This window comes from Aristolochia californica, unplaced genomic scaffold (genome assembly GCF_029961685.1).
Source record: "Aristolochia californica isolate CCGP_79_NKW_82.1479 unplaced genomic scaffold, dmAriCali1.0.hap1 SCAF_14, whole genome shotgun sequence".
In the NCBI taxonomy this organism is placed as follows: domain Eukaryota; kingdom Viridiplantae; phylum Streptophyta; class Magnoliopsida; order Piperales; family Aristolochiaceae; genus Aristolochia; species Aristolochia californica.
Genome location: NW_027181815.1, coordinates 11,513,908 through 11,580,322, shown reverse-complemented (window position 1 = coordinate 11,580,322; position 66,415 = coordinate 11,513,908). Strand labels below are relative to the sequence as shown.

General features: G+C 37.2%; 1 protein-coding gene across 6 annotated transcripts; it reads left to right on the top strand.

Annotated features, from left to right (window-relative positions):
* The first annotated feature begins 12,256 nt into the window (after window positions 1-12,256).
* LOC137949965 (phosphatidylinositol 4-kinase beta 1-like) lies at window positions 12,257-43,796 on the top strand. 6 transcript variants are annotated; one of them, XR_011111912.1, is made up of 18 exons: window positions 12,257-12,344; window positions 12,467-14,309; window positions 15,224-15,415; window positions 15,519-15,567; window positions 17,283-17,415; window positions 17,659-18,052; window positions 18,993-19,073; window positions 19,177-19,299; window positions 19,870-19,939; window positions 27,986-28,083; window positions 28,894-28,998; window positions 38,432-38,485; window positions 39,120-39,263; window positions 39,367-39,420; window positions 39,530-39,604; window positions 42,567-42,650; window positions 42,747-43,176; window positions 43,607-43,796. XR_011111912.1 is itself a non-coding variant. In XM_068796252.1 (17 exons), the coding sequence occupies exons 2-17, from the start codon at window positions 13,002-13,004 to the stop codon at window positions 42,846-42,848; spliced, it is 3,063 nt and encodes a 1,020-aa protein (XP_068652353.1). In that variant the 5' UTR covers window positions 12,257-12,344; window positions 12,467-13,001; the 3' UTR covers window positions 42,849-43,570. The 6 variants fall into 6 exon arrangements, 5 of the variants coding, with proteins under 5 accessions (XP_068652353.1, XP_068652354.1, XP_068652351.1 ...); XM_068796252.1 differs by lacking the exon at window positions 43,607-43,796 and having other exon boundaries at window positions 17,662-18,052; window positions 42,747-43,570; XM_068796253.1 differs by lacking the exon at window positions 43,607-43,796 and having other exon boundaries at window positions 42,959-43,570.
* Window positions 43,797-66,415: the final 22,619 nt, after the last annotated feature.

The following is a 66,415-nucleotide window of genomic DNA, read 5'->3' as shown; positions in this document are numbered from 1 at the left end:
GTTTTATCATCGAAGAAGGATCTTGAGTTGTGGCCGGAGAGAGGTTAGGGAAAAACACTTGTGGATGTGTGCGATTTCTCTTATAAACTATTTTTTCTTCATAGAGGATTATTACAAATGCGGGAGACAAGACGTAGTATCACCTTGAGGCGAACGTATATAAATCTTGTTGTGTGTTTGTGCTTGCTTTTTTCCTCTTCCACTATTATTGCTCTTGCTAGTTTGGAATTAGGACGTCTAATTCCTAACAACCGATTCTACTTGTTCTTCGTTGTACTCAGTTATAATTGTTGAAGAAGCTTCAATGGCACATCTTGTAGTTAAAAGATAAAGTAGCATACATTGTAACTACTAAGTGTTTTACATTATTTTTCATCTTTACCATGTATTAGGGTTTCCACCATTAAATATAGATAAGACATATTGGAGAGGGAGGCTCATACTCGAGCTCTCCTTGTTTCAACCCTAGCTCGTCCCCTTTTGCCTTCTCATTCTCTAACCTTTTCGCTTTTCTTTCCTCCTTCTTCCTACCTCTTCTCCACCTCAACTCCAAATCTTCCAAGCATGAACCTTTTGAATCTAACATGGTATCAAAGTAGGGATTCTATGGCTTTGTTAAGCTGCTCTAAAATTACGTAAAAGAACATGAAAGGAGGACATGTTCAATCCAAGTTGAAGCAGTTGTGTGTTGAAACAAATTGGGAAAAATCTTGTAATTCAATCAGGTTGTTAAAAATGTACTCCTTTTATATATTTTTTATTCTCAAATACATCAATGTAATGGCTCTTGTTGATCTTCCAAGTCAAGTGTTGAAATTACTAAAAAAAAATGGTTTTTGATATATATCTATATATATATATATAAGAGGATTGAAAGTGAGTTTTTTTTTGTTTGGTGGTTATTTGGCTTAAAAACTCAAGTTGTTGATGCCATAAGTTCACCTTTTAAAATTTGAAAACTCCTCTTTAAATTCTAAGCACAAGTTGGTATAATTTGAAGGAGTTTCATCTTCTCAAAGTCACTAAACCTTAAGTTAAAGTTTGAAGCAATTGGCTAAATAAGTAGTTTGATTCCAAGTGTTTAAACCCCAATTAAAATCCTAAAATTTTATTGGGCATCAAGGGCATCATTGAGTGAAATTTTTTCTTTGGCCATTTAGTTTTCTCTTCTATAGCTCATATATGACATTCATATGCTTGATTTTTTAGTGTTGGAATTCAGTCCTCAAATTGATTTCAGCACTCATGTTTTTCCCTAGTTGATTCCTACTTCTCAAGTTGTGGTATTCTTATTCCTCTTGAGAAATTGAAAAGATTTTATGTGTGGCTGGTCTAATGGCTGAAAGTTCACAAAAGGTTCGGTCTTCCTAGGCTCGATTGTTTGAAATCCTAGTTTTGTCATCAAGGATTTGAGCCATAACATTTCACTTACTGCATGAGTCATAAGCCTATATTTTGCTTTGGCAATTGACATAGCCACATTATTCTATTTTTTACTTCTCCAAGTGACTAAATTTCCTCCACTATTATACAATAATCGGAAGTTGATTTCCTGTCATCGAGAGAACTAGCCCAATTAGCATATACAAAACCATCGATATTAATATATGCATGGCATTTATATAATAAACCTTGACCAGGATTTTTTTTTTTTTTGGATACCAAACTACTCTTTCCAGCTCTATCCAAGGAGACTTTCAAGGTTGATACATAAATTGACTTGTGACACTCACTGAATAAGATATGGCAGGTCTTGTGGCTATGAGATAAATTAATTTTTCAACCAAATGTTGGAACCATCCAACATCAATTGGATCCCCAGATCCAACACACAATTAACTATTTGGTTTCAATGTTGTATCAATGGGCTTACAGCCAGGCATTCTACTTTCATTTAATAGATCGAGAACATATTTCCTCTAAGACACCTAGCCTTCCTGATTTTTTTAACACCTCCAAAAAATACACTTGATAGCCTAGGGGTGAAACTTGTTTTGGAGAAGATTCAAGTTATAAACATACAAAACACACCCAAATACTTGAGGAGGTAGTGGGAAAGCAGACGAATCATGACATAGCTTGAAGAATGTGTACTCTCATGTAATACACAAGAAGACATGTGATATAATAAAAAAATAAATTGTGAGAGCTGGATATGACCAATAAAACTGAGGGACATTCATGGGTAATATAAGTGTCAGTACAACTTCAACAAGATGCATGTTTTTTCTTTCTGAGACACCATTCTATTATAGTGTATACACACAGGAGGACTGATAGGTGATGCTTTTTTTGCTGGCATAAATTCTAATATTAAGAGGAAAAATATTCTTTTCCATTATAAGACCTAAATATCTGAATTTTTTTTTGAAATTGTGTCTCAACTATAGCACAAAAAGATTTAACGATAGTAAATAATTCATATCTATCTTGGATCAAATATGACTAAGTACCCCATGTATGATCATCCAAAAAATTACAAAGCACTTAGATGTGAAATATTTGGGACACTTAATACGTCCCCACACATCTAAATGAATTAAAGAAAAGGGACTAGACAATATATTGTTTTGCCTAGTCTAAAAAATAGCATAGTGAGGCTTCCCAAGCTCACAGAACTCTCAAGATAACCGATAAATGGATTTTAAAGAGGGAACTTATAATTTCAAACTTGATAAAGAAGGATAGCCCAACTTATTGTGCCATGATATGGCTTCTTTGTTAGTTGTTGTTGTAGGTGTTAGTATTGCTCAATCTATAAAGTAGAGACCTCCTCTCTCATAGCTTCCACCAATCACATGTTTCGTTTCGATATCATAAAAAACACAATGAGAAGGGAAAAAGGTAACAAAAGCAATTAAGCCTTTAGTTAACTGGCTAACAGACATAAGGCTAAGCATGAATTGAAGCACAAATAAGACATTGGAAAGTGAGAGAGAGGGAGATAAAATAGACGTACCAATACCCTGAACTTTAGTTTGGGCCCCATCCGCAATGGATATAAACTTATTCTTAGTACAAGGGATCAAGGAAGACATGTTAACTATTTTACCGGTAAGATGTTCAGAGGCACCATTGTCAATGATCTAGAATAAAGAACTTGAATAGGAGAACATAGTAATATTGGTAGTTGTAGTTGTAGTGACACTTGGAGAGGAGCCATCAGGTTCTTAAATTTATGGAATAAATCATAATCTTCTTTTTGAAGAACTATCTTCCCTTTAGGATGATCAACGAGGACACCTTGTTGGGTTGTTGTGGTAGTAGTTAAGGGTTGATTACCCCTGAAGAACTTCATTTTACCATGTCAATTCCTGCACTTGTCAATCAAATGGTTGTTTAGACCACATAATGCATACTTTCTATTCCGACCAAAGTTTGGGAAATTAGAAGTGGATTCACCAACATCTCCTCCTCTCCCTTTAGCATATGATTTTCCACCATTTCCTCTTCCACAGTTTTTGCTCCCTTTTCCTTAGGAGAACATTGATGAATTTTCTACTTGTTCTTTGTTGGGTTGAGGATACCTTAACTAGAATCCTAAGCATGATAGCATATACATCATTAAAAGTTCTAGTTGTAGAGCGCTAAGTACTTGTGACTTTGCAACATCCAAGTAAAGATTTAGATTTTTAAAGCATATGACTGAGACCAAATTTTCTCTTTGTTTTTCTTGAGTTAAGATAGCAGTTGAATAAGGTTGAGCAACCTTCCATCCTGTAGCAAACCTCCAATTCTGGCAAAGTATTCATGATAGTTTTCTTTATGTTTTGTCATGTACATCTCCTGAATTATGTCATAAATATTATGGAAAGTCTCAGGAGTAGAATATAATTCAAGACATGTGTCTCAAATTTCCTTAGCTATTTCCAAATGAACAACATTATTTGTAAATTGCCCTTCCATGCTATTTATTAGCCAATTGATAACTAAGGTTTCTTCCCTCAACTACTTGTGATAGGAAGGGTCATCGACATGCATAGGTGGTTGGTTTATATGTCCAAAAATGTAGGTAATAATAAAAAAATATTGGACCGATTGAGATCAAGACAAGTAATTACTCATACCCTTGAGAGAAATTGTAGTGATTCTCAAGGGATCATGTCTGCCGAAATCAGCATTTTTTGAGGAAGAAGAAGAATTACTTGATGTTTCTGCTATGCTAGATCAATTACAAAAACTTTATTTTATAATTAATTTAAAGGACTAGCAAGGAAAACACACAATTTCAAAACTAGAATCAACACAAATTCACAAAGTATGACTGATAGATGAAGGAAAACTCTATGAAAAATATGAGTTCATTTATGAACTAAAACACACAAAATTCAAATTTGGACTTGACGTGACTCAATTCCAGCAATTAAGGATTGATTCAATGCTGAAATTTTTAAAATTAACGCATGAAAAACACAACTTTAAGGTGGGATTGAAGGCTCACTTAAACAAACAACTTCCTTCAACAATTAACTTCAAACCCTACTTTAGGGTTTCATTGATTTGAAAACTAAATTTAGCATTCAACAATGAAGATTTAATCTAACATTAAGGAGTTTTTGAAATTGAAAGCCCGAACCTTTGGTATCAAATTCATGGCTAAAAATCGAAATATAAGAACATACAAAAAAAATCAGAATTCAGCCATATATGACTATGAAGGATCTTGATTTTCTCCAATTCACGCAAACTAAAAATTAAAATATAATTGAGATGTTTAGGACCTAGTTTTTGATGAATTAAAATAAATAACAATGATTAGTAAACCACTTATCTTAATCAGAACCTTTCTAGAATTTGAAAAATCCAACACCTTGCTTCCCTCAATGGCTGGAAAAAAACTTCTCTTTTGCACGCTTTTAACACTATTGGAGCAGTTTTATTTGAACACTAGAATTTCTCCTTTGAAACCAAGTTGGATTTTAGGGTTCCATGCTTAGAAAAACTAGGGTTTAGGTGAAGAAGAAGAAAGAAAGAAAGAGAAAGAAGAGAAGAGAGTCTAGGAAGAAGAGGCTAGTGCACGTGAGGCAAGAGTAAAGAGAAAAAAAGTTTAGGGCACGAATTTGAGTGCTTTGCCCCTTAGATTCCTATTTATAGTTTTATGGTAGAAACTTTAGTACATGAATAACAGAAAAAATAACTTGAAATCTCCCATATTACAACTTATGCCACTCATTCATTTAATTACAATAGATGTCACTTATACTACTTCAACAAAACACAACATGAACCCAAAGAGAATAGTACTTCATGTCATAGATGTAAAATTTATAACTCAAACTGAGCAAATGAGGCTTCAAATAAAAGACGAATGAGGCAAAAAAGAAGTGAATGCATACCTTTGTCGTTTTATGTGTTGACCTCAAAATCCCCACCCAAGTGGTTTTGATGATAACAAACTCTAACTAATCACATGCATTGAAGAAATTGCTTAAATCAATCCTAAAATAAAAGAAGAGGCATTAGTAGCATCAATATTTGTAAAAGAGGTTGTTAAAAAAAAACTAACATGGTAGGAAAAAGAGGGAAAAAGAGGGAAAAAGATAGTTCAAACAAAGGAAATGTTCAAATAGAGTGCACCCACATAGAATGTTGTTGAAGAAAATTTATTCGAACATGTTAAGCTGTGGACCCTAATTAACTCGTACGTTGAGTTGGTACGCGGATCAACCTTTGCAGTAAGGTCGTCGTGGGGGTTGGAAGGGAGGAGGGAAGCCCCCCTCCCGGGGTGTGGTTGTGGAGCCCCTGCCCGGTCCACGATATATTAACTATTGTTTCATTAAGGGCAGTTTGGAAATTTCACTCTTGTAAAGCGGTTGCCCTAGTTTTTTCTTTATAATTGAGGGAGTACCGCTATTAGGATTTTATCATTTATCATCACTGAGAAGGAGCTGGAGTTACAGCCCGAGAGAGATTAGAGAAAATACCTGTAAGTGTGTGCGATTTCTCTTGTAAACTATTTCATCGTTAAAGTGGATTACTGCAATAGCAACAGACATGATGTAGTCTTACCTTGAGGCAAACCTATATAAATCTTGTTGTGTATTATCGTGTTTGCTTTTCTTTCTTCCGTGATTATTATTATTGCTCTCATTAGTTTGGAATTAGGGCGTCTAATTTATAACAGAACAAAGATGGTGTTTCAAAGGCTATGAGTAGAAAATATTTTGGAAAGAAGGCCCTTCAAGCAAGGGCATTGGTCGAGTGGAGTGAAGCAACAAAAAGCTTCCATATAATAATGTCATTTGAATAAGATCAATATTCAGACAAAGCATCAAATAATAAACTTCCCAAAGAAATAGATTTTTTGAACATAAGCATTGTTGAAATATTGTGAAGTAGTAGAGAACCCCAAGTGGAAATGAAATGTTCAAACAAACTCAATATTTGACTGGAGGCACACAAATACAAGAGGTAGATCTTAAAGGGCTACTTGACCAAGTCAGAAATTCGAGAAGATCCTATGTCCAGAAGAAATGTCACAACAACAATCAAACATGTTCAAATAGAAGCATCCTCCAACGTCACAAGGAAAGATTACAAGTATCGATTTAGCCTGCATAGACCATCATTATATGTAAGTGACCTACCAAATTGATCAAAACCTCAAATAAAATTTTTAAATATTTATTTGATTTTTTCATCAATATTTTGGCAATTTTTTTTACAAAAAAATTTCAAATGCACTTTCGAAACCTAACAACTCTATTTTAAAACGTTAGAGATAGTCTTTATAAATCGATTTTGTCTTTTATTGTAGTATGTAATAATATTCATGTTCATATTGAGGCTTTCAAATTACCTTGGAAGTGGATGATCAAGAACCCATTCTCCCAAACTCTCAAATCAGCTAAGTACACTAATCTTTGAAATCTAAGCCTATATTTAGTGTTTTGCTACTGAATTCGTGTACATTTTTTGAAGTCAATTTGCAACATATCATGTCAAATCAAAATTTATGAATACCTCCTAAATTTAGTTGGTCATTGCATATACTTAGCACAAGAAACTATTTACTTTGAAATCATTGTGTGTGTACATATGCATTACTTTAAAAGTAACTATTTTTTAACAATTTAAAGTTTGAAGCTTGTTTGTGATATTTTTCTGCATTCAAAGTACACTAGAAAGGCTGCTTTCTTTAAATCGGGCATGATATTTCACACAAGAGCATTTTACTATGAAATTTGGGGATTTGAATTGAGCTACATTCATTTATTGGAAGGGCACATAGGAGGGGGCGTATACTCATTTTATGCTTGTATTATGAAATTGGATTATTGAGAGACTTTGTAAAAGTTGAATTGTAAGCAAGTAATCCTTGCAAGCATTTGGTTAAGTCTTGTTAAGGCAAGGCCTTTCTTCATCTCGATTTACTAAGAAAGCCTTTGTGACTGAGGTTGAAATGTTGAAATTCCTAAGGGGATCTAAGTTGGGGACACTAGTTAGCCACTTATAAGTCCTTTTGTTGATATAAGTTGAAGAACTTAGTTGATCATTAAAAAATCCCTTTATGGGTTAGACTAGAGATCTTAATTGGCCCTTAAAAATCTCTTTGGGTCTAGCTGGAGAGCTTGGTTGGCTGTTAAAAAAATCTCTTTGTGGGTCTAGGCTGAAATGCCTAATTTGTTGTTGTAAAAAATCTTCAGTATGGGTTTAGGCTAGAGAACTTGGTATTAAGGGTGAATTTTGTGAATTAGTTGTTGTGGTCAATTAAATGTGTATAAGTCCTTGTATGAGTAACATTGGAATTTGACCCTCATGGCTTCTTGATGTAGAATGTTGTTTGACCTTTCAATTTCAAGGTGCAAACACCTTGGAACTAGATATTGTAACTTGAGTTTAGGTTATGAACTACTATAAAATCTTTATGTATTATTTGAATTTTTTACTACATTTGCATGGGCCCTTTGTTTAAAATACAATATTAGAAAATAGAATTCACCACAAGTGAGAAAAACATCACCCAATCAAAAGAAGTTTAAAACATGGGAAGAAAAATGACAAACATATTCATCCGCCTCCTTCTAAGTTTATACCTCATGGACCTAACAGAACGAAATAGAGAAGGTAGAGGTTTGGTGTTCTTTTGGGGGAAAAATCAAGATGTCAATCTATCTCCTCCTTCTTTTTCGTTGCATGAAACTTCTTGAGAAGTTTGAAATAAAACAACATAGTAAAGGGTAATGGGAAGGCATGAATACATACTTGTGAAGTTAAAGTGAAATGAAATACAAAGGCTGAAGTAGTACGTTTGCTAGAAATAAAAAGCCCTTCCATCTCCTCTCTCTGGTTTGGGATGAGAGAGAAGGAGAATACATACTAGGTGGAGGTTTGATATTGGGTGGGGATTTTAATAGCCATTTACATCTCATTGATCTTGTTCATCCTAAAAGTGAGATGAATTTTTTTTAGAAGAGAAAACCCTTTTGAGAGGGAATTCACATGGATGAAAAGGGCAAAGGACACATTCTCTTACCTTTCCTCTCTTTCCATTTTTAGTGTGTATTAGACGTGATTCCATATGAAGTGCCAAGTGCCAGTTGCTTATTCATTGTTATCACCTAAACAAGTATTTTCTATTTATATCAGCTCTGAGCATCAATGGAGTTGTGAGAGTAGTCATTAAAATTCTAACAAAAAACTGGTCATAGATAACTTGTGTAATTTTTAGAACTTCTAAGTATTTTTTATTGGAATAACTATTGCATGTACACTTGAGTTTTTTTTACTATTTCATGTGTTAAGTTTTGGATATTATGGTGGACATCTTTTTTATGGTTTTTGTTGATGATTTTACTGTAATGAATTTGAAGATCATTTGACATTTTTTTTTTGGTGAAGTGTAAGTTATAAAAGTTTGATTTTAAAATTATATAAAATGGATGTGAGTCTCTTAGGTAAAATGCAAATGATAACAATGGCTTAAATTTGATTTCTCAAGCTAAGATGTATACCACTTAATGAAGATGTACTTAAATAATCAAGATCTTATTAATATATACTAGGGATTTAAACTATTGTGATGAAATTATTGTATGAACTTCATGAAAATTAAGGGTCTATTTGGAACCCCCAGAAAAGAAAAGAAAAAAAAAAGAATTTGACCATTATTATTCCAAAAAATAGTTAGTAAAAGTGCGATAATAATCAAATTCTCTTTTTCACTAATTATTTTTGGGAATAATAATGGTCACATTTTTATTTTATTTTCTTTTCCATGGGGTTTCAAACAGACCCTAAGTGGTTGCTTTGAAATCTTAGAGGTTCAAGATTTATAATTTTTTTTTGCTTATGATCAAATGTCTTCTCATAATGTAGGGTCCTAATTCTAATGGGGGAGATTTGAATTGTGCTACTACTTGGACTTTAGAAAAGCCTAGTCATGGTCGATGTACATATTTTAAAATTTATGTGAGACATTTGAGTTGTAGTTGAGAAATAGAAGTAATGGTAGAAAAGTGATTTATCTAATTCTTCTTTGAGATTATTTATTTTCCTATTTTCTTGCCATGTTTAGAAGGAAAAGAATATTAATGACATTTTCTTTAGCAAATATTGATTATCCATTAGACTTTAAAAAAAAACTGATACTTTAATGAGTCAAAACTGTCATCCTTGAACATGATATATAGGCCTTTTTATATAAGTTAAGAGAAATTCAAAAAATAAAATAAAATAAAATGTGAAGAGCATTTGTTCCAAATGGATACCATTAACTTATTTACTCCAATAAAAATGACATGGCTTCTAAAGCATCAAAGAAATGAAGAGGTGCAAGTGCATCTAAGTTGGGCATTTGGTGTTGTAGTTGGAGCTTTAGTAGCTAATTGTAATTTGATGTGCTCTATCAACTAAATATGTAGTTTGTCTTGAAGTTGGGGCATTTTTGTTTTATAACACTTATTTGATTAATGACATAACTTTGTAAGAAAATAAGAAATCCCATTGAGATTTTTGTAAAGTTTTCATGTACCTTAGTAATTTTGTACATATTTTTATGATTATTTGATATTTTAATAATTTCACTAGTAAGATATTATTCCATCTATTTATTTACTTATTTAATTTAGATAAACAAATGAAATAAACAAAAACTTAATGCCCTCCGAGCTATTAGGACAAAACAACAGGTAAAAATACAAGAAATGGTTAAACATAACATAAATGGAATATTCATTATCCACTTTATTTGTAACTCATTTATGACCCTATTTGGTACAAATCTAGCCTGCTTGAATTCTACATAATAGTACAAATTGATTCTAAGTGTTTGTTTTGATAGAACTTCGGTGGAAGAGTGGGACAAAATGAAAATCTATTAATTATTAAAAAGCTATTTTTTGTCTATTTTTATGACTAACTCTATTATGTTGTTCTCAATTTATGCAAAATAAATTTTTTATGATAAACAATCTTATTTTATACACTGTATATTTTTTTTCTTTCAAAACTCGCATAATTCACGCATATGTGAAGAAATATTCGTGTTTAAACAACATTGATTAAACAAGCGAAGTAACTTGAATATTTGATGTGAACCTAGCTCAGAGTCAACATCGATATTTTAATGATTTCGCTAGTAAGATATTATACCATCTATTTATTTACTTATTTAATTTAGATAAACAAATGAAATAAACAAAAAATTTAATGCCCTCCGAGCTATTAGGACAAAACAACAGGTAAAAATACAAGAAATGGTTAAACATAACATAAATGGAATATTCTTTATCCACTTTATTTGTAACTTATTTATGACCCTATTTGGTACAAATCTAGTCTGCTTGAGTTCTACATAATGGTACAAATTGATTCTAAGTGTTTGTTTCGATAGAACTTCGGTGGAAGAGTGGAACAAAATGAAAATCTATTAATTATTAAAATGCTATTTTTTGTCTATTTTTATGATTAACTCTATTATGTTGTTCTCAATTTATGCAAAATAAGTTTTTTATGATAAACAATCTTATTTTATACACCGTATATTTTTTTTCTTCAAATCTCGCACAATTCACACATATGTGAAGAAATATTTATGTTTAAACAACATCAATTAAACAAGCGAAGTAACTTGAATATTTGATGTGAACCTAGCTCAGAGTCAACACCGATATTTTAATAATTTCGCTAGTAAGATATTATACCATCTGTTTATTTACTTATTTACTTTAGATAAATAAATGAAATAAACAAAAAATTTAATGCCCTCCGAGCTATTAGAACAAAAAAACAGGTAAAAATACAAGAAATGGTTAAACATAACATAAATGGAATATTCATTGTCCACTTTATTTGTAACTCATTTATGACCCTATTTGGTACAAATCTAGTCTGCTTGAATTCTACATAATGGTACAAATTGATTCTAAGTGTTTGTTTCGATAGAACATCGGTGGAAGAGTGGGACAAAATGAAAATCTATTAATTATTAAAATGCTATTTTTTGTCTATTTTTATGACTAACTCTATTATGTTGTTCTCAATTTATGCAAAATAAGTTTTTTATGATAACCAGTCTTATTTTATACACTGTATATTTTTTTTTCTTCAAAACTCGCACAATTCACACATATGTGAAGAAATATTCATGTTTAAACAACATCGATTAAACAAGCGAAGTAACTTGAATATTTGATGTGAACCTAGCTCAGAGTCAACATCGACCGGCTTACACACTCTTTTCTGTCCAAATAGAGGTTTGAATTCAAATTTGACCCATTAGAAAAATAAATCTAAATAAAATTCTACATAGAGGAATCCGACTTGATTTCAACCCTAGTAAAAATGTTGGATTCAACAACACAAATATACAATCTTGATCTTAATGGACATATCTTGAGCTAATTTAAGGCCAAAAGTCAAACCCATGAAGCTTGAGGATGTTTCCGTGTCTATGAGTATGATATTTCAATGAAAAGAAACTACCTTTTGGTAAAAGTTTACATCTAACATGTTTTGCAACTACCTCGTTACATCAACTGGTTAGAACAATCCGAACCGTTGATTCCTCCTGGAAAATTTGAAATGTAGTTGGCATAAGGGGGGGAGGGGCACGGTGAATGATATATCTTTTGGTGGTTCCTAGTTTGCTGATGATCTGCGCCACGGTTTTGAATATACTTGCGGTGGTGGGTGGAGGGAACTGGGAAATGAAATAACCCGAGGTGGGTGCACATGAGGCGCACGTTAGAGTAAATCGTGTTCCTTTTATTTATGTCTGGTGAATGGTCGTCTCTCGTCTTCTTGCCACCGAAGACAGACGGAGAAGAAGAAGAAGAAGAAGAAGAAACGAGGTTTCAGACTTAAATTTGGAGAGAAAAGGATATTATCGGAAATATCTTGAGGTATTTATTGCGATGTTCATAAGCTTTTAAATCTGAAAATGGTCTCTCTGGCATCAGGTAGTACTAATCTCAGTCTCCTTTCGATTTTTTGTGATTCTCCTTTCCTATCGATTCTGTTTCAGATCATTCGAAGAGTCTGAATGGTTGAGGGTGTTGAAGATTAGGAACGCCTATGATAAGGTCTTCTTGATTGACGGCGGAATGTATTTAAAGTTTCTGACAGGGAATTTGATTTGCAGCGACTCCTGAGGCGTTGATTCTGGCTGAGTTGGGGGTTTATTGATTATTTTTTTATCTGCTGGTTCCAAATTTTTGGGTTCAGGTGTGAGGATTATGGTGTTTAAATCAATTGAAGCTTTCTTAGAAACTTGGACGTTTTTTGGTCTTTAATCTTGCAAGGAAGTAGGGTTTTTCTTTTCATCGGATATAGCTCCCTCTTGCGGAACTTTGAGGCTTGAATTTTGGGTTTGGAAGGTTATCTCTGGAGTGAATTACATTTTGTGATACAGACTTTCGCATTGTTACTTGGTATTCCAAGTTTGAGCGACAAGTCCAGCAAAAAGTAGGGGTTTGAAGATTACTGGTTTTAGTTCTCTGAGTTTTACGGGCTTTTAGTTTTGGAATGGAAACTAGGATTTATATAATGGTCGATTAACAATGGTGCGGCTTCTCGGACTAACTCGTGGACTGTCAGACGAGCCGCCTAGGGAAATAACTCGGACTGCGCCTGCCAGTGTGACTGGCGGCAATGGATGGCTCATTCGCTTCTTTGACTCAGCTTTTTTCTGTGAGTGGATTGCCGTGAGCTACCTCTATAAACATGACCACCCTGGCGTTCGTGATTATCTCTGCAACCGAATGTACACTCTCCCTTTGTCTGGTATTGAGAGTTATCTCTTTCAAATATGTTATATGATGGTCCACAAACCTAGCCCCTCCTTGGACAAGTTTGTCATTGACATGTGTTCCAAATCTCTTCAAATAGCGATTAAGGTCCAGTGGTTCTTAATGGCAGAGCTTGAGGACTCGGACGATAATGAGGGTATCAGTAGAATTCAAGAGAAGTGTCAAATTGCGGCTACTCTTATGGGCGAGTGGCCTCCACTCATCATGCCCCAAAATCCCCCGCCAAGTCCTAGTAGTAAGAACCCTATGATCAATAAGATACTCTCATCGAAGCAAAGGTTACTCTCGTTTACCTCCTCCCCACCGACCCAAAGGTCGGTTTCCTTCAGTCCCTCATCTGGCAGTAATATGCTGAACGATGAAAGTTCTAAGCTCACTCCTGAGGAGAATAAGATCTTCAAGAAATTCATGCCAGGGGCTAAAGTCCGTGATGCACTTCTCTTTAGGAGATCCATGGATAAGACTGATGAGGAGTCTGACAAAGATGGGTTCTTCCGAGGGATTCTTAGAGATAGTCGGGATGATGAAGAATCTGACAAGGATGGGTTCTTTCGTAGGTTTCTTAGAGACAGCAAGGACGATGATGAATCTGACAAGGATGGGTTCTTTCGAAGGTTTCTTAAAGACAACAAGGTTGATGATGAGGAGCTGACTGCAAGTTCAGAGGGTTTTTTCAAGAGATTGTTTCGTGACAACAAGAATGATACAGATGACAAGGTAGGTCATCGAGCAGGGGAAGAGGAAGAGAAGGAAGGCTTCTTCCGGCGACTTTTCAAAGAGAAACATGAAGAGAAGAAAGATGTACATGATAGAATGGATGATGATGACAAGGGGAATGGGACTTATGAGGAGGAGGAACCCTCGGATTTTTTATCATTTAGAAGGTTATTTAGGGTGCATCCTGAAGATGCTAAAATTGCCAGCACATATGAAAATGGTGGCTCTGCTGCTGTACTTGAAAGCAGTCCTGGAACGGAAAATTTCTTCCGCAGACTATTCCGTGATCGTGACCGTTCTGTGGAAGATTCACAGTTGCTTGGCTCTAAGAAACAAAAAGAGGTCTGTGTTTATATGTGTGCTTTACATACTAAGCAATTATGTTTTCTGGAATTGCATTATGCCTAGGCATGCCTACATGTGTATTTTGTTGCTTTGTCATCATTCTCATCATCAGGCCTTGTTATGACTATGTCTACTATGTCGGTTTCTGCTACATGAGTATTTTTCCGCTACACTTATCTATAATATGCCAGATCTGTTCATCAAGTCTTTAGTGTGGTCTGAATATTGGTACATGAATTTGCTTGCCTACTTGATTCAGAGCTCATTTAATTTAATGAATGATTTTTGAGAGTGGCTAAGGTTCCTAATTGTTTACATGTCAAACAAGTAGTTTTTGGGTGCTCATTTTAGAGAAATAGAGATTGTCTTTTCCTTGTTTGTAAATACTGAAGCAAGTTAAGATTAGATATTTTGTATGAAGAACTAGTAACTACACAGGAACTGGTACAACAAGTTGTCTTTCCTTGTTTTGATTCTCACTACGGTGGTCTCTATGAATTTGACTCATTAGGAGATAGCAACGTTTTCCTCACTTTATGTTTCTGTATGGACTTGGAAAATTCGATGGCTTTTTAAAAATAAAAGATATAAAACTATGAGGCAAGGTGCCTTTTTGTCCATTTCATATTGATTTTTATTTTTATTGTACTTTTAAGAGATAATATATTAACCAGTAACACCCTTATAATCATCATGTCTTCTCCTTTTCCCTATAGTATTCTTGTTTTTCCTGAATATACGAAATTGAAAGTTTTTTTGCCACCTTCTTTTGACATATTGCACATAAAGCTGCTTTCAACATCATTATGGTCCTTTTTTCTCAGAAAAGGAATTTTGTTCCTTAGAATGGCCTGAATGTTCTCATTCAATTCATTCCTTCCTGTATTATTTAATGCCATTATTTATGACAGAAACGTCCAGGATCACCAAGGCAACAAAGTGACAAGTCAGTCTCAAAGCCTCCATTGCCCCACAGTGTCACATCTCAGATTAGGAAAGGGACATATAATGTTTCATTAGATTTTGTTCATTCTTTATGCGAGACATCATATGGCTTGGTAGATATATTTCCTGTTGAAGATCGCAAAGCTGCCCTTCGTGAGGTATGTCACCACATTTGGAACCTTCAACTGAAATCCTGTTTCACTAAATATTTGCGTAAATGCCATGGGGACCTGCTAACTTTGTGATTTCTAATTCTTCTAGTCTCTTGCGGAGATCAATTCTCATTTGGCCACTGCTCAAGATGGTGGAGGTACTGTCTGTTGATTTGAATTGTTTGATGTTTAAGTACTCTTATGCTGCTCTATCTCACCTTTGTAGTGCGGAAGTTCTGTATATTTGATTTAATACTCTAATTGGGGACTTTGAATTATGTGAAAATTTTATTTTTTTAAAACTATTTTCCTATCCGAAAGGAAATCACTTATTATTTGCATTTCTATGTCCTATTTGTTAGGGTTTGGGACAAACTATAACTGATTAACATCCAATGTCAGTATTGTTGCTAGATACAAAAATGTGTTTTATTGACAAAAAAAGAAAATGTGTATAAATTCAAAAAAGTGAATATCTATTCAATCTTATCACTTAAATGTGAAAGCTATTGAATTCTAATGCTTGCCTCTGTACTTCTAATTTGCTACACTTTAATGTATATATTTGAAGTTGGATCCAAAAGACAGCATATGAGAATCTTCTTTTGAATGCTGACTGTCAAGTGATCCATTATAAGGAAGAGAAGATAAGAGCATTGAGATGATCTGTCGCTTATGCCAAGTACCTGCTGTTTTCTTTTTCTTTACCCAATTGCCCACTGTACTCTTTTTTTTTTTTTACTCAACCACCTAATTACCCGCCTTTCTTTTTTTTCTTATGCATTTCCCAACCTCACTAGGGATGTTATTCATCCTTTCTTCATGTGTGCTGAAAGCTTCTTTCACTGTAATTTTTCTGATTCTATGATATTTGTGATTTTCATGTTGTTGGTTGTCAATAATCCTAACTCTTTTCTGTAATCCTTGTTTAGTATTCCATCAATTTTTCCTCCCAAAATTTTCGTACAATATTATAAAGGTGTGTGCTTGCTTGGTTCTGATATTAATCGATAAATGTTTTGTGAATCACTTATACATCAATGAGTATTATACTCTGCATTTCAATGGAAGTTTTTATTTATTATTTATTTATTTTCCAGTTCTTGCTCTTAGTTTGTGAAGGTTAAACATGTTTTGCTAGTGCAAAATAAAAAGCTTAGTATATTATGAGAGTTTGCTGTTAAAAAGAGTCTTCACCATTGCAAAACAACTTTTAAAAAATGTCTTTGAGATTTTTTCAAGGTCTCCGTGGAGAGTCTTTTGGCCATAAAAGTTGCAGCTTCGGTTGGTAATGCCATTGACAGTTTTAATCCCAGGTTGTGTGAATTTTATCTATCTGGTACCATTGTTGTATTGCTTTGCCGAACAAGTATTTAAATTTACATTGTATTTGTGAAGAAATAAAAACATAAGAGGTACTAGATGAAGATGAGAAGATTGAGAGAAAGGAAATAGATCCCTCTGGCGGTAGACCTCCCTATTTATAACTATTAGAGTGAGTTGTTGTACATTTTGGATTAGTTAGATAATTGGACATGTAACTTTAACTTGATGTTTCTTGTTCATGATCTAACTTACTTTAGCTTCTAACTCAAATGCTATTTTCCATATAACTATTATATTTTCTAACTATAATCCTATTAATTTGTTATGCTAATTACTAAGATATCTTATATCTGCTTGACCAAAAGCAATTTATTGATATCTCTAGTGGTCCATAGGGTTAAAAAAAGCAACTTCTCCCCTGGGAGTTTCTTAACGTAATCTCCTTGCATGTCATTATTAAAAAAGAAGCAGTTTTTAGGGTTCAAAATTTAAATCTGGCTTTATATCTTTTAAATAATAAATGTTTTTTATGCATTTCCTTTTTTAGGAGTGTGTTTTCCCATGGGGAAGGGCATGTTTCGAGTTGCTCACATACCTGTAGATGAAGCTGTTCTTTTGAATTCGAGGGAGAAGGCACCTTACCTTATCTGTGTAGAGGTTCTGAAAGGTGAAATGCCAAGGTATTCAAAAAAATTGGTTCTAGTTGAGTGTATATATGCTGACTTATGGTAATTCTGGATTTTTTGTGGAATCCTTCCTTGCAAGCATTGGTTGGTGGTAGAATCCATCTATTAAACTCAATTGAAGGAATTTTAATTTTCAGAACTTTGCCATTAATATGAGAATTTGTATTTGTCACGAATCTAATCTTCATTTTTAGGTTCAGAAAAATAATCTCTGGTGTTTGTGTTTTCTTCTGTCAGCAGTACAAAAGGGACATCTGAGATTCAAAAGCTGTCTAGAGGAGGAATCCCTTTAGCAAATGGTGATGTACAATTGACAAAGCCTCCTCCATGGGCATATCCTTTGTGGAACTCACATGATGCATACCATAGTGGTACTGACAGGTTGTCTAGATCTGCTTCGCAAGCTATTGACCAAGCAATGGCTCAGCTATGGGAAGCCAAGGTGAAATTTGTCCATGTAAGCCTATCCGTTGGGAATAATAATGACACAATGGAGCAAGGTGGAGAATGGGTTTGCATCAAACTGACAGCAGACCCTGGTGTTAACATGGAGGACATTGAAGATCCACAGCCACCGCGTCGAAAGGATCATCGCCGTGTCCCAAGCACCATTGCTATAGAGGAAGTAAAGGTGCGCCTTTAAGTGGGATATGTGATTATCTCCAAAATATGTATATTTATTTACTTGAGGGGGTTTGACACTTTTAGGATACTAATTAGCAGGAAATTATTAGCATTTTTCATGTCTGAACTGCCTTAGACAACTTACATTGGTTTCATTCCACACACAGAGATGGGTCTTCCCTCCCTTTTTGATTTTCTGTAGTTTTATCTTTTGTCTTCTCTTTTGCATCCCATGTTTGTATTCCCCCTGCTGGGGCCCCCAAAAAAACAAAAAAAAAAGTTCATTACGAGCGTCTATATTCTTCTTGCATCTGTTGGTTAACAACATGCATGTGACTCATGGAGATGAAGTAATAGAATGGGCTGTTCGCCTTTGAATAGCAGAAGATTCTAATCACACCATTATGAGATACGCAAATTTGATGATTCACACTTTGCAAAGGTGGTAGTATCCCAGTGGTCTGTTGTTGCAGGGAACAATTTCATTGCATACAAAATGCTTCAATGCCTGTTGGCATGCCATTTTTGTTTTTTGTGTAACTAGTTCCATTTAGCTTCTGAACATGGATTGAACCTTTGGGTAATAGCCATGTGGTGCTTTTCTAGTGTGAGGTCTTGAGTTCAAGTCTCATCGGGATATGTGGTATAATCTGCATCTATGTTTGATATTAAAAAGAAGGCTCCTGCAGAATATATTTAGTATATTTGCGATGGTAACTCTCACAATTTTCATTTTGCTTTTTCACTCGTTTTTTTGCGGTTTGAGATCATCATATTTTATTTTCTTGTCTTGTTTCCTCTCTCTTCCACCTTGCTCTCTTTGCCCCTTATTCTCTCTATCTCTTTCTCTCACTCTCTCTCTCTCTCTCATTGTAGAGAAAATGCAAAAAATGACATACAAGAAGACAAATTTTGTGCTTAAACATTTTGCACTCATTTATCTTCAGGCTGCTGCAGCTAAAGGAGAGGCTCCGCCTGGGCTGCCATTAAAAGGGGCTGGTCAGGGTTCGTCTGATGCACAGCCAAAGGTTGACACCAATCTCGCAAAATTCATTTTTTAAGCTGTTGAATTGCTGCTAGAACCCCTAGTTATTTGTTTGTGAGTCTAGGCTGACTTTTAATCCTTGATAGGTTGCAAATGGTGGTCTTCCTAAGGCTACTGATGCTTTATGTGGAGAACTTTGGGAGGTTAAGAGAGAGAGGATTTGCAAGGCTTCTCTTTATGGCAAATCACCTGGGTGGGACCTGCGTTCTGTAAGTAATTCTCTTCTCTGGTCGATGTCTCCAAGGAGATTTGGCCTCTCTCGCACCAGCCAGTCATTATGCTGGATTCTCCCTCTATCCACAGGGGCCTTTCAGTTTCACTCATGGGGCCTCAAGACTTTGTCTTGATATCAGTACACTACCTTATGTCATTCTTAAATCAATTATAATCTTCCATTTAAAAAATCAACAAAATTAGGTTCCATAATTGATCCAAATTGTGTCTTAAATCAAGGTTCAGTAGCTTGGTGTTATGGTCCTGGGTTAAGTACCTATGTCTTCCGCTCCTGACAGGCCGGTCTTTTGGGTAGTATTGGCTAGGTGCTTAACACTTGGTTGGCTTACAAACTGCTACTGCTAAAAACACTTCACTGGTATCTAGCCATGGCTAGAAATGCCAGAATCTGGCATTACGTAACCAGTGAGTTTTTGTGATCATGTAATTGAGTTCTGATAATAACTTTCAAACTTGTGTGAGGTCTCCTGCTTTTTCCATTGGACACAAATTGTCAGAATTTTTCATTTGTAAATATTTGTAACTCACTTTTTTTTTTTTTGCAGATTATTGTCAAGAGTGGAGATGATTGCAGGCAAGAGCATCTTGCAGTGCAGCTTGTTTCTCATTTTTATGGTATGTCTGCTATTATACTTGTAATTGAGTATTTGAATTCTTACTGGTTTTCCTGTTCTTTGTATTCCTTGTTTCAAAAGAGTTTGAGATTTTCTTTGGGTTTTTCAATTTATTAGTTAGTCTCATTGGACATTAATATGCCTTTGAGTTAGGGGTAAATTGATGGAGTCTGGACCTTTGCTGTGGATAGAGGCCAATGATCTTGTTTGCAAAAAAGCAATTCATTGGCTCATCCATGAGTCAAGGAGGATTTCATGTTGACTCATTGTTTTGAGTCCATCAGTTTTCTGCTGGCACCAACAGTTTTCAATTCCCTTTTGTCTACATCCTAGTCTCTTTGATTCTGTCTTTCTTGGATCCTATACCTTTGTTGCCTTGTTATATGGTTATCTGCCAAAGATTAATGAGGAAGTGGTTTCTTGAGGTTAAGGTTTTGAAGATACGATTTTTTTTCTAACTCATTCGTGTAGAAGGTGGCTAGATGTCTTTGGATACTGGCTTTTAGGTTTGAGGAGTCATGTGAACCGCTACAGTCCTAAATGCATGAAGAAATGCTGATGGAATCCTGACGGCATTGAGGAGTCATGCGAACTGTTATAGTCCTAAATGCATTAAGAAATGCTGATGGGATCCTGAAGGCATTCTCAAGACAAACTTTTAACTTTTGTTTTCTTTTAAATGGTGACTTTTTTTAATTAATGAGAGAAGCAGAAAAGAACCAGGGGAAAGCCCCAAGGAAAGGCCAAAAATAAAAGGGGGAAAAAATTGCCGACAACAAGGATTATTGGGCGGCATTCTTTCACCCTGCAATTTTTTTTTTTTTTTTTTTTTGAAAGTGTTAAATGTTTTTAGTAAACTTGAAGGTTTATAATACAATATGTTGCAAGGAACTTATCATTTTACAAGGGAAATGAGAACTGAATTACAAGTGCTGGGCTAGAAGAGCCCTCCTAGGCTAACAAATCACTGATGGAGTTTGCAGTCCTTAACTTGTGCTGCAACGAAACCAGACAAGGTGTGCAAATATCCAAGATTTCTTCGTAGATGTATATGAATTTCCATGAGGCTTTGAGCTACCTTTCGTCTAACTTGTCACTATTGAGGAATCACCTTCAACTATTAACAGATCTGAAAAATTCTCAAAGTATAGCTTGCATCCTTGTTTTATCACATTGATTTCAGCTTCTGCTGAGTTCCATCCTATAGGGCCAGAGAATACCAACTTTACAATCCCTTATGACTTCCCTAATGCCAGCTTGCTCTGGGTTGCCAAAGGAACTGCTATCAAAATCCAATTTGCGCTAACCACTTGAAGGAGGGAGCCAGGAACGAGAGCTGGAGGTTTATACTTTGTGATTATGGCAAGTTGTCTCCAATGTTTTTTTATTAAGGAGATAGGAATTGAAGGGGGGCCCTCGTACGTTTTATACCAAACTAACATTGTTTGAAAAAGCTTCTCAATTATACTTTTCATGGAAGATGCCGTTCTATTGAAGGTTTGATTCTTCCTTTCTTTCCATACATCCATGGGACTGCTGCCACCATGGCTGTCCAAAGGATTATTCCAGTGTGAGGACAGCTTTGAGAAAAGCTCTGATCTGTGAGATCATTGAATGATGTGGGAGGCTGCAATTTAATCGAAATTTGTTTAGAAGGGGGCCCCATACTTGGAAGCTGAACAGGCAGTGTTTCATCAAATGATTCAGTCTCCTCTTCAGAATTGCAGAGCTTGCACAATGAGTTTATGACCGGTTAGCCTCATTTTTGGAGCTCATCACAGGTAAGAATCTTTTTGTGTGGCTGACCAGGTAAAACGTTGCACTTTAGAGGGGGCAATCAACTTTCACGGGAGAGCAATCTTTCTGGCCACTTCATGAGGAGAACAACCCAATCTGTGTTTATATAAAGAGGCAATGGAAAGTCCCCAATGGTCTCCAAAGAGCAGAATTTCATCTTGGCCACTGTTGTTAAGATAGACTGTCTCTAGCTTTGCTAGTAAGTCTGTGATGCTGTCAATTTCCTCACCTCTTAAACCTCTTCGAAATTGGAGATTCCAATCATTTCTTCTTTGACCTCCTGCTCTACTCTCTTTGACTGAGATTTGTTGTTCACCAAGAGGTTGAACAATCTTGGGTATTTCACTTTTAGTGGGGAATTTCCTAGCCATAAATCTGACCAAAAGGCTGTTAAGTTTCCATCTGCAATGTGGAGTCTTATGTGTGGCTGAAATTTTTATTGGCATTTCATTACAGATTTCCAGTTGCTAGAAGTTTCTTGTACGCTGGTGGTACTGCAGGGGACCAGCAATTTTGGCTGAATCTATAATGATTCTTTTGAAGTTGCAAACCTTCATAGCCATTTGGTGAGGAAGGCCTCATTCATCAGTTTTAACCTTTTTATAGAGGGGCCTCTATTTTTCTTGCTTTTGCATGCCTAATCCCATCTTACTAGTGGATAATGAAAAGTATCAGATGGCCCCCATCATATAGATTTTCTTTGCATTGCTTCCATTTTGTGTATGATGCTTGAGGGGCATGGATCAGTGAGAGGAAATAATTTGTTTTTTTTGAAAAAGATGTATATATATAAACAAAAAAATACAGAAATTACAAAGAGGGGAGCATCTCCCTAACAACTAGGGATTGTGGGTAGCTCTGTTTTTAGCAAGTGCATCGGCTGCCGAATTTGCAGATCTCGGAATGTGAGACCAAATACAAGATAATAATGAGCAAATTTCAATAATCTCCCAAAAAATGTCCCAATGACGCCACAGGGGAGGGGATGTACGCTCGCACCATCCAATGACCACCTTCGAGTCCTCTTCAATATGGAGGGGACCTGTGCACTTATCTCGGAAAACACGGAGACCATTGAGGAGACCGTGAAGCTTCGTCGACGTAGAGTCTGTGATTCCTAAAGGGCCGGCATATGAGTAAAGTTGTTTACCTAGGTGGTCCGAGATAACCCCGCCGAATCCTGAGAGTTCGGGATTACCCAAAGAAGAACCATCAAAGTTCAACTTAAGGTAACCAGGATCAGGAGGGGTCCATTCTTGCATAGTCCGGACTTTTGTCCTCAAGTACATTCTAGCCAAATTAAACCAGTTCTCACTGATAGGAGTCCCCACAAATGAGGAGAAGGACTTCTTCGTCAGGAGCCAAGAAGAAATATGCCCTACCACTCGATCCGCCACCCGATCTGTTGATTCGATTTTACCTTCAAACCTTCTACGGTTGCACTCATTCCATAGACCCCACGGTATGAAGCTAGCACAGGCCGAGAGCATCAACTTTCTGAGACCAGGAAGGGACATACGAAGTAGCAATTTACTGAATGAGAGCAAATCGGCCGCCATATAGAATCCCCATCATGCTGAGAATGGATATCCACACCTTCCATGAGAAGATGTATTGAAACAAAATGTGACTAGTGGACTCAGCTTCTATATTGTAGAGAGGACATAAGGGGTCTACTGCGGGATGACCTCTTCTTCTAAGCACGTCTGCCGAGAGAATCTTGCCGTGACAAGCACTCCACATAAAGAATTTAATCTTAGGAGGAGCACATAGACGCCAAACAAAAAAGATCTCATGATCCTGATGAGAAGCATTCCAACTATTGATGAAATTGAATGCAGATGATACTGAGAAGATGCCTTTTTTCTCTGGCCACCAAACGAGCTTATCTGCCATTAAAGGACGAATTTTTACCGCAGTTACTGAATCCATCAGTCGACTGGCCTCTAACTCCTCGGTGTCCAAAAGTCCTCTTCTAGGATGAAGGTTCAAACCACCCCCCTCGAAAGCATCGGCTACTGATATATTCCTATGGGTGGATAGGAGAAACAAACTTCTAAAGGCATTCTGTAGCGGCTCCTGCCCCATCCATATATCGTCCCAAAATTTGAGGGACCTACCGTTTCCAACATAGAATCTGCAAGCAGCTGAAATTTTGGAAGAAGTAGGTATAGTGCTCTTCAAATTGAAGATAAACCTCTCCAATTTCCCCCTAACATCCACCAATGAGTAATACCTCCAAGCTTGGCGATAACCATTTCCTTCCAAAGATTTGAGGTATGTGTATTGATTTTCCATAGCTATTTAAGGAGCAGAGCTTGGTTCATATCTTTGGATTTCCAAATCCCTAGGCCACCCAAATTTTTTGGCAAACAGACTTCATTCCATTTGATCAGGTGATATTTAAAAGTATCACTCGATCTTCTCCATAAGAATCTTCTTTTGAGTTTATCCATTGTCTTACATATGGATGCAGGACAAGGCATAAAAGATAGAGAATAATTTGGAATACCTGCAATTCAAGATTTGATAAGGGTGAGCCTCCTCGCCTTACTAAGTAACCGCCCTTTCCAAGTTGCCAACCTGGATTCAATCCTCTCAACCACTAGATTCCAAAGACTTTTACAGATGCGGCCGTTGAATAATGGCAGGCCAAGATATGTGGACAGTAATTTGCTTGTTGTACAACCAAATATACTAGCTATCTCTGCAAGAAGCTCAGGTCTAACATTAAACCCCATTAGAGAGGTCTTTCCCCAATTGACTTTTTGGCCTGATGCTACCTCGAAAAGTCCCAAAATTGCTTTGATCTTTCTGGCTCCCTCAGTGTTACCGATCCCAAATATGATAATATCGTCTGCATACTGGAGGATAGGGCATTAAATGCTTCTTGAGGGCTGATGGGAGGAAGCCATCCGAGGCTGACTGCAGAGTAAAACATAGAGGAGAGAAATTCACCGATCTTGTTGAAAAGAAGAGGGGAGAGCGGATCACCTTGTCTTATACCTCTGGACCCTTTGAAAAATCCACAGACTGTGCCATTTAAAAGGAGAGAATATGAGGCCGATCCCACGCAACTCTTGATCCAAAATCTCCATCTATCTCCAAAACCCATGTTTCCCATGATCTCGTCAAGGAGGATCCAATTAACTCTATCAAATGCCTTTTCTAAGTCAAGTTTCAGCACAATTCAGGGCTCATCATTACGCTGGAAATGGTCGATAAGCTCATGTGCAGCCATAGTGGAGTTTAAAATCTCTCTTCCTTTAAGGAAAGCACCTTGCCCTTTGTGTATGACAGTTGGAAGAAAAAATTTTAGACGATGAGCCAAAATTCTAGCAATGATTTTGTAGGCGCTTGTGACGAGACTGATTGGTCGGAAATCCTTCGGCTTCTCAACACTAACCTTCTTCGGGACCAAGGCAATGAAAGACGCACCGAGACTGCGGAAGGTGATCCCATTTCTGAAAAATCCATGAATCATTTCTGAGGTGTCCTCCTTGAGCCGGGGCTAGAATCTTTTAAGAAAATCACCATTGAAGCCATCAAGGCCCAACGCTCTATCACTTTCCATGCCTAGAACAGCGCACTCGATTTCCCCGACCGAGAAAGGAAGCTCTAATAAAGAAGCAGCAATTGGAGATAATTGAGAGAATCTGATGTGCTGCAATTTTGGCCTATTAAAGGATTCTTCCGATTATAGGTTTGTAAAATACTTCAGCAACACATTAATGATCGCGGTCCAACACGACGTTACCTCATTATTAATACATAATGAGGTAATTCGATTGGACCTATGCTTTGCCGAAGCCACGACATGAAAGAATTTTGTATTGGCATCTACTTCCTTCAACTATTTAAATCTAGCACGTTGTTTCCATCGGATTTTCTCTTGATGAAGGATATAATTGAGGTTAGAGTTGAGAGAGACTCGGGAGGAATATTCCTCCGAAATCAAGTACCTTTGTTCCTTGGCAAGGTCCAAATCCGCAATCTGAGCAAGAAGAGTGGAAATTATTTGTTAGACATGCCAAAGTAGATTTTGTCAAGGTCACCCTTCCTGTTAAGGATAAACTTTTGCCTTTCCATGAGGTCAGCCTTCTTTCTATTCTTTCTATTACTGTGTTGCAGAGCCTCTCATTTGGTCTTCCATGGAAGCAAGGATGGCCACGGTAGCTGGAAGGAAAGGACATCTTGCATTCTAGCATAGAAGCAAAGCTTTCCACTTAACTTTCATCAAAATTAATTCCAAACACACCAGATTTAATCCAGTTCACCTTCTGACTTGATGCTACTCCATGTAAAGATGGTAGTATCTTTTTATTCAGCCCCTTGCACCCTTGCAAAATACTACTGTATCATCAGCAAATTGGGGGCAATGGAACATAGACTTGAATCTGAAAACCCGAACCCCAAAATTCATTCTTGCTGGAAAAAAAAGGAGCTTAGAGCTTCTCTTACTATGTTGAATAAGAGGGGGGAGAGGGGGTCTTCTTGCTTAATGACCTTTCATTGTAGCGTTAATGAGTAGTGAAAAAGATGAAGATGAAATGCAAGCCTGAATCCAGCCCCTCCACCTCCATGAATTCCAAAAACATCCAATTGACTCAATTGAAGGCCTTCACCATATCTAGCTTAAGGATGATACCTTCTTTTTTTCTTTTTTTCTTTTTTGTATGTATCCAGCATTTCATGTGCAATAAATGCCTACTCTAGAATTTTTCTTCCTTACAAAAAAGGCACTTTGAGATTCACTGATTACTTAGGGTCAAGATTTCTTCAGCCTTCTGGAGAGTACTTTTGCCATTAATTTATAAGGACTTGGGACCGGCTATATTGCTGATATAGCAAACTTAATTGTTGATATCCTCTAGATGAACCTAACGTAGGACTTAGTCATAAGCCTATATTTTCAAACAAAGTTACTTAGTCTTGGAGCTATTTTTTTCTTGAAAATGATGGGGAATAGGCACTCACTGAGAAATGGATACATTCCTCTTCTTTCATTGGTAAAATTTTATTGTTACTGTGGTTGTTATATGCATGCCAAATTTAGAAGAACTATAAGCAATTCTGGATAGTGAATCCAGTTGAATGTCATAGATATGGCTTCTATGTAATTCCTTTTAGGGTCAATTTCTTAATACCCTCAGGGCTCAGTATATTGCATAAATTGCTACATGCCCCTTGGGTTTAAATAGATATTGTCATACCTCCTAGAATCATACTTGAAGAACTTGGGACACAGGATTGGATTGGAGAACTTAAAAACTATTACTCGAATGACCAGGATTGGTAACTTGGACGCGTGTTGTAAATTTTGACATGTATACAAATAAATAGGTACAGATACACTTATGTACATAAATATATTGTGGCTATTTTATAAATTCTGCCATTTAGATTTAGATATAATGAAAATTAGTATTCTCTCTTATATGTTTTCAGTTATATTTATTTATTTTGAATGTAGATTTTTTTTTTTTTGATGAATTATTTTGAATGTAGATTAAGAATGTAGTCTTACACCCATCTCCCTTGGTGAAACTTGAGCCCATAACCTCACACTGGAAACTACCCAAGTGGGCATTGCCTAAGGCCTAATTCATGTTATGGTTTTTTATTTTTATTTTTATTTTTTTGTTTTCATACCTCATTGAGCCAAAGACCTAATCCACGTAATCTGAAGGACTGAAATACCATCATTGAATTTAAACTATGACTTTTATGTAAAGTGAACTTATGTGCCACTCTTTGACTGTGGGTTTGGACAATCAATGTGGGACTCACCTGAATAAACATGCATCCTTATAGTGTTCACTATTTTATTGTAGGTGTTTTAGGTGATCTTTAACCTGAGTGTATTGATTGAGTGGCTCATTGCGAAAGACTTATTACATCATCTTATGATTGGAGTTAACTGATGGAAGTGCAATGCAGGGATATGAGCATAAATCAGGTTGAGGTTCTAGGTGGCTGTGGTATCTAGGACCCTGGAGTGTATGGGTACTTATGGTATACTTAGGGACATTTGATAATTAATCCCAGGTTGAGGTTCTTGGTGGCTGTAGTATTTAGGACCCAGGAGTTGTGTGGGTACTTACGGTATGCTTAAGGGGCATTGGATAATTAATCCTTCTTATTCCTGTTGTAATGATTTTCAGCTTTCTTACTCCACTGTTGGCTCTGTTTCTTTTTACTTCATAAATGGGATATGTTCTTATATGTTGACTTTTGACTTTTATACCAGATATTTTCCAAGAAGCTGGTCTTCCACTATGGTTGCGCCCATATGAAGTCCTTGTCACCTCCTCATACACTGCCCTTATAGAAACAATTCCTGATACTGTATGCTTCTCTCTCTCTCTCTCTCTCTCTCTCTTCAGCATTCTTCTTCTTTTTCCCTTTCTGGAATACTGGCAGCCATCCTTTTGAGAGGCTGCAGAGAATGTACTGTATGTGATAGAAAGGTTGGATTTAGCGATTTCTGGTTGCACACAGAGCTTTTTTTTTGGCTTGAGAAAGGTGGATTTTATTGCAAAGCCCGAGTGCAAAAAACAACACAGAGTAAACTTAGAAAGGAGTCTCGGTTATTGCACCGTTATCGTATACAAGTAACATTAGTTGCTGTATCTGCATATGTACATCTTTAACCACAATTATATACATTTGATGGGTGTTTGTTGTAGTATATGCCATTTGCTGTAGTACACTGTTTTTGTTATTATTTTGTTACCCAATCAGACCTAACTTTTGAGATTGGGCTGCTAGGTTTAGTTTAGGATTTAAAGAAAAAAAAAGAAAAACCATTCTTCTAGAAAAAATATCCTAAAAAAACTATTCTCGAAACAGATCCTATCAGTTGCATTTTTGTCATGTTGATGGTTGAAATGGATTAAGGATAACCAACTAGACATAATAACTCAATTTGATTGCTAACAGGTTCCCACTACTACACCATTTCCTAGTTTATTTGAGGAACTTTAAGCTTTTTACATGCATAGCATGAAAGCACCAATACTGGCTTAGCCTAGAAGGTGGATAAGTGGTTAGATTGTGTACTCAATATGTTCCTCCCCCAATTCTTATAAGGTAGATAGGTGGTTAGATTGTGAGCTCAGTATGTTCCTCCCGCAATTCATGTATGTTTCATTGCAGGCTTCACTTCATGCCATTAAAAGTAGGTTTCCCAACATTAGCAGTTTGCGAGACTTTTTTGTTGCCAAGTATGTGGAGAACTCTCCAACATTTAAGCTTGTGCAGGTATGATTACTTCTAATAGTAAAGTTATTTAGCAGATTAACAGTTCTGTGCTTCCTTATTCTTAACACATCTACGTTTTTTCCTTGCACATTTGCTGTTATTTAATACTTGTGTTATTGAAGTAGTTGGCCTTGCCATTGATATGGAGTGTGGACTTAAAAACCTTGGGATGGCAAAAAATGCAGCAGTTTATTTCAGTTCTTTTCTTTATTTATTAGTTCAAATTTATTATTTTGTTTTTGGATTGATATGCTAGTTCAATTAAAAAAGAAAAAATAATAGTGGAGAAAAATGGAGCAACAATAAAGAGCACTTAGGTGGGAGACATCCATTAAAATTGGAATGATACAGAAGATAAACATGGCCTATGCAACAAGCCCAAGGGCTAAAAGATTATGAAGGGAAGAAAGGTCAAAGTTAATTAAAAAGTTTAAACTATGAGAATATTTTTTTTTGAAATGTTGAAAATTTTATTTCAAAGAAAGAGAAGAAACATCAAGGGAGACCTCCCCTAACAACAAGAGATTGAGGGGGGGGGGGGGGGGGGGGGGGGGGAGGCCTAATTTTGCACATAAATCAGCAACCGAATTGGTTGATCTAGATACATGAGACCAAGTACAAGAAAATTTGGATACAATGTCCAAAATATCAAGAAAAATCTGCTAGTGATGTTATGGGGGGAAGGATGAAGTGAAACACCATTCGATGATGACCTTGGAGTATCCCTTCACGATAAGGGGACCACTGAAGCGGTCCTGAAAAATACACAAGCCGTAAAGGAGACCGGAGAGCTCAGCAGTGGTGGAGTCAGCAATTCCGAGACGGTCAGAGTAAGAGAGTATGGCAGTGCCGCCCAGATAAAAACTCACCCCACCAAAACCAGCCAAACCTGGGTTCCCAGAGGCACTATCATCAAAGTTTAGCTTATAATATCCTGAGGGAGGAGGCTCCCAAACAGCAACTCGGCGGGGGGCAGACATCTGAGCAATAATCTTCCAATTGGTGTGGACTGGGGCACAAGAGAGGCAGGCAAAATCTTTTCGCGTGCGGATCTAGGTAGATATGAGCCTTATGGCAGTGAAGGAAATATCAATAGCAAAGCGGAAAGCACAGTCAAACCGTTTGGAGTTTCTTTCCTTCTAGAGGCACCAAGGGACGAAAGCAATGTAGGCAGCCAGCAGAAACTTGCCCAGGCTGGGAAGGCGGGTCCTAGAAGAGAAATGACACATGGTAGTCAGGTCAAGTGGGATGCAGAAGCTGAGGACCATGTTGTCAATCATGTAAGTCCAGACCTTCCAGGTGAAGCCACAGTGGAGGAGGAGGTGACTCACAGTTTCAACCGCTATCCCACAGAGGGAGCAAAGAGGATCGGGAGTTGTGTTGCCACACCTAATAAAGTTGTCTACAGTGAGGATCTTGTTGCGGCAGGCACTCCAAAGAAAAAAACTTCACCTTGGTGGGGCTGAGAGGCGCCAAGCAAAAGCAACTGGATGTGGGGCGGGTGGCCGGGTCCATCCCATAAGATGACAATAGGCCGAGGAGACTGAGAATCACCCACTGTCATTAGGGAGCCAAATCATCCGTTAGCTGTCTGAGGGTGAACCATAACACTACCGAGACTATCAATCAAGCCACAAACGGAAATAGCTTCCTCATCAGTAAGGCCACGTCTAAGGTAGAGATTCTATGATCTATTCCGCCAAGCGTCAGAGACAGATAAGTTGCGGTTGGTGGTGAGTTGAAGCAGTGGTGGGTAAGACGAGACAAGAGAGCCATCACCTGACCACCAATCCGTCCAGAAATGTAGACTGGAGCCATCTCCAACAAAGAACCGAATGGCAGTGTGGAAAGAGGAGAACAAATGAAACGGGCCTTCCAGATGGGGGAGAGATGACGACAATTGCCGTCAATGATCCATATATCTCCAAGATGCCGAAGCTTGAAGGTAACCATTGGTTTCCACGAAGCCTCCGAGGAAGAGTTGAGCTTCCAAAACCACTGGAGCAATACAGTATGCCCCATTTCCTTGGTGCGTCTGATCCCGAGCACACCCAAAGATTTTGGCTTACACACTTCATCCCAACTAACAAGGTGATTGTGAAACTCATTTCTAGTTCCACGCCACTAGAAAAAGTCTCTTGATCATGTCAATGCGTTGGCTAATAGAGGCGGGGCAAACCAAGAAAGAGAGGAAGTAGTTGGGAATACCCGCAAGGCATGAGTTTAAGATGATTAATTTACCAGCCTTGGAGAGCATCCTACCCTTCGAAGTGGAGAGGCGTCACTCAAGCCGCTACCGGAGCCCAAAGACTCATCCGTGGTCTGCTGTCAGTAAGAGGAAGACCCAGGTAGTATGTGGGAGCAATCGCAATTGAACATTGTTGATTTTCTGGACTCCATGGATTTAGCTCATGGAGAAAAAGAGAAAGGGACTTGTTGGGAGAAAACCAGAGGAAGAAGAGGTTATGGACTTGTGTCCTAACCCTTCCCCTAAAGCTCAATTTATAGATTAATCAAACTACTGTATTACAATAATACCCCTGAACTTAGGGTTTAGTGTTTTAACCCTGGAAATTTAACCTAATTACATCGATGCCATTTCTATGAGATGACTCTTTATTTACCATACTGGCATCATTGTATGGGCTTGTGGGTTTTCTCCTTGATCTATGGGCCTTGAGCCCATATTCCACATCTCTTGGATGTGTGGGCCTTCCTTGGTTTTATGGGCTTGGGCCCATCTTCCAACACACTTGGATATGTGGGCCTTCCTTGGTCGTGTGGGCTTGAGCTCTATCTTCCAACACTCCCCCTCAAACTGGGGGTGAGAGAACAGCATGAATTCCCAGCTTGCTACAAATGATGTATAAAATCTTTTTATTTATTTATAATGTGACACATCTTCCAACACTCCCCTTCACGCTGGTGCTCTTGTTCATGAGGCCCAACTGGCATAAGAAAAGTGAGAGTAAAATCACTTCAAGTCGTATGACATATGCCACTCTTTGATGATATGTTGGGTACACACTCTAAGAAGCTTTAATAGCGTGGCTGATTATATCACTAAAAAGTGGGGTTGCTAACAATTCCTTGTTGTCGGAACTGCTCTTCCTTATTGACTAAGTTAATGTTTTCCTCTGCATTTTTTCCTTTTCCTACTTTTGGGCTGCATGCATTGTATAAGTAGCACTCTCCCTAGGGAGCTCTTTTGATCAAATGCACATTGGATATTCAAAATCATTGTCCATTACCTGGCACTTTACAACAACCAAAGGACAAGAAAATGATTTGATTCTAGAGAAGGGTGATCCTCCGTTCATTGTAGGATAAAGAAGGGAAAAATTGTGAACAGTCAACTAATTGTGCCTCCCTCTTTGTTTTTAGTTTTTCGTCCCTAGTATTTTTGAAAGCAAAAAATGGAATCACAATAAGAAGAAATATTTTGGGGAAAGAGTCAGGATTCTTGTTAGAAGATGTAATTTCTATTTACTTGGGTTTCTAGGAAAGTAATTTCTTACAGTATCTTATTTCCAAAGGTGTAAAGGATGTGGGGACATTAATGTCTTTTTTATCATTGTTTTTTGTTATAATTAGGAGATAAGAGTTTTGTGCATGGTGGCAAAGAAAACAAGATAAACAAACAACCAACCAGCTGCAGTGTTGTTGTGCAGCAGTAGCAGATTGTAATGGAGCAGTAAAAAGAAACATCAAACTGAAAGACACAACCAGGTTAGATGTCCATATAACAGAAGCGGAAAAGATACAAATAGGGTCAAGTGAATGAATCTAAGCCTCTCCTAATTCAACATGAATATTTTTCTCCAGTTCTCTTTCTTCTCCCATGTTCTCTCTTCTCCTATACACGTTCATGAATTTTCACTTGGTATCAAAGTAGGTAGATCTTGACATGGAGAAGGAAAAGACAAGTTTTTCTCTCTTCTACTCGTCATTGTTTTGCCTGGCCTATGTTGAAGCTTTCCGTTCAAAGACAAGTTTTTATTTATTTTTATGTTTTTAATCTCGGTTCGGATAAGCTATATGCCCTCCTTGTTGGTCTGTGCATACAAGTGCTACAGAAGATTGCTGTTTTGACAGTTCGCAGTCATCTATGCTGGAAGTGTATGCATGGTCTTATTTGCTTCCTGAATTATGTGTTTGTATCTGGTTGTGCAGTTATGGAGTTATGCTCTGAGTGTTTACAGCTATCCAAGTTATTGTGTTATTTTGGTCTGTCTTGCGGTGCACTTGTGTCTCTTGCATGAGTGTAAATGTTCTGGTCTGTCTTGCGGAAAATTCACTTGACCCTGTTTTTATCTTTTCTGCTTCTGTTATATGGACATCTAACCCGGTTGTGTCTTTCAGTTTGATGTTTCCTTTTACTGCTCCATTACAATCTGCTACTGCACACAACAACACTGCAGCTGGTTGGTTGTTTGTTTATCTTGTTTTCTTTGCCATCATGCAAATTTAGGTTGAGTTTGTTTGTCTACCTTTGTCTTTTTCAATTGTTGGAAGCCACTTGGTACAGTTAATAATGGTATAGAGGTTTAGCCTTTTATACTTGAAGGCCGGTTCGGCTTTGTTGGAAGTCCTTTGTTGCTTGTTGTTTTATCAGCATAAGGATTGTGCACTCCAATTCTTTGAAACAGCAGCAGAGTTGTGTTTTATGAGGAGAATTTAAGTCGGTGTGCTGTTGAAGATGGGCATTCCTTCTTGTTTATGCCTGCAACCAATCGTTGCTCCCACCTCTGCATCCTTTTTTTCCCCCCTGAATTGTTCTTTGGGATTCTGGATATGTCTTTGGCTCGTCTGTCATGTTGCTGCGTAACTTGAATGTGATTTCTCTACATATTGAAAGATGAGAACGAAATGGCATAGTATGCTGTAGATGGTTCGGAATATTTGCATCACTCCAGAAGTCAAGAGTTTGCAAACAAATAGAGCAGCAGGAGTCACCATGATTCTTTTGACTCTGCATATAGAAAGTGGACTCACAATAAGAAATATGGGTAAGCTGCTGGAGATTAAAGTACTGTTAAGAATATGCCATCTTCAGAAAGAATGTGTTAGAGTAGGTTGTGTTGGGTTGGTTGGTCTTGATGATGTGACTATCGTTCCTCTGTCCCTGGGGATAGGGAAGAGGGTGATGCCCTGGAATCTTCAGAAATTGATGATCTTGCAAGTACTGTTTCATGGCTTGCAAGGTTGTGAGTGAATATAGAACTCGTGGACCAATTGGTGATCTGGTTATTCTCCCATTGCAGATTGGGTATGAGACTCTTTTCCCAAGTTAATTACTGTTTTGATAAGGCAGCTTTCTAAGTTATGTGGGTGTTTTTTATATCGAAGTAGTTATTGGGAGTTTCTATGTTGAATCCACCGTGAAGTTGTATTCCTGTTTATGGTGGCTGTTACTCTCTTTGCTGCATGAGTCTATGTTATGGGCATCCTGTGCCACTATGGGATTATGGGATCCTGGGTTATGTACCTATGTCTTCCGCTCCTAACAGGCCAGTCTTTTGGGTAGTATTGGCTAGGTGCATAACATTTGGTATCAGAGCTTCATCCCTCCGTCGCGCATTCGAATCCCGGTGGCAACGACCCAATGCGCAGAGGCTAGATTTAAATACAGGTAGGGTCGGGGGAAACACCAGGTAACGGAACCCGGGTCGGGCCTGTGTTGCTGTGACGTCGAGTGAGCCGCCGGGGCCGTCGGCTCGCGAAGGGGGGGTGTGATGTTATGGGCATCCTGTGCCACTGTGGGATTATGGGATCCTGGGTTATGTACCTATGTCTTCCGCTCCTGACAGGCCGGTCTTTTGGGTAGTATTGGCTAGGTGCATAACAGTCTACTTCTTGCTGCCTTCTAAGAGTGCTGCTGATGTTTCTTCCAGATTGTATTTCTGGTTTTCTATAGGCTTCATTGGTGTCAAAATTCCTTTGTTCACACCCATAGGATGGTTTATGTTAGGAATTAGATGCCCTAATTCCAAACTAACGAGAGTAATAATAATAAACGTAGAATAAGGAAAAAGCAAACACGAGAATACAAACAAGATTTATACAGGTTTGCCTTGAGGTAAGATTACGTCCTGTCTTCCGCCACTACAGTAATCCACTATGAGGATGCAATAGTTTACAAGAGGAATCGCACACTTACAAGTGTTTTATCTAACCTCTCTCAGCCGCAACTGATGATCTTACCCCAAGTGATAAAACCCTAACAATGGCGCCCTTGAATATAAAGAGAAAATTAGGGCAACCGGATTACAAGTGTGAAATCTCCATACTATCGCAATCAATATATTGTGGATCTGGCGCCCTCGGGAGGGGGTTCCCGCCCTCCTTCCAACCCCCATGACGATCTTACCGCGAAGGTCGATCCGCGTACCGACTTAGCGTAAGGTGTTAATTAGGCTCCACAACTTAACAGTCATGTGTGGATGTGTCTAGGGGAAGAGGCAACATCTAAGTTTATATTCAAGGGTAGGTTGTGAAATTTCAAATAGTATTTCTTCAATTGGTTATATTTTTCATCACTTTGTCGCGATGCTTATAGACTCACTATTTGACGGAAGAGGAGTGCCCAAATCCAACTTGAGTTGAATCAAGTTATGTTGGTTTGCATCCTTGAAAGTGGGTGAAAGTGGTGCTACCCTTAAAAGTGGGTAGCGTGGTGACTCGTAACTCTTCTTTGACCTAAGGGTGCTGGTGTTTGGGTCTTGTCGACTGGCTAGGAGTGATGTTTGCTCTCTTATATTAGTTTTGGGCAAGTTGAATCTTTTGGTATCATTGATCCCCAACATGAGGGAGAGAAGTAGAAAGAGTACAACAAAAGAGGTGTTTGGAAGAGCCTATAATGAGGAGCTCCAAGTGGTGGTGAGTATTGTTTTTCATTGGAGTGTTGACTGGTGTCAACCTTTCAAAGGATGTCCAAGTAAGAGAGAGATTGCAAGCTGAAGAATTTGTAGCCAAAGGTATTGAAGACAAAGGAAGTTTGAAGATTGAAGATGGTGAAAAATTTTATTTGCAAGTTGAAGTGAAGACTTAAAAAGGAGTAGACCTTAGGAGATTGATGACTTAAGAGAACTTTTTTTCTATCCTTTATATTTTGTTTTTATTATGATATGCTATGTAACATGTTGAAGTTGTAAACTCCAGCTTGAGGGGAGTATAAGATGTAATTTTGATTTACTTAGGTTTATAGGAAAGTAATTTCTTACAGAATCTTATTTCCAATGGTCTAAAAGGACTACGAACATCCGTCTTTTTTATCATTATTTTATGTTGTAAATAGGGGAGAAGAGGGAACCTTAAATCTAATCCTCTTCTCATTCAATGTAAATCTTTTTCTCCAGCTCTGTATCTTCTCCTTCATTCTTTCTTCTCCTATATATTTTCATTTTCACAGTTCTGATGCAGAGTATGTAAAGAGAACAACTGATGAAAAGTGGGGTTTGCGATGGTGAAAAGAAAAAGGAAAGCAATCAAACCGAGTGGCCTGGATTGCTGTCCAAAGGAAAAAATAAAGGTGAAAGAACCCTAGGCAAGGGGATATTTTGGGTTTAAGGGAAGAGATGAAGATGTGATGGATCAAGTGGATGAAGTAACCCAACAAAAGAAAGACCAGCCACAATAATGGTTTTGGTTGGATTCAAACTTTGGAGAAGTTTGAGATCCAAAAAACTTGAATGATTTACACTGGAAAACTTCTTCAAGAACGTGATAAACCCTCGAAAACATTTTATTTCTCATCTTAAAATAATAGATCCCCTTTCTGACATCCTAGAGAGGTTTATATAGGGTTATATAGCAAAAAGCTCCAAAGTTTGATCCTAATTTGGATTTGTGTATCTTAAAACTCTTTAAAAAGGAAGCTAAATTTTACTAAAATAAAACTACTCCTAAGGCTACATGTGTTGGTTAAAATATCACACCCATGCACATTATGAGATGCCAAATTAAGTAAGCTAATTAACAAGAAAGCTTCCCTTAATTTGTCTCTTGATGAGAAAGTGATTTTCTTTTTTGTTTGTATTTTTTGGAGAATTTAGAGAAGTTAGAGCTACAAGTGACCCTCCTTGCCTCTTAACTTTTGTCAAACTTTTTGTGGATGTTCTAGAGAGATTCCTTGGTGTTTGAGGAAAGCAATTATAATTTGGAAGTAATATATTGTTTCATCTTAGCAAATGCTGATGTTCTTGAACCCTTTTTAGAGAGCTGGTATGCTGAATCTTCAGGCATTGGCTTCTTCTGATCACTTTCTTCAAATTTTTTAAAGTATAAGAAGGAACTCTGTTATGTATTCTGCATCCGATTCATGAGTTTTTCTCTCAGTTTCTTGTCTCTTGTTTATTCTAGAAGCTTGTGTTATAAGCAGTCTGAAGTGTGCTTGAAAATGTTATTCGTCTTGTGTGAGTCAACATACTTTCTTCCAAAATCTTGTTCATTATTTTGGATAATGCCAGCAACTCTTTATCTTAGGAGTGGGGTCCTCATAGATTCTATCCTTCAGTTCATACTTTAGTTGTTTGACCATTGTAGCATGGAGATAGTTCTGTTGTCAAAGCATATGGTCTAATTGTCTGCCCTTGATAAGAGTCAACATAATCAAGGGGTCTGGAATAGGTTGGCCCTGTTTTACCCTTTGATTGGCATTCCTTGGACGCTGGTTTGGTGGTTTTCTTAGTGTACAGAAGTTGACTTTGAGAATCGTATCAACCCATAATTTCCAATAACCTGGACCACATTTTTTGTGAGGTTGATGAGTGTCATTTCTCCTTCCAACCTTTGAGGCATGTAATTTTCTTTGTATAATTTGAAGGTCCCATCTTATTTGAACTTAGTTATTTCAAGTTAATCATCAGTTCTTCCTGTTGCCAAGTAATCTAAAACCCTGTTTTTTGACAAGATGGTCAAATAGAATATCATTAGCTTCAGAAGTGAATATGGACTTCTAAGTCATTCCTTTTTTTGTTTTTGTTTTTGTTTCTAGATGCAAATTAATCTTGTTCTAGTCAACTTGAACCCACCAGTTCAATCTTTTAGTGCATTTAGCAGTTAATTTGGCTTCAAATTGCTTGGGTATATGTGGGATTTGGAAAACCAAGCTTGCAATGAAAAGAAAGGAAAGACAAAAATGTATTCAGGAACCCTAGATTTGCAGAAATGTTTTTGTAATGTGCAGTAGCAGTTCCTTATTTGCTTTTCTTCTCATTCCTTATTGCCTGAAAAAACACCTTTAAATATTTTTTTGTTTCTTTTAGCAAGTTGCTCAGTAAACATTCTTATTTGGTTTTATTCTCTATTCGTAGGGCTTGTAGAAGCATTTGGAAGTAATTCTTGTTTTTTTTAGCAAGTTGCTCTTGTTGGTTGCTTTACTGTTTAAGCTAATGATATGGTTCAACGAGGTCAACTGATTTTGTTATTACAGAGAAATTTTGTTGAAAGTATGGCTGGATATTCCATTGTTTGCTACCTTCTACAGGTAAGCTAATGTTTCTCTTTTAGCTTCTGCTTAGTTGTACCATGAGTACATTCAATGCTTTCTTTTTCAATTTTCTTTTTTTATTGTTTTTATTTTTTTATCTTTTGGTCTTTTTTTATTATTTATGCCAACCTCCTTTACATGTTCTTATGCACTTCTTTTAAGAAAAAAAAATCGACACACTGTGTCACTGATACTTGTGACTTATCAGGCTACACATATGAGTTTTAAGATCAATATTGTGGATTGGGCCTTTGGCTCAATGGCCACACGGGGGTTTCTAGTATGATGTATCGGGTTTAAGTTTCACTATGGTATGAGGTGCTACTTTTTAAAAACAAGCCAATATTGGATTGACTGTACACAACAGCTTTGTGTACCCAGTATGGCTCCTGAAATAGAAATGGTAGACCTTGTTGCCAACGTTTTTCATCATTAACATGTTAGTCCTTGTCCTGCCTGAAATTGCCATTTTAGGATTATTATGCTAGATTTTTTTGTATTTTTAATGTCTCCTTGTGGCACGTGCATGACAATTTGGGTTGTGCATACCTGCATATTAACTTTTTTCTAGGATTTGTGGGTTGCAAGTTGGTTACTTTTTTTTTACTGGTTTTTGTGGTTGTTGGTGTAGATAAAGGATCGACATAATGGAAATTTATTGATGGATGAAGAAGGGCATATCATTCATATTGATTTTGGGTTTATGCTTTCAAATTCGCCAGGAGGTGTAAATTTTGAAAGTGCTCCATTTAAACTAACTCGTGAGCTTCTTGAGGTCAGATACCATCTTTCCATATGTTGTTTCATTTCAATGTTTACTACATATTTTTTGGGGATTCAGGTTTCAATGGCTGACCCTTGCTAATATTACATGTCAGGTGATGGATTCTGATGCAGAGGGTGTTCCAAGCGAGTTTTTTGACTATTTTAAAGTATTAAATTTTTACCATGTTATCACGCAAATGATAAGCTTTCTCATGGTTTAAACTATAAAATTTGTTGCTGAATGTACATTTTGTTTTCTTTAAATGTTCATCTCAGGTCTTATGCATACAAGGCTTTCTAACCTGCCGTAAACATGCTGAACGTATCATACTTCTGGTTGAAATGCTGCAGGTAATGTTTATTGTTCTTTTAAAATCAATAATAACTTTGCGCAATCTTAAGCTGTGGTATACTTCCAAGTACAACCACAAATTTGCTGTTTTTCTAAATGTGTCCTATATTTAAGATCTTTGGGCAGATATTGGCTTGCCATTAGTATGCTACTATAGCAAACTTACAGACAAGTGAGCCTCCCTCTCGGAGAGTGTTGATTTCTAAGGCCTTCACATAAACACTATGAGATCTCAAGGTAATGAGAGAAGAGAAGGAGAGGAGAAGAGGAGAGAAGACCTCATGGGGGAGAGAAAAAGAGAGGAGAAATGATGAATTCCAAGAGGTGAATGAGGCTCAAGAGGCTAGAGCTTGATGCTCTTCCCTATGCCCAGTGGACTATATTTATAGTTGTAGAGAGATGTTTACAATATCTATATCGTCCTTAGGGCTATACCTCTTAAGAGAAAAAAGACTTAATAGGATACCGGCTTGTATAATTACAAAGTCAAGGCACCTTTTATTGAAGAATTTTCCTATTTACCATAATGCCACCCTATATATGTGGGTGTTTTTAATACTCCCCCTCAAGCTAGTGTTTTAACTTCACTTTGCAAATAATCTTGGTTAAGAAACTGTGCGTTTGAAAAAAAATTCTGATCTTGTGTAGCTTGAAAAAGAAAATCTAATTGTCTTGCTTTCATTCATCTTGTTCTTGTTCACATCTTGCTTGTAGTTTTCATCTTTTTCTCATCTATTTTTCTCTTAATTAGATATTCTAGTCACATAAAATTTGATTACCTCAACACGTGTAATTGTTCATTGTTGGTTACCTCTTTCTTGTATTTCTTCTTCTACTTCTACCACGCAAGCAGGGGATCTCTTTGTTCTTTACCAAGAGACTCAGCTTGCACAAAATAATGGTCAAAGATGAAAAATCATCCCTAGCCTGATGACAAAAACTCCAACTTCAGTCTGAAATGGCCGCTCAAATTTAAAGGCGGTCTGGCTCATTTTAGGGCAATGAAGTGAGTGTACTCACTTTTTAAGGGTGGCTCAAAATACCACTTGGGAATATCACTTAGAAAAAAAACGAATTGAATTAAGTTGGTTGTTGTGCGTGTTCTTGATCTTTGTAGGTAGTGGGTCTATAAGCATTACTTTGAAGTGATTTTAAAAAACACAAATTGAATAACATACTTTGAGGAATTAAGGATGTGAATAAAAATATAGTAATTCTCATACTTTAAAAGAAGTGAGGTACACAATGCAGTTCTTCATACTTCCAAGTAAGAAGGAAGCTTGTAGACCAATAGATGGATAAAAAGTTACCAAGTTTGACTCAAGAGGGAGATAAAAATAATAATTCCTCTATGAACATGATCATTGAGGAAACTTAAAAAAACTTAATAAGAAAGTTTTAAGATGAACATACTGATGAAAACTTTCTAAAAACAAACTTCTCATATAAGACAATTACTTTTTATTTGGAAAGAAAATATTCAAGAGAAAAATTCTGCAATAAGGGAGATTTAGGATAATCATATTTGGAATTTAGAATGAGGAAACAAGACTTTCTAGTTAAAAAATTTCAGACTTTGTAAAAAATGTAAACTAAACTCATATAGGGAAAAACTTCTCTTAAGGAAACTAATGTAATATGAGAATAAAAAAAGAAAACTCTTTAAGAAAGTAAAGATACTCAAGTTGGTAAAATCTTAACTTGAGTTTGAAAGCAAATAGGAAACTTAACCAAGATTAGCAACTCAAAAAGGGAAGAAAAAATCGGTTTAAATTCGGATTTTTCGCATGCAACAGGCTACCAACATGACCTTTGATTCTTCTAATGTGGATATCTCTCTCTAGAAAGATCAGATTGGGAAATGGTTTATTGGGATAGAAAATAGACTCATAGAGTTTTCTTTTGAGATAAAATTTTCTATATAAATTCTGAGTCATGTTAGACAAACCGTCAAGAAGTTGAGGCTTTCTGTTGCTACTCAAAACTTTTTTGTTGCTTCAGATATCGATTTCTCTCTTTAGAAAACTCTTATCGCAAAAATTCTTTTTGCATTGAAAACTAGATTAAAAAATCTTTCCGATAATATATAATTTATTTTATGAAAATTATTGTAAGAGTGCGAAATCCAATGAAAAACATGAATTGGGAAAAAAGAAGATTAAAGGGAGAAACAAGAAACTCCTCTTTTATTCTTTTTCTTTTTCTTCTTTTTCTCCCTTTCTTCTCCATCTTCTTCTTCTTTTCCTTGTCAAATTTTTACCTACTTTGATATCATGTCAATTTCTAGGGCCTTCACATAAACACAATGAGATCTCAAGGAAAGGAGAGAGAGAGAGAGGGCGAATTCCAAGAGGGGAATGAGGCTCAAGAGGCTAGAACTTGATGCTCTTCCCTATGTCCATTGAGTTGTATTTATGGTTGTTGTGAAATGATTACAAGGTCAATAAAGCCCTTAGGGCTACACCTCTTAAAAGAAGCATAAAAATACATATACCAACTTGTATAATTACAAAGTCATGCTACCTCTTAATGAAGAGTTGTCCTATTTATTATAATACCACCTTACACACGTGGGTGTCTTTTAACAAAGAGGAAGGTGAGAGTGTGTAGGCTAACCTCTCTGCTATATTCTGTTGGTGTCAGGAGGGAAGGGAAATTTTACGGGGTCATCTCTTTCCCCATTTTGTTGGGCTTTTGAGTATTTGATCATATTTGGATTTATAGTATGCTTATGGGTATAGTTGGAGTTAGGCAAAACTTGAAGCCATATGTGGAAACTTCGCCAGAATTATTAAATTTCTTTGTTGGACGTTCCTCCTACTAACTACTGCCTTCGGTTATAACTTAGTAGGATTGAATCACTGCACCAGATCTTGAATGAATCTTGTCTGAGTGGGGACAGATAGTGTTGTCCGGTTTATGTTGATAAAGTTCCATTCTTCTTAATTCAACTTTTTTTAGGATTCTGGGTTCCCTTGCTTCAAGGGTGGTCCGCGGACAATTCAAAATTTAAGGAAACGATTCCATCTAAGCTTAACTGAAGAGGTAATCTTTCTGTGAACATCATTTTGTTTGTTTTCTTTTTTGGCTTGTATATTTGCTCATGATTTTTTTGCTGAAGTAATCAATTATTTCAAGCAGCAATGTGTTTCCTTGGTGCTCTCATTGATTAGTAGCAGCTTAGATGCATGGCGGACACGACAGTATGATTATTATCAACGGGTTCTTAACGGAATTTTGTGACCTGTCAGCTATTACTTGTCGGAACTGCTTTGCACCATTCATTTGGTTTCTTCAATTGGCTAATTGAGTGAAAGCTGCATTTGCATGTGACACCATCAATGCTTATGCAGTGAACTGGGTATTTCATTCAAAGCTTCAAGAAATGTGGCCCACAACTGGCTGGCTGTTTGCCAGTCTGGTTTTTGAACAACAGAGCTCATGAAGCCAGACACGTCTGTGTAATGTGTTGTATGATGCAAGTCCCGGATGTTTTGAGTAGCTACGCTTGGCCATTGTGAATAGGAGTATTTCTGAAAGAGGGTCGAGTGTGGTGTCCCATCTGCATCTGGTAAGCAGAACTGTACAGAAGGTCATTTGATATGGATACAGAAACTATAAAAAAAAGGTCTTGCCTATTATACCCATACACGTGGGTATGAGCATCCCAAACTGAAGAAATTTTGGTGTGCATAAGATTGTTTTGCAAAAGAGAACAAACTATTAAGTGCAGGGTTGTGAAGACTTCAAAACCAGTTGTACATCTTCCTCGGTGCCACTTGAAGTGGATCCATGGATTATTTCCTGGAGAAGCACCAGCTGGCTTATCTCTGGTCATTGATGCTTCTCAATCTTGTGGTTCTTCGTTGCTTAGTATACAATGTATAATATTTAATTGATCCTATTTCTTGTATAAGATGATTTTTTTTATTTAAAATTTGTTCATCATTTAGAATTTCACATAATTGGAAGTGAGTTGTGGAAATTTTGTCTTTTGGCAGCTTGGAGCTTTTTTTCTACTTTGGTTTGAGCAAGAGAATAGATTGGGTGTAACTGTTTTGTTTCCTGCAAAGTGAAAGTAGGATTCGTTGAATTTTGGTTCTTACTGATATACATGTAAACAATTTTACTTGGAGAGAATTTCCAAAGTTGGGAAGTATTGGATGCTAAGCTTTCAAGTACATCAATCTAGTCAAGTATGTTTATTTAAAATCATTATTGACCATTATTGTCAATTGAGCTAACTTTCAAGTTAGCATTCTTCTATGTTGTATTTCTAACATAAGTAACTAGACAAATTCATTTGATTAAAAACACTATTTAATTTTTTTTTTTTTTTTAAAGGTTTTTCAACTAGTGAGAACAGATTCAACCAAGTGGACTTATGGATTTTCATCTCAAAACCACAACTTGTTTAATCTTTCTTGTATGTGGATAAACCTAAATATTTTGATCTTTGGAATACTTGGGAATGAATTTTGCAAGTTTTGGCATGATAAATTATCATGAGAGATGGGGTGAGGACGGGAAAACCTTTCTATTGGCCCAAATAGGAAGGGGGAGGGAGAATTGAGTGAATGCATATTCAAAACTTCAATCTTTGGGTGCGGCAGTGCTAGCGAAAAACTAAATGTAAAAGAGTGCACGAGGGATTTTTTATGTGGTTTGCTCAATCTTGGCTTAATCCATGTTCGAGCAATCAATGGTATGTCAAGGGATTCCACTCTAAAAATAGCTGACAAACGCCCATGTTGGTTTCAAGATCTCCATTAAGTTAATTTTAATAATAACAAATATTTAATTAATTAGTTAGTTAAGCTTTAAGTAAACTAGGGCAGCTTAAAATGCCCCAAACCATGTTCCAGCAAAGCAAATCAAACGACCAAAAACCATCAAGACAGCTTATTGAAAAAGGTCATAAGCAGCTCAACCCAAACAAAAAAAGAAAAGAAAACACATCGTCCAAATGGCTGAAAATACTAATTGCAAATTATTGGTTTTAAGATCCCATTAAATTAATTTTGATGATAACAAAAATTTCGTAGCTAATTGTGAATTTTGAGTGAGCTTAATTGACCCAAAAAACCCCAAATTGAGTTTTGGTAAAGCAACCATTCAATTAGCCAAGAAACGTTCATATGGCCTGTTGAAACAAGTCATAAGAAGCTCAAGTCCAAAAACACACGGTCCAAATAGTCTAGTAGCCCCTACTCGAACAACCAAGAGCGAGAACCTTTGGGAAGAAATCGTCCAAGCTAGTATTTGAATGACTAGAAGGACACTCAACACAACAAGAAATCCAATAGCAATTTGTTTGAGTAGTATGAAGCCCAAGTTCTAACGATGAGGAGAGAGAACTTTTTGTAAGGACGTTTGGCCAAATGTTTGAATGACCAGCATAAAAGAGAAAAAAAACGAGAACAAGGCACTATATTTCAGTCAACATGAATCTGTTCAAAAGTCAAGATAGAGAAAAGGTACTATAAGGATCCATTCGACTAAAAGTTTGAACAACTAGTTCAAAGAAGCTGAATGACTAAAGAAAAGGAAAGAGGTGCTTTATGAAGACCATTCTAATGACCCATGCTAGAAAAATTTCAAGTGCATATTTAGAGCTTCAACTTTACCAATGAAGGTCCTAAACTTTTTAAGTGACCTATGATTAGAAGTTCTAGAAGAAACTTTTAAGTATTTTTTCATATTTTTTAATCTTCAGTTCATTGAGTTTGAAAAATAGACAAAAAATGTTCTTCTATGAGCATAGCAGTTCAATTTTTGAAAATTAAGAATTTGATTACTTAAGTTATTTTTGCACGAAACAACTATACTCTTGATTCCTAAGACATTCTATAATACGAAACAACTATACTCTTGATTCCTAAGTTTTGATTACTCATAGAAAAATGAGGACAGCAAAGATGCAGATCTCCCGAACCTAGACACACCGAGGTGTTTCTTCTTTCTCTTCTCTACTCTCTCCCTCTACACTGAGGATACACCAAGGTGTTCTTCCCCCATTTCTCTTCTCTGCTCTCTCCCTCTACGCTGAGGTTTGAGACACCCAACAGAAAAAGAAACTGCAACATCGAGAAGCTTCACGTGACGGTCAGGAGAAAGATTTTATTTTCACCTTCTCTATAACAGTCAAGTCTCGAGAGGAAATATTATCGAGAGAGACCCTTTAATTTTTTTGTTTGAGTACAAAACACCCCAAAGAAAAATGTCCTCCGTGTCCTGTTGGCCCATACCTCTCTGACACAGCCCATGTCTTTTATGACAATCTCTCACTTGAAGACTGATATCAATCTGTCTTCACACATATTAATGCAACAACTCTTTCTTGGTCTCGTTATTCTTGTAGGCCAACGGAAGCTGAACATAGCTTCAATTTATCAATAGTCACCGTTTTTGTTGCATATCCATAGGATTTCTGTTACCTTGGATCTTCTTTAGTGTTAGCACCTCAACAGAGATCTGATGAAGAGATAACGTAGTCTAATATGCTTGGTTCTAGAATGAAATGCATAATTCTTTGCTAGATGTATCACACTCTGACTGTCACTGTACAAAAACGGTGAAGCCATATCATCTTTTTACTGGCTTTTGAATCTCAAATCTGTTAACAATAGTTGAAGCCATATCATCTTTTTACTGGCTTTTGTTATTGATATATATTCATTCTTAACGGTGGATAATGTAATCATCTTTTGTATTTGCGACATCCAACTAATAGTTGTTGTGCCCATGGTAAACACATAACCAGTGGTGCTTCTCCGCTGATCAACTTCTCCTACAAAATCTACATCTATGTACCCTTATAATTTCAATTCACCTTTACCAAAGTACAAACACTTATCTGTGGTGCTTCGTAGATATCTCAAGATCCACTTTACTGCCTTCTAGTAGGTCTCACCTGGGTTTGACATAAATTTGCTAATAGCTCCCACTGCATGGCCAATATCTGGTCTCGTACAAACCATTGCATACATCAAACTACCAATAGCTGAGGCGTAGGGAACCTTATCCATAATATCTCTCTTCTTCCATGTGAGGGGACTGATCCTTGGATAGGCATAAGTGTTTGTCCAAGGGTGTGCCAACTGGCTTGGCATTGTTCATGTTGAATCTCTACAAAACACAATTGATGTACTCTGTTTGAGATACCTGCAAAAATTCACTTTGCTTATTTCTTGTGATTTGTATTCTGAAAATCTTCTTTGTTAGACGCAAGTCTTTCATGTCAATTTTTTTTGACAATTGCCGCTTCAAGCTTTTGATCTCATCCATATTTGAGCTAGCTACTAACATATCATCGACATCAAGTAGAAAAATTATATATCTGGACGTGTACCTTTTGAAGTAGCAACAGTGATCGACATTGCATTTTTGGAAACCTTCCTTATGCATGAAACTATCAAACTTTCTGTACCACTGTCTTGGGGCCTGTTTCAAACCATACAAACTCTTTTTGAGTTTGTACACCATATTCTCTTTCTCCTTTTTTCTGAGAAACCTTCTGGTTGATGCATATATAACTCCTCATATAAGTCTCTGTGAAGAAATGCAGTTTTCACATCCAACTGCTCTAGATAGAGATCTTCAGTGGCAACAATACTCAACATTGTTCTAATAGTATTGATCTTCACAACGGGAGAGAAAATGTCAGTGTAATCAATTCCTTCCTTTTGTTGGAATCCTTTGACAACTAGTCGGACTTTGTATCTCTTAGAACCATCGTGCTCGTCTTTCACTTGATACACCCATTTGCTATGAAAGGCCTTCTTCCCTATGGGTAACTCAACTAGTTCCCATGTCTTGTTAGAGATTAGAGAATTCATCTCATCTTTCATAGCAAGCTCCCACTTGCTAGAATCTTCAGTCTGACATGCCCCTTCATAGCATTCATGTTCTCCTCCATCAATCAACAATAGATAATTTATGTATCTCCTGTTGGGCACATGAGGTCTAGAAGATCTTCTCAATATAGGAGTTGGAGCAGGAGACTGTGATGTGTCGAACTACTATGCACTATTCTGTTCAACAAATTCCTCTGGCTGAGGGCTTGCTACAGAATCATCTAGGACCTCATCCACATCTGCATATACTGGCTCACTCTCTACTGAGTTACTGGCGTCTGTAATATGTATGTCCTTGTACATCACTCTTTCATTGAAAATCACATCTCTACTGCGGATCACCTTTTTGTTTTCATCATCCCATATGCGGTCTCCAAACTCCTCCTCGCCATAACTGATGAGGGTACATTTCTTGGATTTTGGATCAAGCTTATTCCTGCCTTGATCACTGATATGTACATACGCCATACAACCAAAAACTTTAAGGTGTGATAGTTTTACTTCCTTTCTGCTCCATACCTCTTCTGGTATTCTGTACTCCAATGGAACTGATGGACCTCGGTTGATCAAATAAGCTGCTGTGTTGACTGCTTCTGCCCATAATTGCTTTGGTAGGCCTGACTGCATACGCATACTTCTGGCTCTCTCAGTCAAAGTTTTGTTCATACGCTCAGTTACACCATTGTGTTGAGGCGTACCTGGCATAATTCTCTCCATTCAGCATAACAAAAAATTTTAAATCTGGTGCCTTCATATTCACCCCCATTATCAGTCCTAAGCTTTTTTTTATCTTAAGACCTAACCATGGTTTTCCATCTTCTGAAAGTATCAAACACTTCAGATTTGTGATTTATAAAGTAAACTTACACATTCCGAAAGTGATCATCGATGAATGTCACAAAGTAGTGTTTTCCACCAATGGATGAAACACTTGTTGGCCCCAAAACATCAGAATGAACGAGCTCCAGCCTTTCCTTCTTCAGAGTTCCGCCATGTGTTTGAAAGCTAACTCTCTTCTGCTTTCCAAGTATGCAATCCTCGCACATGTCAATTTCTACTAACTGTAAACCTGATAGTTTTCCCATGAATGCATAATCTTCATTCCTTTCTCACTCATGTGGCCAAGTCTCTGGTGCCACAGGTTGGAAATTTGGTTGCTTGCTGTAACTGCAATTGTACAACATGCTTTTGTTGTCATATAATGAATACCACTCTTCTTTCCTCGTGCAACCACCAATGCACCCTTCGAAATCTTCCAATCATCACCATGGAAGGTCGTGGTGTAGCCTTCATTGTATAATTTCCCTATTGAGATTAAGTTATTTCTCAGATCGGGAATATGCCTGACATTTTTCAGCTCCCATACAGACCCATTCAACTGAATCTTCACTACACCTTTGCCTACAATATCACACGGTTGATCATCATCGAGATATACCTTACCAAGGTTTTAGGACACATATTTCTCGAAGATTTCTTTCTGCGAGGTAGCGTGGAACGATGCTCCAGAGTCTAACACCCAAGACTCCTCCTTGCTCTCCAAAGAACATATCAATGCATCATCATTCCCTGAGGTAGAAGCAACATTTGCTTATACTTTCACCTCCTGATATTTCGGTGCACTGCTGCACTGATTTTTGTGGTGCCCGATCTTCCCGAAGTTCCAGCACTTGACGGTCTTTGAATTATGAGAATTGTTTGGATTTTTGGATTGAGACCTTCTATTCTGAGATCTGCCTCGATGGATTGACTTGCCAGGTCTATTTCCTCTAGTTCTTCCTTCTGCCTCTGTAGGCAATGCTGAAGAAGTCGACCCTTCACTCGACACTTTTCTTTTGATTTCTTCACTGAGAACTAGATCATGAACATTATTGAATTTTAACTTATTGTTTCTTGACGAGCTACTCACTGCTGTAACAGTGGCATTCCAACTTTCTGGTAGGGAAGACAAAAGTATCAATGCATGTACTTCTTCGTCGAATTCAATTTCAACTAAACTCAATTGGGTTGTAATTGTATTGAGTTCGTTGATATGTTGATCTACTGATGCTCCCTCCGTCTTCCGTAAATTAAACAATCGCCTAATCAGATATACTTTATTTGAGGCTGACGGCTTCTCATACATACTGGCTAGAGCCTTCATGAGACCTATTGTGGTCTTCTCCTTTGATATGTTGAAAGCAACATTGCGGGATAACGATAATCGGATAACTCCAAGGGATTTTCTGTTGAGGAGTTTCTACTCTTCATCCTTCATAGTATCTGACATTACTCCTTCAAGTGATAGGTATACATTTTTCTGATACAGATAATCCTTTATCTGCATTTACCAGAGAAAGGTTTTATTTTCACCTTCTCTATTACTATCAAGTCCCGAGAGGAAATATTATCAAGAGAGACCCTTTAATTTTTTGTGCTTGAGTGCAGCACTCACCAAAGAAAAATGTCCTCCATGTCACGTCGGCCCATACCTCTCTGACACAACCCATGTCTCCTATGACACAATCTCACAATGAAAACACAAGGAGTTGATCCAATGATAGGAGAGAGAAAAGGTTTTTCTTGGAAGCATCTAATTGGATGATCAAACAATCATGTGACTAAACCCTACGAGAGATAAAAGGCTAATTGATCAAACTTCATGTGACTAAAGATACGAGAGATAAAACCATATGTTGAAACCCATTCACACAATTAATTGGATGATCCATGCAATAATGAAGGCCAAAAGGAAACATGGAGTGTCAAAGTAGACTATCTGATTGGACAGACCCTGTTCAAATGACATGAAAGAGAAAATGTACTAATTCCATGTTCTTCTAGTCATTTAGATGTCTTAAAGAATTAAGGAAAAACAAGTTATGAAAATCATTCGATTGGAAATTAATTGACCGAATGACTTGCTTGAAGAGTATTAGATTTAGGATCCCATGACAAAGTCCTCGACCAAGGTGGTGAGAGAGGAGAGGAAGAAAAAGAGGAGAATAAAGTAGAAGAGAGAGAGAGAGAGAGAGAGAGAGAGAGAGGAGAGGAGAGGAGAGAATTTGGCTTGAGAGATAGAAAGAGAGAGAGAGAGAGCTTTAGAGGGAAAAATTGTAGGGACGAATTTGAGAGAGAAGATGGAAGACTTAATTTAGCTACTGGGAAGAATTTTCTCTCATAAAACTCAATTTATAGATGGGTAAGATTATAATATTACAATAATATCCCTAAAACTTAAACTAATTACATCAATGTCATCTTTATGAGATGACACTTTATTTATCATAATGCCATCACTGTGTGCGCCTTCTCCTTGGTTTGTGGGTCTTGAGCCCATCTGCCACCTCTTTTGGATATGTGGGTCTTTATTGGTTTTGTGAGCTTGAGCCCGTCTCCTAACACAGTTGGATTTGTCTGCTTTCTTTGGTCGTGTAGACTTGAGCCCATCTCCCAACACTCCCTCCCAACATCATGAATGTCTAGCTTGCTGCAAATGGTATAGAGGATCTTCCCGCATAAAATGGTAGTCCATCATATCTTCCAACACTTCCCTCAAGCTGGTGGTCTCTTTGTTATTTTCCAAGTGACCCACCTGGCATAATATAAAAAACAGTAATATCAATCCTAGTCGTAAGACATTGCCCCATACTCTAGTCAAATGGTCATAGTAAAAAATACTTTCTGTTTATTTCATAGGCAAAAAAGTAGCCCTATAGTGGGACATAAAGTATACCCATTTTCTCAAGGTAACTAAAAAAACACCCCTGGGGTGAATAATAGACTTAACTAACATTGGATGTTGGACATACTCTTCCATCACGGTGTCCCTCCATGGGCATTGACTCTCGATTGGCAGGAGTAAAAATCCTAAATAAGGGTAATGGGAAACCACCAGAAGATAATAGTTTGGGGCCACCATTCGCTTTCTTCTTTATCAAAACAACCAATGCTGACAACAATCAACAACAAAACAGTCCTTCAATAATAATATCTCAGGAAAAAAGAGACAATAACAACAACAGAAATGGGTTTGGGTCCAAATAACAAGTACCAAATAATGAGTGTTTAATATGCTGAGTGAGTAATAATAATCGGTGTCAATAAATAAGTCGTGTCGAGTCAGGAGACCAAGATCAGACGGCCGAGGCAAACTGACCCGGACCAAGTTACTCGAGTTGAAACCAGTCCAAGTTGACTCGACCCGCTGAGTTAACCCTAGTAGAACAGTCAGTCACTCGACGAATTAAATGCGCTGAATCGCTGGACTAAAATCAGCAGCACCTAAGTTGGCAGGATTAAATCTGCAAATATTGATTCGTCTTCCTCCCCGTGACGTTTGCTTCTGAACAGAGCGGGACAACATAGTCGTCTAGAAACGGCTCGGAAAATCCTCGGCAACTAGCAATGAAGCTGTTGCTGACAAAGATATGCTATCAAGCCAGGGGGGTGGGGGTGGTTTACCGCCATAGCATTTCTGAAGATAGCCAGCAGAGACAGAGCTGGAACCACAACAGCAGAGCAAATCCGGTATTTTGCTAGAGCTGGATATGAAAACTTCATGTAGACAGAAAAACTTCCAGCAGCTTCGTTCCAGAAATAGACGATCGGCAACAGAAAAGCAAGAAATATTTCACGACATTTTAAAATTACCAAGTTGACGAAACTAGCTGGAAATTCTACCCAGAGTAATTGTTCCAGTAAAAAAATGTAATATGCTGAGTTTGGCAAGATGACAGTAATAGAAGCACCAGATGACGAGACTTTCGGAGGCCGGATTGATGTTGTTGGAACGTTGTGCGGAGTTACCAGAAGAAGTCGAGCTCGAATAAAGCAGCGTCCTTGCCGGCCAATGGCTATCTCGGCCAAAAATCATTCACACCTTCACGATGTCAATCTGCAGGCGACGCAACCTGTACAAATTTCCCAAACATGAGAGCAGCCAACGCACCGGAAGCTCATGACCCCACGCCTTCACGTTACCAACATTGATCCGTCTCCCACTGTTTCAGCCAGTATCTCATATCATTCCGGTTAGATACCGCACCGAAGCGGTGGTTGGTAATCCTCGAAAAAGAGAACTGCCCCATAGAGCGGTCGTATTGCGCCCTCGCCATTGGATCCGATAGCGTGGCGTAGGCGTCGTGAATCTGGATGAAATCTTGACCATCTGAGACTTGCGAGATCGCATCGGGATGAAATCTCTTCGCCAGACTCCTCTAAGCAGTTTTGATCTCGACCAGAGACGCCTCCTTCACTTGCAGGATCTCGTAGAGGTTCGCTGTCCTCGGAACTCCGATAGTTTCGGCAACCGCATAGACCACAATTGTGCTTCTTCTTGCGCTATGATGGACTGTTGTTTCCTCTAGACGAAATAGGGGCAAAAAATCAGTTTTAACTTTTCTTGCGGAGGTTAAGATAACAACGGCACGGGGAAGAAAGATAAAAGAGAAAATTTGGAATTCTTAAAAAAACCATAACTATGAGTCTATATTTTTAGGACTTCGATTTAGCTCAAAAAAAAAAAAAAAAGAGATAGGCATAAACAGGAGGAAGAACAAGGTTATGAACTTGTGTCTTAGCCCTCCATTAAAGCTCAATTTATAGATGATTATAATATTATAATAATACCCTTAAAACTTAAACTAATTACATCAATGACATCTTATGAGATGATACTTTATTTACCATAATACCATCACTGTGTGGGCCTGGGGGTCTTCTCCTTGGTTTGTGGGCCTTGAGCCCATCTTCCACCTTTCTTGAATATGTAAGCCTTTCTTGGTCGTGTGGGCTTGGGCCTATCTTCCAACATGTTTGATAGTGAAAACCTATTTATAACTCACCAATTTCTTGTAGGGTGGAAGAGGAATTAGGGTCCAAGTCTGATTTTCATATAATGCATGCATTTCTTCTTCTATGGCCGCCTTCATCCTAGATGTCTCAGAACCTCCTGATATCTCCATGGAAAAGATATGGAAGAAATAAATGCAAGAAATTGACAACATGAAAGAAACAATCGATGGTGAGAAACAAAATTGGATATAAGATAAGAAGTGGAGGGCCTAGTGCAAGTTTGAGTCTTCTTCCGCATAGCTTTGGGCTGAGTATCAAATTGTGGGCCAAATACAATAGAAGATGACATACTTACCTTGAAGGGATCCATAAACTCCCCAAGTGTGGTGTCGCTTGATGCTTTAGGGGGCTAAAGTTGATCCGTATCAAGTGGCACAATGGGCTTCGGAGCTGCCTGAATTGATGAAAGATCCGGAGGAGCATCTTTTGAGGAATAAAAAAATGTGTCCTAAAAAAAGTGATATCCCTAGAAACAATTAACTTCTGTAGAGAAGGATTATAACAGACATAACTTTTTTTGGTACGAGAGTAACCCAAAAAAATACATTTAAGAGACTTAGGTCAAGCTTACTCTTCGGAGGGGATGTGACATGAACAAAACATGAGCAACCAAAGACCTTCAAAGGAAGGGAGAAGGGTTCTTTATTTAGAAATATCAATGAGAATGGGGATGTATGGTTAAGTAATGAAGATGGTAGCCTATTAATAAGGAAACAGGCTATAAGAATGGCATGTGACCAGTAAAAGTAGGATACCTTCATAGAGTCGAGTAGGTCACGAGCTACCTCAAGGAGATGTCGATTTTTTCTTTTGGCTTCACCATTTTATTGCATGGTGTAGACATATGATGTCTGATGGATAATGTCATTATCCTAACAAAAGGATTGAAATTCACTAGATAGGCACTCTTTGGCATTATCCGATCAAAACACTTGTATTTTTTCCAAAGTGAGTGGACACGGCATGAAAGGACTTCAAGATGGAAAAAATTTAGACCATTCTTTGAACAGAAATAGCCATGTGAGTTGGGTGAAATAATCAAGATAAATAAAAATACTTAACTTCATATATGTTTAAGACACTTAAGGGTCCTCATACATCTGAATGAATTAATGAAAAGGGAGCAACACCTTTAAGTTCAACTCAAGGAAAATATGTTGTCCTTTGGTGTTTGCTCAACCGACAAACTTCACAATTTAAAACTGATAAAGTTTTCAAAGATGGAAATAAGTGTTGAAGCGATGCTACTGATGGATGTCCAAACCGGTTGTGCTATAATCTTGCCTTTGTTTGAGAAGGGGAAACGACAATTACTGGAGGCAAGTCTAAGTAATAAAGGCCTCCATGTTCATGTCCTCCACCAATCACCCGCATAGTCGTTAAATCCTGAAAAACACATGAAGAAGGTGAGAAGCTGATAGAGAAATTAAACAGTTTTGTTAATTGGCTAACATACAAGAGATTTAAGAGGAATTGGGGGACAAATAAGTCATCAATAAGCGGAAGTGATGGTGTAATAGAGGAGGATCCCTTCCCAAGAACTCTAGTTTGGGATCCGTTGGCTATGGTAACAAAACTATCTGGTAAATATGGAGACAAAGAATGTAATAGACTCTTATTACCTATAAGATACTTGGAGGCCCTCGATGATCAAGGATGAAAAGGACAAAGTGGTAGAAGTCATTCCTAAAGCAGTGGTGGCAGCAGAAGTAGCTGAAGATGCAGGAGAAGATGGAGAGGATACCATCAGAGTTTTCATCATTTGTAATAATTCATAATTATCATCAGTTATAGTCTTCTTGCCTCTTTGTGACTAGGATTTGTCATCATTTTTCTCTTTATTACCTATTGGAATATATGATGTCATTAGGGTGGCACTGATGTAATTAGTTTATGTTTTCTGTCTCTTCTTCACTCATATTAGGGTGAAGGGTATACTTGTAATATTGGTAGTTTTGATACCTATAAATATACTTTATGAGGGATGGTTTGGATCAAGTCCATAACCTCTTCTCCTCCAGTTTTCTCCCAATGAGTCCCTTTCTCTTTTTCTCCATGACCTAAATTCATTGAGTCTTGAAAATCAACATGATATCAGAACATTGATTTTTAGGACTTGTAGCTATGGTTTTCAGAATTCTAGAAATTCATATTTTTCTTTTCTGATGGTTTGTTTTTCATAGTTACAACTTCGTTTATTTTTTATTTTACTGCTAGTTTTACTTTGTCTCCATGAGACCTAGCCTGGTGCCTCCATAGAGGATCTGGTGCTTGATCCCATTGTTTGGTCTCGTTGCTAGTTCCATCATGGACACTATCTTTTGGTCCTGAATCAGGCTCAACTATCTCAAGCTGTTGCGTTGAGAAAGAAAGAATGAAGAAGGAAGACCTTTCTGAACTCGGGAAGGTTATGTTTTTTTGAGTAAGGTTTGCTCCTCTCATTAATCTGCTGACTCTCGTCTATGGTCATATTGGTTGGTCGTTGGCTGGTCATTGATCTTCATCCCCCGGTATACTGCTGCCATGGCATCATTGAACTTATATTGATTGTCTAGTTTACTAATTTTTTTATCAGCTAGTTTTTGGCATCTCTTGAGAGATCAGCTCTATCTTTCTTGAGTGGCCAAACAAATGAGATTCAAGCATCATGAACTTGTATTCTGGTTGGCAGATTGATCGTATTCTGTTGGAAGTTGTATGGAACTTGTATCCAGATCGTATCTAGCCAAGATCTCTAGTTGGCTTATTTACTATTTCCAGCACCATGAGATCATTATGTTCTTAGTGTTTATATGATTACCAGTGAAAAAGTTTCCCTGCTACTTCATTCAAGAATCTATTGCAACAAAACCGAAAACGTGGCCATATCTGGCTATATCTGTTGAAGACTACTTCAATAGCTCATCACGACGGAAGTCTTGGTTTTTTATCTTACGTCTCTGTTTGAAACTCATGAACCTAGCTATATTGACAGGTGATTTCTTTCCTGTTTGGAAACTTTTCATTTCCGTTCAGATTGATCAGCAGTTCCAGGATTGTCTACTGGCTTTCTGAATCTATTAACACCAAAGAGACATTTTTTTCTGGACATAATCTTGTTGACAATCCGGCTATCTCTACTACTGCTCCTGTTATCTATCCTCAATCTGGAAATTTGATCTTGGTTTGATCTTGCTGCTGGTTTTTTGAAAATTTGGAAGTTCTTCGTTGGCGTTTTTCTTTCTCCGGCTGCTACTACAAGATCTCCTACCGTGATTGTCTATGGTTTTCCGCACTGTTCGAACACTAGAGTGCTGCGAGGAAGCAAATGTTGCTACTGATTTAAATTTTCCTAAGTTAGGAAAAATTAAACCAGCGTAGGGCCAAGCTTGTTCTACCCGGGAGCTGACCCGAGAGTCATCTATTTAGCCGGGTTAACCCAACGGGCGGGCTGCTCGGGTTAACCCAGTGGGTCAGATCAATCGAGTCAACTCGGGTCCTAGTCAACCTGACTTGGCCCACTTATTTTCTGCCTCGATTATATGGGTTCGGATCCCGAGTTTTATACTTATTTCTTCTGCAACTCAGTTATATTGGTCTACTATTTGACTCGGTGCGATTTGGTATATTTTCTCCGGCTGATTTATTATATTGAGGCATTGGCAACTTATTCCTTGGTCAACATATTGTTTGGCGCATAGACTTGCTTCGCATTGTTTTATGGGTCATTTTAAAGGATTACTTGGTATGTGTTATTGGGCCCAGGCCCATTTTAACTGCTGCTATTGTGTCTCTTTGATTGAGATATTATTTCTGAAGAAGAACTCCTCGGTTGCTTTCCTTGGGTTCATTATTTACTGACTGTTGTTGGCAGTGGTTCGTTTGATGCAAAATTTGAATTTCTTAGAAAAATAAATCACATGGTGGCCTTAACATCGTATCTTTCTCACTACCCATAACTCATTGGTTATTTGACAACCTTCCTCCTACCATCCTTTTATTTGCCTCTCACTTACCCGTATTGATCAACCCTGTTGGGGCATTTCTTTGGTTGGTCCTTTTTATTTATATGGGTTTTTAAGTCCATTGAGAATTTTTATTGGTACTTGTGGGTCTTTTATTGTCGTCTTGTGAATGACAGACATTACCCACATTAGTTATTGTTTTCACTATATTCATTCGAAATTCTTCGAGTTTGGTTTTGACTTATGTTTTATCACCCATTGTTACCTTTTGAGAGTTCGTGTCTAGTTTTGCACTTATCCTTGGGACACCATGATGGAGGAGATTATTACTATATTTATGTTACTTGGTTCAAGCTGGGATCACAGCCATTACCTCCCAGTTTGAGGGGGGGGGGGGGTATTGGAATATATGATGTAATTAGGGTGGCACTGATGTACTTAGTTTACATTTTTTGTCTCTTCTTCACTCTTATTAGGGTGAAAGGTATACTTGTAATATTGGTAGTTTTGATACCTATAAATATACCTTATAGGGGAGGGTTTAGATCAAGACCATAACTTCTTCTCCTCCAGTTTTCTCCCAATGAGTCCCTTTCTCTTTTTCTCCATGACTTAAATTCATTGAGTCCTGAAAATCAACATTACCACGGCCTGGTTGGTAGTGAGCCAGTCTGGTTTGCCATGAAGCTTCCAACAGGTATCCACCAGATAGTTTAGTCCACCACAGTGAGTGTAGACCTGGTTATCTGTCCTTGAAGAACCAAAGCCAGTTCTAGCATCTCTTTCTTGGCCTCCTCTGTAATTTCTATTGCACCCTCGGGTTGCAGACGATATACCCTCTTTACCTGAGTACATAAGCAGATGACACTTCAATATAAGAGGTGGAGGAAGGATCTGGTATCCGAAGTAATGTTGCATTTATGTCATCGAATGATGAAAATGCGGTGGAGCTAAGAAGTTGAGTCTTAGCCACTTCAAGATATGGCTGGATGTTTTACAAACAAATAGCAACTACTAAGGCCTCCCGCTGCTTTTCCTGAATTGATATATCAGTGAAGTAGGGCTGAGCAATTTTCCACTCATGAATCAGCCCTCTAAACCGTGCCAAGTACTCTTGTAAGTTTTCCCCTTGTTTTGTATTAAACATGCTCTGAAAAACATCATATAATTTTTGTAGGTTTTCTGTACTAGAGTACAACTTGACACATGTATCCCATATCTGTTTGGTTGACTTGAGGTGAACCACATTGTTGGCCACATATGCCTCCATACTATTTATTACCCATCTAATCACCAAAGTGTCATTCTAAAACCATTTAATATATCTAGTTTGGTTAGATGTCCTAAGAGGTCTCAAGTAATGATAAACCTCCTAACCGATTTTGACTAGCTCAATTAATTAGACCACACTCTCAAGGGTATGATTGTAATATTGAGGGGGTCACTCTTACTTCCCTTGTGGTCTTCAGCCATTAGGAATCAAATTAGAGATTACAATCCACTTATATATTTAGAAGAGTGATGATATATCGGAGGCCTCCATAACTGAATTTGAAGAAAGGGAAAAATAAGACTTAGCAAGCCTTAATCATGTGCTAATTCACCTTTTTAATGAATAAGTAAAGCAATTTGAATCAAACCAATAAGCTTACTTAAATATGAACCAACTCAAGATAGGGAGAACCAACCCAAATGAGTTTATTTTAGCAAATTGAATTAACTCGAGAAAGAGGGTAAAGCCAACCTGAGCTCAATCTTTGACTTTGGTCAATTAATCATGCACAAAACAAAGAAACTGCATGCTAGCCGAGATCAAATAGATAATCCACTTGTCTTTCTTACTTATGAAACAATATCCAACAATGAATCAAATCATGAACGATATTCCTCTAATACAGCCACTTCCAAAAATAAAAAAAGGAGACTTTTCTTTAAAGTTATAGGCACCAACTCACCAACAAATCTCAATCTTGACTTGCCTCAATTATTTTAGGCAAGGAGAGAATTAACTCAAGGCAAATAAAATTATTCCAAACAAAATGATCTTGAGAAAACTAGAGATGCCAAACTAGAGATGCTTTAAAGAAGGAAACTTTTCTTCTAAGAATTAGGCGCCAACTACAATCCCATAAACACCAGCCTGTACTTCCTTTTTTCTTGATTCTTTTGGTAAGACAATCCAGCCACAGTCTCACGTGGGATACTATCCAATGATGAGAAAAATAGCATGTCCACTTACCAAACAAAGATCACTTTCAGCACTTCCAAAAAGATACTTCCACAAGTTCAAAACAAAGCAACAATTTCCTTCAACTTAACAACTTATCACCAAAGCAATGGAACTTGAGTACTTTTAATCAAGCATGTATAACTTCATTAATAACACCATAATCTCGTGAAATCATCAATAACTGAGCATGGATTCAATGAATAATATCCATCATTCCATATAAAAACTTCTATAATATCCATCATCCCATATAATCTCATGAAATCATCAATAACTCGAATCATGAAGTGATCATATCGGAAAAAACAACAACTTCTAGGTTGAAGCTTTTATAGAAGAACCATAATTTTGAATTTTTTTGAGCAAAGAATGCTAAATATCTCCAACTTTTTGCGTCATACATTAGCAACCATCTTTAAAAACGAAATAGTAAGGAGAGATACTTATCTTTCATTGAGCAAAAGAGAGAGCTCAAGATTGATCCATGATCAATTACTCAATTTCACCGAGGAGATTAAAACACTCTGATGATGGGTACCATAACTTCGGGATCTTAAACCTAATGCTCTGATACCATGTTAGATTTAGAATTCCATGACAAGTTACTTGACCAAGGAGGTGAGAGAGGAGAGGAAGAAAAGGAGGAGAAGAAAGGAGAAAAAAGAAAGAGGAGAGAACTCAGCTAGAGAGATGGAGAGAGAGTTTGGGAGAGGGGACAATTCTAGGGATGAATTTGAGAGAGAAGAGAGGAGATTTAATTTAGCCACTGAGGAGAATGTTTCCTCATAATCCATTCCATAACATTGAGTGTACCTCTTTGCAACGATTCAGGATTTGAAGCGAGCAACATAACCACCCGGATTGTGCTTGATAGTGAAAACTTGTTTACATGAAAGTTCTAAAAATGGTCCACAGATTCGATTCAGCTATCATAGGTTACCATTTTAAAGTGACCTACTAATGTGTTTAGTGGCTCAAATAATGAAATTACATTATCGTTTTGAAGTTTTATGATGTATTTGGCCAAAAATTTCAACTAGGTTTTGGACTGTTTAATCTTGTCCATGTGAAAGGCTTTATTGCCCCCATACATGGTACGATTAATTGATGTTGATTTTTAGGACTTCATGGATTACATCATGGAGAAAGACGAACACACATTGGAAAGAAAAAAGAGGAAGAATGGGGTTTTAGACTTGTCCAAACCCTCCCCTCCCCCTTAAGCTTTATTAATAAGTGACAAAAGTATAATATTACAATTATACCCTTCACCCTAGTAAAAGTGAAGAAGAGATAGAAGACATAAACTAATTACATCAATAACACCCTAATTACATCATATCTTCCATCACTCCCCCTCAAGTTGGAAGGTAATAGCAGTGATCCCAACTTGAAACAAATGACATAGATGTAGTAATAATCTCCTCCATCACGGTTTTCCAAGGATAAGTATGAAACCAGATACAGACTCTCAAAGGGTAGAAATGGGTGATAAATTGAAACCAACCTCAAATGATTTCGAATGATATGTGATAATAATCACTAAAATGGGTAATGTGTATCATTCACAAGACGATGATAAAAAACCCAAGGGTACCAATAAAAGTCTCAATGAACTTAAAAAACCCATATATATAAAACGACCCAACTAAAGCAACGCTCCAAAAGGGTTGGCCAAAGGGGTAAGTGAGAGTCAAATAAAGGATGGTAGAAGAAAGGATGCCATATAATAAGAGGGTAGTGGGGAATCATAAGGAAGACAAGATGAAGAAGTCGGGGTCACCGTGTGTTTTATTTTCCTAGGTAATTCAAATCTCCAACTTATGAACGATTGCCGACAATATTCAGCAAATAATGAATACAAGGCAAGCAACCGAGGAGTCCTTCAATTATAATGTATCAATCAAAGAGACACAATAGCAGTAATGGAAATGGGCCAATGCCCAAATAACATGTACCAAATGTGTAGTTATATAGCAGCGAATAACAGGTAAATAATGAAAGTCCTTAAGAGTAATAGGGACACATAAAATAATACGCAGCGGGTCCATCCTTGAATAAGGAAGCAGTGCACCGAGTAATAAGCAGGCGGTAATCCAATATAATAATCAAGCATAAGTAAAGCCGTAGCAGATAGCAGCTTTGAGTCAAGCCGAGGCAGTGATCAATATAGCCAAGTTGTTGAATTTATGGAAAAGAAGAATACTTCATTGACTTCATTAACTTATTATAATTAGAGTACATGAACCTCTATTTTTAATTTAGGAAAGTAGTAGAGTCCAATTACAATAAAACTACATTTGTCCCAATTACTCTCAAACTCTAACACTTAAAAGATAAGTTCTAGCATAATTAAATAACTCAATATAGATAAAAGACAAACATAACTCAAACTAGAACTCTTTTAGGACGTGACCATAAGATAAAGATGCCTTTGTGAGTCCTTCTTGATCTTCCAACTTATGTGATAAGGATGCCAACTTGTGGTAATAATAGTGGGTCCTACTTCTTATGTGCTTGGGCCCATCTTGTGGGCCTTCCTTGGTCATGTGGCCCATCTTATAATACTCTTCGATATATGGGTTTTCCTTGGTCATGTGGGCTGGAGCCCATCTTCCAACACTCCCCCTCAAGCTAGGGGTGAGAGAACATCATGAACTGTCAGCTTGCTACAAATGATGTATTGAATCTTTTTGTATAAAATGTCACATCTTCCAATATACCTTCATCTTCCAACACTCCCCCTCACGCTTTTGCGCCCTTCCATGAGGCCCTGCTGGCATAATATAAGTGAGAGTAAAAATCACTCCTAGCCGGTAAGACATTGGTCCATACTCCAGTCCTAATGATGGATATAGGGCACACTCTATCTTCTGTAGGTAGTGTGTCTATTGACATTGGTTTGAAGTGTCCACCACCGTGTCCCTCCACAGGACAACGACACTCAAGTGGTAGGAGTAATAAAAATCTATTACAGGGGGGGGGGGGGGGGGGCGTGTAGTGAGTTTATTTATAATGGTGTCCCAATCTGGACACTAACTCTCATGGTATCCCAACCGTGATATTTTTTAGAGTAAAATTTATCATGGTGTCCCAATCCGGGCACCGACTCTCATGGTGTCCCAACCATGATATTTTTTAGAGTCAAATAAATTATAGTATGAGAAAAGGTACTGAGGCCACCTCTTCTTCAATTATAATGTCTCATTCAAAGAGACGTAATAATAACAACTGTAATGTAACACGATCATCTTCCAACACATATAACACGAACCAAAATAATAAACCTTATAGAAGGACCAATGAAATAATCATAATCCGATATAAATATTTTGTCTTAGATGCATAAGCTTCATTTTTTGTGCTCCCCCTTTCTTGAATATTTTGATCACATAAAACTTATCCACAACATATGGAATAAAATACTTCTTCCTTGTACTTTTTCTACTTCTCCCCCTCAAGCTGGGAGGTAATGGCAGTGATCCCAGCTTGAACCAAATATCATAGATGTAACCATAAGCCAAAATAATAGAGGTGTATAGATAAGCCCTCAAACCAGGGAGAATTGAGATATTTTCCTGATATATCAACTCAAAAAGTGACGCAAAACAATGGGCTTAAATTCGGAATTTTCAATGCAATAGAATACCAACATCACCTTCGATTCTTCCAATGCGAATATATCTTCAAATATACGTCAGATTTACATGAAATTTTCTTATTATGAAATTATAATTAAAAAAATTCCATCCAAGTATAACTTCTCTTCATAAAATATAATTATCAAAAGATAAATAATCTGATATATTTCGGTCTCTATCATCTAGCCGAACTAAGTATTGCTTCTCCTTTTTTTCCAGAATGACCATTGGCTCTTCCAAGATCAATATCTCATTATATAAAAATTATAACTAGAATTGGTTGAATAGGTAAGAAAATAGACTTACATATATTTCTTTTGATATATAATTCTCCTTATAAAGTCTCTTTCTTGATAGCATAAAATACCTAGAAAGTTGAAGCTTTCTACTATTGCTAGAACCTCTTTTGCAATCTGAACTTGTTGTTTTAAATATCAATTTCTCTTTATACATAACTCAGATAAAAAAATGGTTGAGTAGGTAAAAGAATAGACTTAAAGATATTTCTTTGGGTATATATTTATTCATATAAAGTCTTGTTCTTGATAGCATGAAATACCTTGGAATCAGAAGCTTACTGCAGCTACTCGAACCTCTTTCACAATCTGACCTTCGCTCATTCAAATATCGATTTCTCTTTGTCGATAACTCCTATTGGAAAAAATATTTTTTTTTTTGGAAAGTAGGCTCAAATATATTTCCTTCTATATATAATTTTTAATATTAAAATCTCACTATAAATGTGAAAATGCAAAACAAACTATGGGTGTAGGGACTGAAAAAAAAAAACTACGAACCTAGACTTAGGGTTTAGGGTTTAAAGAAAATGATCACATTATCTTTGTGGGTTGACCAAGTCAACTCACAGAACCTACTCTGATACCATGTTGAATTTATAGAAAAGAAAAATACTTCATTGACATCATTAACTTATTATAATTAGAGTACATGAACCTCTATTTATAATTGAGGAAGGTAGTAGAGTCCAATTAAAATAAAACTACCTTTGTCCAAATTACGCCCAAACTCTAACACTTAAAAATAAGTCCTAGCATAATTAAATAACTCAATATCGATAAAAGACAAACATAACTCAAACTAGAACTCTTCTAGGGTGTGACCATAAGATAAAGATACCTTTGTGAATCCTTCTTGATCTTCCAACTTATGTGATAAGGATGCCAACTTGTGGTAATCATGGTGGGTCCTACTTTTATGTGCTTGGGCCCATCTTATAATACTCTTTGATATGTGGGCCTTCCTTGGTTATGTGGGCTGGAGCCCATCTTCCAACACAAGTCAATAGCCTAATTTAATGTGAGTAAAAAAATGAGTCACGTCAAGTTAAGAGACCAAGTTGAGATGGCCAAGTCAAGCTGAGCCGGTCCAAGTTGACCCAATCTAAGTCAAACCTCAGTAACTTGAGTTGGTTAAGATGAAGAAGGCTGACTCAGGTGCCCAAGATTGCTGGTTCTAGTTAGTCTCAGGCTCCAGATTAAGATTTTGGTTCGAGTGAAGAAATGCAATAACTCGGACAGCTGAACCAGTAACAATTTGTTCTATACTTTCAGCAAAAATCTCCCAACCTGTAATTGTTATATTACTCTGATTAACAGCAAAGTGAGGATAATAGCTCTCAAAATGAGTCAAGTCGCTGGTGGTAGATCTCATTTGTTGTCTTATGTGGGATGTATGGATAATGCACAAAATATGACAATCGAGATAATCTATATGCAATAACTCAAAATAATGGTAGTAAGTCAGATCAGGATCTGTGCCTAGCTATGGAAAGGGCAAAGAAGGAGACGAGCCAATTGGAATTTTTGAAAAATGGCAACAAGAATTGGAATGGACTACTGATCAATTACGATGATAATTGAGGCAAATCCGAAGAACAAGATGACACCAAACAAAGTGGTCCAAGACAGTAGTGAACTCAGATTAAAACAGTAAGCCAGATCAATCAGTTGGATAGACTTTCGAAGATAAATGGCTAGCAGAGATAACTCCAGCAAATAACTTAGGGTCAGATAGTAAGCAACCCGTTGGAAGATAAGATTCCAGCAATACTTCCAAAATTAGAATAACACATAAAGAATTAGAATTTGACTTGCCAGATTATACTACTTTCCAAGATAAAGAATCAACTTGGTGAATGAGGAAGAAGCTAGATGTAATCGACAACCATCTAGTTTAAGATACCCAACAAAATATTAATAGAACATAGTGTCATCAATCCAACAACTGGCCAACATAAGGAAGATAAGAGAGAAATCAGTATCTTCCAATAATAACGGTTGAAGAGAAGATATGAAAGCGTCTTACATGACTCTCATAATAAGAAGTCTTATAGAGCCAAAATTATTATAGAAGGAGGTCTCACAGAAGAGTTTCAGTTTAAAAGTGTTTTAGTTGTGTTAGTCTTCTATTTATGTTGGGTTATTTAATTATGTTAGGACTTATTTTTAAGTGTTAGAGTTTGTGTGTTATTGGGATAAGGGTAATTTAATTGTAATTGGACTCTACTACTTTCCTCTGTTATAAATAGGGATTCATGTACTCTGATTACAACTAGTAAATGAATTTTTTCTCTTTTCCATAAATTCAACATGGTATTAGAGTAAGTTCTGTGAGTTGACTCGGTCAACCCACAAAGATAATGTGATCCTTTTTTTGATCTATTATCTCTAGCAGTTTAGGTTCGTATCTATTTTATTTTCTTTTCAGTCCCTATACCAATTGTTTGTTTTGCGTTTTCACCTCTATAATGAGATTTTATTATTGCATATTATATATTAGCGAAGTCTTATTCTAAGAAGGATCCTCTTCTTTGTTTGTTTACTACTACTCGATGATCTTTTGGAAGATCCTTATCGCTTTGTCTCTGCTGGCTCATGGTAATCGGCTGGCTCTCATCCTATTATTTTAGTGGATTGATTTATTTTTCAGAAGGTTTCCTTCACTCTGTTGCTGCGTATTTTTGGTAACAACTGCCAACAATCCATCATTCTAGCATTCTGCTTGCATCAAACTTATTCTAGAAAATTGCCTCCAAGACAACTTAGAGTGTTGATGCTTATTCGGTTACGGTATCTTGCCGATCCTGAATCACCGTAACTCTGCTAATTTATTGTCATTAGATTTCCGAAATTTTGATCTTTATCTTGATCTTGCTGCTACATTTCCGAAAACTCCTTTAATTGCCATCTCTGGTTTATTTTTGTCCCATTCTACTTGGGAACCAGCGCCACGGGATGACTCTTCTGTTATCTTATGCTCTGCCAGCTGGTTTATTTTGGGAAGA

What these genes read in the sequence shown, in the direction of transcription:
- LOC137949965 (XM_068796250.1), top strand. Translation starts at nt 13,002, where the DNA reads ATGGTGCGGCTTCTCGGACTAACTCGTGGACTGTCAGACGAGCCGCCT. An exon ending in CGTCTGATGCACAGCCAAAG is followed by an intron (nt 19,074 to 19,176) that starts GTTGACACCAAT and finishes AATCCTTGATAG; the next exon opens with GTTGCAAATGGTGGTCTTCC. An exon ending in CAACATTTAAGCTTGTGCAG is followed by an intron (nt 28,999 to 38,431) that starts GTATGATTACTT and finishes TTGTTATTACAG; the next exon opens with AGAAATTTTGTTGAAAGTAT.